At 36.6% G+C, this 68453-nt stretch overlaps 4 protein-coding genes across 6 annotated transcripts; 2 read left to right on the top strand and 2 right to left on the bottom strand.

Annotated features, from left to right (window-relative positions):
• Nucleotides 1–11476: 11476 nt before the first annotated feature.
• Nucleotides 11477–17811, bottom strand: LOC110711889 (CASP-like protein 5A2). Its single transcript, XM_021890331.1, has 3 exons — nucleotides 17597–17811; nucleotides 14118–14250; nucleotides 11477–11992 (listed from the first exon to the last, which is right to left on the bottom strand). Exons 1-3 carry the CDS (start codon nucleotides 17809–17811, stop codon nucleotides 11801–11803), a joined length of 540 nt encoding a protein of 179 aa, XP_021746023.1. The 3' UTR covers nucleotides 11477–11800.
• Nucleotides 17812–24593: 6782 nt separating this feature from the next.
• On the top strand, nucleotides 24594–31159 carry LOC110711842. Of its 3 annotated transcripts, XM_021890280.1 has the most exons (4): nucleotides 24605–24746; nucleotides 25010–25079; nucleotides 29507–29902; nucleotides 30474–31159. In XM_021890280.1, exons 3-4 carry the CDS (start codon nucleotides 29514–29516, stop codon nucleotides 31006–31008), a joined length of 924 nt encoding a protein of 307 aa, XP_021745972.1. In that variant the 5' UTR covers nucleotides 24605–24746; nucleotides 25010–25079; nucleotides 29507–29513; the 3' UTR covers nucleotides 31009–31159. The 3 variants fall into 3 exon arrangements, with proteins under 3 accessions (XP_021745971.1, XP_021745972.1, XP_021745973.1); XM_021890279.1 differs by lacking the exon at nucleotides 25010–25079 and having other exon boundaries at nucleotides 24594–24746; XM_021890281.1 differs by lacking the exons at nucleotides 24605–24746; nucleotides 25010–25079 and adding an exon at nucleotides 25100–29209.
• Nucleotides 31160–31536: 377 nt separating this feature from the next.
• LOC110711971 (UDP-glucose 6-dehydrogenase 1-like) lies at nucleotides 31537–34290 on the bottom strand. The gene is made up of 3 exons (XM_021890413.1): nucleotides 34248–34290; nucleotides 33477–33624; nucleotides 31537–33153 (listed from the first exon to the last, which is right to left on the bottom strand). Exon 3 carries the CDS (start codon nucleotides 32820–32822, stop codon nucleotides 31776–31778), a length of 1047 nt encoding a protein of 348 aa, XP_021746105.1. The 5' UTR covers nucleotides 32823–33153; nucleotides 33477–33624; nucleotides 34248–34290; the 3' UTR covers nucleotides 31537–31775.
• A 6548-nt stretch (nucleotides 34291–40838) lies between these two features.
• On the top strand, nucleotides 40839–42026 carry LOC110711904. Its single transcript, XM_021890342.1, has one exon. It carries the CDS (start codon nucleotides 40839–40841, stop codon nucleotides 42024–42026), a length of 1188 nt encoding a protein of 395 aa, XP_021746034.1.
• The last annotated feature ends 26427 nt before the right edge of the window (nucleotides 42027–68453 follow it).

The raw sequence follows: 68453 nt of genomic DNA, 5'->3' as shown, positions 1-68453 counted from the left end.
GCCTATACTCGATTCTTATAGCAACATGTATTAATTGCAACCATAAAGACATACAAACAAGATTCAATTCGCTCCAACTAATTAATCTAAGTTAGTTTAATATTTTATGCACACATAAATCTAATTATTGTGATCACTTTGATTAAGCAACAAGATTACTAGAAACCTGAATCAATTGTCCAAATTATTTTGTTAGGCATGATTTTCAATTACATGTCGTGATTAACATGCAATAGGTGATCAAAATAAATAGAATAAATCAAATAGACTAAATAAGCGTGCATAAAAATGCTGGAAGCAACTCAGGAATAATTAAATGAACGAATCAAGGCATCCTAAACGAGATACTAAATCATTATTATACGACATTAGGCATGATAATGACATGAGTAATATAAAGCCTAAACATAATACTAATAATTAAGAATCAACCTCTAAACATGATGCTAGCAAGAACAAAAGTGGTAGAATCAATTAAACTACAAGAATAATTAAGTCTACTTACGTCAATTGTGTAACCTTGTAGCTAAATCATGAATAGAATGTTAGTAACTTCAAAATAATTAATAAATCAAAATAAATTATATCAAAATAAATTAAATCAAATTAAAGTAAAGTTAAGTTTAGATTTGAAACCCTCAGAGTTAAATTAACCTTTCACGCCATGAACCACCGATAGAGCTCCGAGTATTGTATTGATGTCTAGGAACACTAGAAGGAGGAATGTGATCGATTAGATCAGAATAAATTAGATTAAGATGAAAAATAAGAGAAATTAAACGTGAGAGTCAAAAATCAGTATTCAACTCTGTTTGTAACCCTCAAAAGACTACGGTATTTAATTTATAGAGTTGAAGTCGAAAGATAGGATAGAAATTGCTTAGCATGCACCGCATAAAAAATAAGTGCACCGAGCTACGCACAAAAATGTCAGGACGCGACAATTTTGGGGTTAAGCGGTGCGTCTGGCGTGTCGCGCCAGAATTGTCGTGACGCACCAAAGCTTGCGTTGTGCGCCAGGTCAAAATTTTCAGAAAATATATGAATTTGATGCGTTACGCGTTTTCTGTGGAATTTTTTATCTATTTGGCTGGTTATTTGACGCGTTTTAGGAGTTCTAGAAGTTGGTATTAGGCTAGGATTGCTTTGCGGATTGATTAATTAATGAATTGGTCTTAGGTAAATATTACATAAAAGGTTTGGGATTAAAATTTTCCTATCTAATATTTTAAATAAAACCAAGTGTTTCTTTATTTCAATACTCTACTCGAACCAAATGGCGATGAAAGGTTTTACTCATCATCGGGTTTCGATTGAGGAGACATTTTTAGGTGTCTACAAGATGGCTCTAATTAACAAGTGCAAGAATTTGTTAGATGAGGTGAAAAGGAGAGTGATGTTTGAGTGATAATCTTTATGTCAATGAACAAAACTTTGTAATCTAGGATTATTTGTCAAAATCCTCCAACGATGAATGCTTCTGTTGTAATTCTTTATAGTATTCCCATATACTTGGATTGTATTGTTTTAAGAATTTCCCATTAAGGGCTTTTGTAAACATTTCTCCATCTAAATCGTAGTTGATAGGCATTCCTTGACATGATTTTATGGACTTTGAAGGGACCTTCCCATTTGGAAGACCACTTTCTAAATATATGATCTTTATAGTCATGTGTCTGGTGACTTCATATTCCTCACTAGATCTTCTTTTAGAAATATTTTGTGTTTTACCTTTATTTTATAGGATTTTGCTACTTGTTTCTTTTGTTCGTATATCCTTTTTAACACCTAAAGTCTTTCACCTTCAATATCCATCAACTCTATAGAAATAGACTGGAGATAGTCTTCTGGAATAATATCCATTTGCTTAGTTATTCTAGCGAATTTGACACTTAGTTCTGCTGGAATTACCAGTTCATGTTCATATACTAACTGATATGGATTAGTTCCAGTAGCATCCCTTCTTGAATTTCTGTAGGCCCAAGTAGCGTAATCTAAAAGAACATGCCAATTTCTATGATTTAGATCCACCATTTTAGCAATGATTTTATTAGTGGCTTCTGCTTATCTATTAGCTTGTGCGAAAAATGGAGTTAAATGAATCTTTTGGACTTCAAACTCCTTTAGATAAGGGTCGAATTCATGTCCTATGAACACGGTCGGTGATAGGATTGGTCGCTTGATCTACTGTGATGAATTTAGGAGTTTAATATCTAGTAAAATCTTCTCTTCCAAGAATAGGATTACTGCTTTTGCATTTAACTTTTGGAAAGCTTGGACCTCTATCCACTTAGTGAAATAATTTATTGCTATCAAGATGTACTCATGGTGAGTAGATGAAGGAGGTTTAATGACTATTTTTACATGTATCTCATATCCTGTAAAAGGCCAGGGCTTGATGATAAGATGCAGCTCAATCGTTGGTGCTCTACTTATAGGCCTATGTATGGCGCAATCCTTTGTTCCAAGATTAAATTCTTCTAGAGGATCATGGAAATCTTGTTGGATGTCTTCATTCTTTGCCCGTACCTTCTCATCCTTTTCTTCACCATAGAACTCTTGGTCTGAGTTAGGCGATGATTGAGTATAGCCATTAGATTTTGAGTAATCAGACATATTTTCATCACTTTCCACGTTTGTGTTAACCTCTATATTGTATTGAGAATAGTAGTTTCTAAAAAGAATATGAAGAGCTAAAGTAGTACCAGATCCAAATTTACTTTTGAAACTAACATCCATTAAATATATATTTGTTCATAAAAATATGTACTAAGATACGATAGTATGGCAATCCAATTCTAAGTACTCTAGATCCAAAGCTAACTTCTACAGGTGAATGAGTTGATCTTCATCTGTAGCAGCTTCTTCTATAATTGTGATTGCAAATGAAACAACCTTCAGTTTAAGAACTAATTGGGAACCAAGTTTGAATACAAACTCATCTGTCTTTGGGTTTGATTTCACAATTACCTTGGGAAAATCTTGGTTAGTACCAATCATAAAAGCCTCTACATCATCACAAACTACTATATATTCATCACCATTCCACAATATGATTTTCTTATGCAAAGATGAGGGAATTTCATAAGTCTGATGTAACTATCCTTTACCTAGGATTGCATTACAAGATGCTTCTCCTCAAACTAAAAAGAAAGTTGATACAGTCCTAGTTGTACCTACTTGGATATCAATATATGCTAACCCTTCAGTACGTTCAGACTTCCCATTGAAATCAACAATGTTAATCTTAATGCTAGTTAAATCCTTCTTACTTTTACCAATTTAATAATAAAAAAAAAATAGACAAAGGCATTTAGTTTATTGTAGCCCCGGCCTGTATCAACTAATACCTTACGTAATTTAACACCTTCAAAATAACAGTAACAACCAAAGGCTTGTTATGTGCATTATTAACATTGTAATCCCTTACAAATATTGTATAACTAATTGTTCTTGGTCACAAGTTACTATTTCCTTAGTAGGTGAACTAGATATTGCCTTATTCAATTCGGCTGATATAGTAGAGAGTTTATACTTACATCTGGCTTCAGCTCGATCCACTTTATCTGCCCATGAATTGGTTCCAGGTTTCACCACTTGAGCTTTAAATTTACAAGTAAAGTGATGGTATTACAATCTGCTTCACACTCTTCCTCTTAATACTTTGCTAGAAAATCCAGGTTTAATTTTGACACTTCCAAGTCCAAACCCTCCAAATCATAGTCTACTAACTCAAGAGTTAGTGACTGATATATTATCATAAGATCATTACTTGAGCTTTCTTTTCCATGCTGCTCTGGCACATGGTCTTCTTTTGGAATTGTCTCCATCAACTCCTTTACTATTGCATAATTCTGAATATTGTTGCTAGGAATGTCTTTAGATGACCCATTTTCCACAACTTGTCTTTTTGGGAGGTTATCCTCCAGTTGCACAACCAATGAAGGAATGGTTTTCAATACTCCCTCTTGTAATGCATCTTCATCATGTTGAACTATCATCCCTTGAATCTGGTTGCCTAACTTCTTTCTGATTGATTTCGCCTTTTTCATTGACTTCCTCTTTTCCTTGAGTTTATAATTGTCATTTTGCCAATCCTATCTTTGGATGTCCCTTATGTCCTTTTCTTTGCACTCAGTTGTTCCTCTTATTTTCTGACATTGAAGATTTTCATCATTCTCTTTCCCCTCAACACATTTTCCCTTCTTGAGTTTTCTTAGGATGGATACTGTTGGGTGATTAAAAGAGTCTTTCCCTGTCTTTCTTCCTTTATGGAACCTGTGGTTCCAAGGCACCCAATTTGGATCATTATTAGAGATAGTTTATGGCCTTACAAGGTCAATGTAAATGATGAATCACATATATATAGAGTTTATAGGCACGTTTATGTACCTTTATAGTTGCTTTTTAGGACTTTTAGTTGCTTTTTAGGTTGCATTTGCATAAGCTGTCCATTTTGTGCTCTATTACGCTTTGTTTGTGTTTTCTTAATGTTTTAGGTAATTTTTATAATTAATTGGACGCTTTCGGAGTACTTTTGGAAGAATCGGACAATGAAAGGATGAAACGTCGATGAATCGAGGTCTCTCAATTAAATCTATGTATTGGGGAAGCTTAGGTTGAGATTAATATGCATGAGAAATGAAAATATCATTCATAAGAATCGCTATGCATCTTTTGGGAGTGGATTTGAGTTAGAAATAAAATAAAAACGATGGTTTGCGAAGTGTCAAAATAGACATTTGTTCACTTTTTTTTTATCATAACTTGAAATTAGATATTGGATTGAAGTGATTCAAGTTGGGTTGGAAACTAGACTTGAAGATCTTTCCAACGATAGGTCACAAGCCTATATATGCTTCCTAGATTATGAAATATGGAATGTTCAAAACTGCCCAATCCCGCAGGGCGAGCTGCTCCCGCAAGTGACGCCCAAGCTTCGAAACTGCTTCCCCCACAGTCCGAGCTGCGTTCGCAGCCCGTTAGACGCTCATATCTTTGTGCTAGCTTATTATCATCGCCTCGTGATCAGCGTTCAACCAATTTTTATGCTTATGTATTCTTTATTATTTTCTTATTTCTTTTCTTTAATAGTTTTTAGATGATAATTTAGAAAACTTATAAATACTCCAAGGGATTATTATTGTAACACCCCAATAATTTTGTCTTTACAAACCTGTAAATACCTTTAACAATCTGCAAGAGAATTACTAATGTGCTACCGCCACATGTTCAAATGTTAAGGCTAGTTCAGAATTTAGCTGCGGAAAAACTAACTCAATTATCAATAAGTTTCAAAACCAAAAATCAAAACCAAATTTAGTCTTACAAGTTGGAACCATTAAGGCCCTTATTCAAAACCCAATAAAAGTAGTAAATAAATCAAACCAGACTTTAATTAAATCCAAACTTATGAAATGAAATAAACTGTGGAAATATCCAACACTCCACTCAAAATCCCACCACCTTGATGCAAGTTCTGATTATGTAAAAACCTGTGATTAATTTGTTCCCTAGTATTACAAGTGTAAAAATTGGATCATTACAGGGTCATTGAAGGGCGAAGGCCATGACCAAGAAAAAGACACACAAAAGCACGCAATCAGCAACGCTGAGTATATACAAGCTACGTAATATATCAAAGAGTCCCTAGCATGTTACTAAAAATCAATCAACACACACAATTTAATTATTGACTCTAACACATGCCTCAACTATTAACATTAATAAGACTTCACTAATTACTAACAATAATTCATTTCATTTCTTTCATTGATTGAATTAAGCAATAGACAAGGTTGTCTCCCCATGCTCCATTTCAGAACATCAATAAAAGAAAAACCCCATGCCTCCTTTCGAAAACATCAATAAACATCCAATGGCAGACGGGCGCGATTCCGTGGCCATAGCTAGTATAAAATCTCATCTGACTCCTTACAGTTTAAAAAAAAACATTTGAATATGAATACTGCAAGACGGTCTATATCTCACAATGCAGTGTTCCATGTTTTTATAAAAAAATTCATTCTCCATTTCAAAGAGGAAGGTTTTTTTTTTTTTTTTTTTTTTTTTTAAGAAGAAGAAGAAGAAGAAGAATAAGAAAAAGAGCAAGTATTATTTTGATAGACTCAAAGGTTTATATAGATGGACACAAGCTTTATATAGACTCAAGCTATATATAGGCAAAGGTTTTTATAGTTAAATGCTTTAAATAGTTATTTATGTGTGAAACAATGAAATGTTAAGATAATGCAATTTGACTTATTCATATATTTGATATAGGGAATACAAAATATAAACATGATTTTTAGCTTTAACGTTTGAAAAGATAATATTTTATTTGACTAATAGAATATGTTTATGGTTTCCAAAAAAGCAAAAAATATTGCTGGAAAAGACTAAACATTGCCAAAAGAAAATTTTAAGATGCTTTGAATAAGATGACAAATTGAATACATACAACTTAAATGATTAAAGTGTTGGATGATATATGACAAAAAAAAAAAAAAATAAGATTCGAAAAAATTAATCAACTTGTATATTCTTGTATCATCATATCTTAGGAGGATATCAACTAGTATTTAGTCTTTAGAAGATATCATCTAGTCTTTTAAGGATATTGTCCAGTCTTTGCATTATATTAGTAACAGTTTGGATGATAAAATCTAGTCTTGTAAGGATATCATCTTCACTTAGAAGGATATCAACTTGTATTTAGACTTTAGAGGACATCATCCGGTCGTTGGAGGATATCATTCAGTCTTTGGATTATATCACTAGTATTTTATCAACTAGTATTTTATCACTTAAGGATGATCATTTCACTTAGGATGATATTCACTAGTATTTTATCAACTAGTATTTAGTCTTTTAAGCAAATTTTAAGATGTTTTGAATAAGATGACAAATTGAATACATACAGGTTAAATGATTAAAGTGTTGGATGATATATGACAAAAAAAAAAAAAAAAAGATTCGAAAAAATTAATCAACTTCTTGTATATTCTTGTATCATCATATTTTAGGAGGATATTATTTAGTCTTTAGAGGATATCATCTAGTCTTTTAAGGATATCGTCCAGTTTTTGGGTTATATTAGTAACAGTTTGGATGATAAAATCTAGTCTTTTAAGGATATCTTCTTCACTTAGGAGGATATCAACTTGTATTTAGTCTTTAGAGGATATCATCCGGTCGTTAGAGGATATTGTCCACTCTTTGGATTATATTAGTAACAGTTTGGATGATAAAATCTAGTCTTGGAAGGATATCATCTTCACTTCGGAAGATATCAACTAGTATTTAGTCTTTAGAGGATATCATCCAGTCGTTGGAGGATATTGTCCTATCTTTGGATTATATTAGTAACAGGTTGGATGATAAAATCTAGTCTTTAGAGGATATCATGTAGTCTTTTAAGGATTTCGTCTAGTCTTTAGATAATATTAGTATAGGTTGGATGATAAAATCTAGTCTTTAAGGATATCATCTTCACTAAGAGGATATCAACTAGTAATTAGTCTTTAGAGGGTATCATCCAGTTGTTAGAGGATATCGTCCTGTCTTTGAATTATATTAGTAACAGGTTGGATGATAAAATCTAGTCTTTTAAGGATATCAAATAGTATTGATTGTTTAGAGGATATCATCCAGTCGTTGGAGGATATCAGTCTTTTTAATCGAGCTCGTGAAGCCCGGTACAACCAGGCTTCAAACCCGTGCCTTTTTTCTAATTCGTGGTTTGTGCTTTGACGAACGAGATGTGTCATCAGTCCAGCCGTGCATAATACTTCTCATTTTCTTATTAGTTCTAAAATCAGTTTACTGATCATTTACAAAGTTGAAAAAGAAATGCTTATGTTTCTATTTAATTTCAAGTAAGCAATGAGTACTGTTAGATATTCATTTAGGGATTAACCTACGTACGTGGTATGTCTTTATATTAAAATATGAAAGGTATAGCAATTAGGGTTGACTATCTTAACTAAGTGGTTATGTTAATAGCTAATGCATCATGATACATATTGTACTTTAAGTATTCTTTTTTAACTGTATAAAGTAGCAGTCATTTTTATTTTTTTATTTTTTTTTTACTATTGTAGTATACATATTGGACATAAGTCACATAAGTGACATAACAATGCAAAAAATGCACACTTCTTATATTAAGGTCACTTTCAAGCATTTCCAATATTGATTGCTGTAGTACTTTCATTAGTCAGTTTCAATTTATTTATTTTTTTATTGAAATGTTTCATTTGTTTATTTAAATGGACATTAAATATGATATAGAATAATGTGGGAACCAGTTTATGGCAAAATATGGCTACTTGTAGAACTTGAGTAATTTGGGATGATAAGAATGTAGCATTCTAATAAATAGTTTATAACAGTTTGATTTGGATTTGCAGAAGTTATGCTTATCATTAATAATATAAACTGCAACAATGCACATTATTAATTGTGTAGAGTATAAGTTTTTGTGGAATATCATCTGTTACATTTACATAAGCCATCATAGATTAGATTCTTCTCCTATCCTAGTAAAACCCATAAACCATATGTTAGTTATATCAGTATTGACTACGTTCTGCATGTCTTTGTTGCTAATTTTACTGCTTTGGATAATATCATATAAAATTGCCAATAGCAATTTTTTTTTTTTTTTTAAAGTCTAAAAAGCATTGAATTTTGGAAAAATTGGTAAAAATAATCCTAACATTTGTCCATCCGCTCAAAATAATCGCAAATTTAAATTATTTTTAAATAATCCAAACTTTGAGAGTCATTCGCTCAAAATGGTCCCAAGTGCGTGACTGATAACCTGTTAAAAAGATTTTTTTTTTTTGTTTAAGTGAGATGTGTCACCATATGATTGGTTGAAAATAAATTAAAAAATATAAAAAACCTAAAAAAAATTAAAAACAAAAAACCCTGCCCCCAACCCACGACAACCCCACCACCACCCACGTCTGGTACCCTTCGCCAACGGGCCCAACCCAAGTCTCCGGCCCCACCCTGCTGTGGCCAGACTCCCTCCCTCGCGCCGACACCGCCCTTTGTTTCCAGCGGGAGACCATTAAACCCGATGGCTGAGAAAGGGTGGTTGGGGGATTGATGTGGTGGGGGGAGGTGGTTTTTAGGGAGTTAGGGTGAAGGTTTTAGGGCTGCGCCGGGAAGGAGCAACTAACAAGGGGGTAGGGGAGACGTTGGCACAGGGGAAGGGTTTTCAGCCACAACTAGGGGTAAGCACGGATCGGATATCCGATCCGAAATTCACTTTCGGATCGGATATCCGTATCCGAAAATTAGGATATCTGATATTCGATATCCGATCCGAAAGCTTCGGATATCCGGATATCGGATATCTGAAGCTTTCGGATCGGATAGCTCGGATATCCAATATCCGACCTTTTCAAATTATTGTTTAAAAATTCATTTAATGGCCAAATTAACTTTTTGTTAAGGAAAATTGATAAATAGAGTACTTGTATATTGAAATTGAGCTAAAATGAGGATCAAATAGACTAAATTTTTTTAAAATCCAACAACTAATTTCACCGATTTCAAAACAAAGAAATTTTACACATTGTCACAAATTACAGAACATTGCCTGAGTCCTGAGACCCCTTGTCACAAAAACGAAAAACGATTAAACTAACCCTTTACAATTTAAGTTGAAAAATAAGAAGTTAATCGAAGTAGTAATACAAGGGACAAGGAGGGGGGTTATCAATCCAGCCACCACCATGGCTTACAGGCGCCTCCTCTCTCGCTGTCTGAGCTTTCAATCTCACAGCTCCTATTCTGCCGTCGTCGTCACCGCCCACTCCTCCGCCTTAGCTGCCAACACCATCACCCCCACCCCAGATCTGAACCCCCTCCACCCAGACCCGAAATCAACGGCATCAGCAACTCAGCAAGCAACAACATCAACGACATCAACAAGCAACAACATCAATGGCATTAGTAGCCCGACCTCCAAGCCACCATCGCACATCTCTATCTGGGGTGAAGAGTAAATAGGGGGCGGGTTTCGTGGGTAACTGGGGTACGGTTTTCGAATTGAAGAGGAAATAGGGGGCGTGTTTCGTGGATAGTTGGGATACGATGGTCGGGTTTCAAGTTGGTTGGTGGTCGGAGTTTCAGGGTGGCTGGTGTGGTTGGAGTTAGGGGGTTTTGTGGGTGGTCGGATTCAGGGTGGTCGAGGTTAGGTGGAGAGAATAAAGGTGGTGGGTGGTCGAGGTTAGGAGAGAGAATAAAGGTGGTGGGGTGGGGATTAGGTGGTGATGTGGTGGTGCTTATGGTCGAGGTTAGGGAAGAAAAGGATGGAGCCATGCTGCCATGGAGGATTGTTTCAAAGATGAGGAAAGGAGAGAGAAAGCCAGAGAGAAAGAGAAGAAGAGACTTAGAGAGGCGGGTGGGGGGGTATGGGGAAGTGGGGATTGAGGGTTAGGGTTTGACATATTTATAATGGGTGATTTTTTCGGATATCGGATCGGATATCCGATATCCGACTTTTTTCGAATATCCGATATCCAAAATCCAAAATTTGAATATCCGATATCCGAAAAATCCAGATCGGATATCCGATCCGAAATCAAATTCGGATCGAATATCCATAATTTTCGGATCGGATGCGGATCGGATCATCGGATTTTCGGATCTTCAGATAGTTTGCTCAGCCCTAGCCGCGACAAGGGTGGGGATGGTGAGAAGCTCCGGAATGGGTTGTGGGTGGGGGCTGATTTTGGTTTTTTTATTTTATTTTTTAAAAAAGTTTTTTAAGTTTTTAATTTATTTATTTTTATTTTTCAACCAAACAATCACGTAGTGACACATGTCACCATAACCTAAGACCATTTTGAGCGAATGACCCGATTATTTAAAAATAATCCAAAGTAAGGATTATTTTGATCAAATGAACAAAAGTTGGAATTATTTTTTACCAATTTTCACTTAAATTTTTAAGTTTTCTCTAATCTAATTATATTTTGGTAATTCTTAAATAATCAACCTCTAATACATTAATCATGGTTTAATAAATACCCTCACCACCAACTTCCCATCTTTTGAAAATTAGCTTAGCCAAAGCTAATTGTACATTTAGCTCCAATAGTTAAGCTAGTATCTAGAAACTTTTGAAAATTGCAAATAAGTTCCTCTCTAACTCATATAGATAACTTTTTATTTTATTTTTTTTGAAAGCCTTGTCTAACTTCTTACTAAGAGGGAAACAAGGGCAAAAATGATCCCTATTAGCAGTAGATAGCCTTTGTAAAGGTATCATTTGCACTTCTAGTTAAAACCTGTTTAATGCTTCTCATTACGCACAAAATATCCCACAAAAAAAAAAAAAAAAAAAAAATAAAATAAAATAATAATAATAATAATAATAATAATAATAATAATAATAATAATAATAATAATAATAATAATAATAATAATAAATAAAACAATTTAAGTCGTGAACCAGTTCAAACAAAATTGGGATTTTTCCGTATAGCACGGATTTGGTCTGTGTAAGCCTTCACAAAACACAAGTGACATTAAAGAAACTCATTTCACAACAGAAAGGCATTATCTTCCATAGCATCGACACTAGAGGCATTAAAGGCACTACAACTTCACAACCAGCACAAGACCACTGATTACCTCCAACTTGCAGGGAAACTAAACCAAAAAGCCACAAAACTGTATCCTTTTAGAATTGCAAATTCAAACACAATATACATTAGAGCTATTATACACATATGATCCAAGCATAAATGGACTGCCAGTGCATCGGACTGAATTTTTGTCATCGAGAGGCCAAAGACCAGAAATTCAGTAGAAAAGAAGGTAAAGCAGCAAACCAAGTCATGAAAGCCATGCCTGTTGAAGTTTCAAATTGAGCACAGTGGTTCTTTGAACAACTCTGCAGATCATTGCCAATGAGAACAGTGATACCCGCAGACGCACAGGCCGCAGAAAATATGAGAGTAGAAGTGATCTGCAAGACAAGTATAATGCAGATTTAATTTTGAGCAACCTGTGATCCAATAATTTTTTTTTGGGTGTGTGTGGAGACTGGAGAGGGGGGTAAATGAAAGATAGTGAACATTCAGCACAAGACTGTCGCCAGGGAATGGTAAAAGGTGGGAGGGTTATCAAATGCATGCAACCTTACCACGCAATTGCAGAGGGAGTGCACGTTAACTAAATTAATTTAAATTCCATTTTAACCTGGAGTTCATAAAGTTGCCCATTAACAACTCTTTGAAAATCCTGTTGAAAAAAGGATGAATCATGCACATGTAGGTAATGTTGGGCTCAGAATTACAATCGACTAAAACAGACAAATAAATCCTTTGTTACAATTTGTCGTAGCATAATAGTCCAATTAATGGTTTTCAAGCCAGATCCTTAGAATGAGACAGACTGAAAGGAGGAAAAAATATATCTTTGGCAAGATTCCAGAACCTCAAGAGGAGCACTGGGATAGTGGTATGTCAAGAATGAGTGAATGACCACATACCATAATCTGTAGCAGGTCTTCGACTCACATACCAAACTGCCATAACTAATTGAAGAAAAAATTACTTCAACGAAAATAAAATTGTACACCTAAAACCTGACCTTTGGCCGTCCCACAATAATAATCCACGTATTCCTTTTTGAGAAGTTGCAAATTAATTGCAACATTACTTCATTTGGCCAATGATGCTCTCTATCTCTTTCCTCATCACATGGATCTTTATTTTTATCTCTCTCCTCTCCTAAAATACCATACATCCCCTCCACATTGCAATAAAAAGAGAATGGAGAAAGTATAAAAATAGTCCAATCTGTTGTAAATCCAAATGATAATAACTCCAATTTTCAAAGAGTTAATTCCAGGAATATATTTTTATTAAGTAATCAAATCATGCAATGTTCCTATATTATTAATGTAATACATATGATCATGTGATAAAATGGACAATTCTGTCAAAACAAAGTCATGAAGAAGTGGAAAGCTTTCTGGTATGCCAATCAATTGGAAAATAGAATGTAACTTTACATTCTCAATCGTGAGATTATTATAGTAGGTTAGCGAAAGGTCGGATTATAAATAAGCAATTTTCCTACGAATCGTGCCAAAATAACCATCACTATTTCCCACTTTTTAAATTAAAACCAACGCTTATAATTCATCAAACATATAGCAATCTTATCCATCAAAAAGATAACGGCACCACTGGCCACGTCCTCCATCCACAAGCACATAGCTGGATTTTACTAGTCTATTGATACCTCTATTACCTTCTCTAGTACTCTATGCACATAGGAAACTTTAAAGGAAAGAAAATTTTTAATCAGAGAGTTGATATCCTTCATCAGGACACGAAAAGTCGAAAACCACTATACTGCTGTTTCACTTTTAACATGTTGAGCTGAGGTTGGAGCAAGGAGTATCCGTACCTAATATCAGCTTTAAAAAAAATGAAAATCTCTTGCAGTGGAAAGGCTAGAGCTTGCAGCTATCACTTCCACAACCACAATCCCACAATAACCTTCACAGATTATACAAGCCACAGCTAAGACATCCTCAATATTACTTCTAATCACCACTCCATATAATATCCAGAAGCAGCATCCACATTTAACTTGTAATGCTGTAGTGACGGATCCAACCATCTCATACAAACAGATCCCCAACACTAACACTCATATACTACACTTTCACCTTCTCAAAGACTCGACCACACTTCTCCCTCTAAATCACCCACATGGTAATCATAACCATTCCTCAATGTTCTAATAATACTTAACCTGGATTAATAGCCACCGGCCTTATGGAGTAGAAGATTGACAGGATTCAGCTATCAACTTCACAGTGCTACATTTCTAACTTAAATATCTGACTAAAAATACTAAAGAAGGAGAGCAGCATAAATAAGACAGAATTTTGAGACTATTATTGATTAGTGCATGTAAGAGACATCTTTCTATATGCAATAGTAACATTGAAGCTGAAGGATCTATTCAGGTTCATTATTTCATGAATGTTAGTCCAGTAAAAATATAGAGCATGCTACAAAAAGTAATTGTTGAGCTCTCTGATTATTACAAAGAAAAGGTGAAGTCAATCTTACCACATCACCAGCAGCAAACAAGCTAACAGCTCGACAATTACAAAAATTACGTTTGACTAAGATAGCATAGATATCAAGCATTGCTAGTGAAAGGCTCCATAAGATCTGCAAGCCAGAAGCGGCAACAAGAAAGCTGGGAGCACAAATTAAAAACTTCATGTCATTACAAAAGAATTTAAAAATATAGAAGAATAAGAAACTTATACATAAGTTATACAGTGAAGATAGGTAAAAAAAAATGAAGGCGCTGAAGTTCTTAAGCTGGTTATTGCATCTATTTCATATGTTTTTACCAGAGATACAGGCCTCCCTGGTCTAATTTACCGTCTAAGCCAGCCTTGAAAGATAAATACCTCACCCACCAATTTCTCTGAAAAAGTCCTAGAGTGGAAAATACAATTATTAGAAGTGGCTCAGAACTAAGTTCTTTAGCTTCTGAATCCTTGATACACCTGTTAGGGCTGATGAAATAGATGTTGCATTGGCAAAGTATTGGTGATATAAAAGCTTGTGGTTTAAATTATTTCAACTGTCTTCTTTAAGAATTCTTGGCACATTGTTAAACACAAGATTTATGATGCAATTTTAGTAATCTTCCAGAAGTCTAAGTTAACCCCACTTATGGGATTAAGGCTTTGATTGATTGATTCCAGAAGTCTAAGTTGCTAAAGCAGGTACACTGTGCCACTATATCACCCTTGTACCTATAGTAAGTTGCCTTTATTCTGCAAAAGATCTTAGTCCCGTTGCTTGTTCATTAATTTACATAATTATTGCTAAAAGTCTAACTGCTAGGTAACAGAAGGTCGTTGGGGAATTCACAGATAATAATCTTGCTGGCCACTAAATTAGTAAAAGGGTATAACTAGATGCATGCTCAAGGTAGATCTGAAGAAAGCTTATGAGTCTATTGAGTGGAGCTTCCTGAGATCTAATATAGATGAGTTACTAATCCCTGCTATAGGTGTGACTTGGATCATAGAGTGCATAGCTTCTATATCATAATCAGTTCCAGTGAATGGTAATCCTTCCACTTCTTTTCCAGGACAGGGTGGCCCCTACTCATCCTATTTATTTGCATGGGAATGGAATATTTGTCTCAGTGTATGGGTGAGATGGCTGACATCGCTCAAAATCCCAATTTGAATTATCATCTAAAATGCAAAAGACCATACACATTTGATGTTTGACAATGATCTCCTAATGTTTGCAAGAGGAGATTGCACTTCCCCTGATATTGCAGGATTTAATGCAGAAACCCTTCATAAGAATAGTGGTGAGTTACCTTTTTAAATATCTGGGGTTCCTATGGCATCTGCAAATTTGTCTTTCAATCAGTGCAAACCTTTGATTGAAAGGTGGTTGCAAGAATTAAGTTTTGGTCAGCAAACTGCTAACCTATGCCTAAGAAAATCTGTTTACTCAACATAATAATTTATTGGAGCCAAATGTTTTTCATGCCTAAGAAAGTTTTAAGACAAATTAAGAGATATTGCTGGGCCTTTTTTATGGACAGGTGGTGCGATAAATATAGATGAGTACTCTCTTCATCCCTTATTTTACCCCATAGAGGTGAAGTTACTTCTATAATTTTAGGTTGAAAAGAGTTAATAAGAGAGAGTGTGATGGGGTTAATGTAGTGGTTGTGAGTAAAAGGTGTGGTCCCTACAACAAAAGTAGTATGGAGCAAACTCAAAGGGACGGACTAAAAAGGAAAACAGGGAGAATATTAAGAGACAAAGGGAGTATCTTGGAATCAGATGTGCCTACCCAAGGTAGTGGGGGGCAGAATCTATTGGATCTCACAACTTAGGACAAGGCAGCAATTTCCAAGCTTTTTTGGGCCATCACTATGAAACAAGACAGGCTTTGAATAAAATGACTCCATACATACTAGTACACTACATCATAGATAGCAATGTTAGGGATATGCCAACCCCAAATGGTTTATCATGGACTTTTAGAAAAATCCTTTAGTCCAGGAAAACTACAATTATTGGAGGTGGCCAGCAAAACATGTTTCTTGAAGCCAAATTTTCTGCAAGGAAATTTCACACTGAACTAAGGCCAAATGTTGAACCAGTTGCTTGGATGATAATACTCCGTAAAAATTTGGCAAGCCCTAACAGGTTAACAGTTTTTAAAACCGGCTGGAATGAGTGAGAAGAATAGCATTAAAAATGAGTGAGAAGAATAGCTTTATATATATATATAAAATTAAAAAAAAAAAAAAAAAAAAAAAAAAAAAGCAAATCCGGTGATTCAAACTGGCATGATTTAAGGTTTTATATGTTCAATCAAAGTGCGGAATCCATCGAATATCCATTATTTTTAATTGTAATTATTCTGCTGGAATCAGTGATAATACGTTGCAAATGGTTGGTATAAATAAACCTGTTCAGAACTTTGATATGGGATAGTTGGTATAAGTAATTACTCAAGCTTGAAGAAGGTAGCAAGAAGTTGGCACGTTATACGGGATGTGGTTTTCCGAGACTTTGTACAACAGAAATTGGAACGTATTTGATGGGGATTGCGAATATCAGCAAGCTGCAATTAAGGCCATATTTTTAAAGTTGCATGTAGAAGTGGTGCTATATGAAGGGAATTCTCACACCCCTGATAGAAAGTGGGGAAGAAGTGATGCTGATGATGTAAGTGGCCTAGGTCTTTAGATTTTTTCTGTTATGGTGTTTGTAATTGAAAAGTTCTTGTACATAACTCTATTCAGGTGAAAAAAAAAAAAGGTAATGTAAATTGTGCAACATTGCATTGATTGATTCATTAATAAGCACCCAACTTTGCTAGTTTGATTCACTCCACTCACTGCATTATCCCTTTTCAACAAATATGTACAACAAAACTTCAATAAAGCACAACAGGATCGTTCTAACTTCTAACAATAACCTACATCAACAAACATTGTTCCTAATAGCAGCATTACATGAAAATTTCCAGTAACTCCAAGGTAAATCCGAAGGTACAAAAAGGAATGGCATACAGTCATTATACAAAATTACTAGCAGAACAAAACCACCAATGCAGGATAATCACAGGCTACCATCAATCCCAATAGCAGGATTAGAGATGGAAGAGCACCTTTACTTGCAAACACACGAACCGGACTCATTTTATGAGCAAGAATCGGAAGCCCAAAAAAACTAATTAATGAACAACAACAACATTAATTGATAAGCTGATTCCTCAATCCCTACTCCACCAACCCCCAAAGTAGTATTTCTATTAACGGTACATTCAAGTAAGGCACATTGCAACTTTTACCCACAATTCTAACAACACAAAACCCAGAAAAGTTCAATTACAAGCTTAAATTATACCACAAAAACTTCGAAATTTTCATTTACCCACAAAAATTCACATCTACCCCATTTCACAATCAACAAAAATAAATCAAATGTTGGGTAATTAACCATCAAATGAACAACAATAATAACCAGGAAATAAAAAATTTTAGTTACCGAAAAGCAGTGACGGAGGGGAAATCGCTGGTGGTAGACATGACAAGAAAAGCTCCAATGGCGAAGAAAGATTGAAAAAGACGCAACACAAGCCCACCTGGTGTCCCCGCCATTCCTTGAAGATCCTTCATTCTCACTCTCGGCGCCGCCACTGCTGCGTTTTCAGTCGTTAGTGGCGGCGGCGCTTCCACCGGGTGCACCGCCGGATGACTCATTTCCGGCGATGATGAAGATGATTATCAAACTGTGAATCACAATTTTGATCAAAACTACTCCTTAATCCATCGATTTCGCAGGTTATTTGTAGGGAATTTTCAGAGAATTTAGGAATAAATGAGATAGCAAGGAATTTGGGTACTTTTTTCAGTCGTCTGCAAGTTTTTTGGGTAAAGTTAGCTTCTCCTAATTAAGAAAAGGGAAGAAAAGAGGAAAGTCATGAAAGAATAATGGTTGGATTTAAATTACCTTTAATTTTTGAAAAAATTATCCGGAATAATTCAACTTTTACCTTTTCCACCCAAAATAATCTCACATCTCGATTATTTTTAATAATTCAATCTTTGATGTCAATCCACTTTAAATTGGTCTCAATTGGTCATTTAACTTGTTATAACAAGTTACATGACACATGTCGTTATTTAATTAATCTAAAAAATGAAAAAAAAAAAAATAAACTTTTTTAAAGAGAAAAATGAAAAATAATTACTTAATTGATTAAAAAAAATTAAAAACCACCCCCACCAGCCAATCACCCATTACGACCGCCACTCCCACTAGACCGACCTCATGTCGGCACTGGAGCGTCAAGCCGCCCCGGCTGCCTGTAATACCCTGGAAATTTTCTTCCTTTAAAATACTCCTTTTACTCTAAATAAAACTCTTTTTAGGAAATAACCAAAATATTACCGCCACCGTGATAACGGCTAAAGGCGAATTTTCAAAGTCTCACAGCGAAAGTCTAAAACAAAAATTAACTTTTAAAAATAAAACTTAAAACTTGAGTTCACAACTTCAAAACAAAAGTAAAATAAAACATTCACAAGTTGGAACCAATTTAAACATATGGTCCTTCTTGAAACCAATTTAAACAAACATAATAATGTTAATCCATAACAAATCAATAATTCAAATATTAAAACTAAGAAACATAACAAGTAACACTCTGCACTCTATCCCATCATGATCTTCATGCTTCAAGTACCTGTTATTTCCCCTTTATTCAACCCTCTACTCACCATATAAATGGGTTATAGTAGGGTCAATCCAAAAGAAAGCCAAACACAAACACAAGAGTACGAATCAGCAAAGCTGAGTACATATGCACCACACTAACATGAATGTCCTAGCATCAAAATAAAAAGAATAATTAAAATATGCTCGCCACATAATCACAATTCAACTTACCTTTGACTCATAACTAGCAATATTAATTATTAATAATAATTTTGGATTACGCATCGAACGGGTTTCTTTCCTTGGAAATAGCCCATTTAAATATTGAGTTTCCAATCAGGGAGCTACCCCAATTGGCACCTACTATGTCACACTTGGTGACGGAATTCCAACGCATTAATAATAAAAGAAAGTACAGCGTCCTGTACCCTTGTAGAAGTTATGGTTAAATATAAAACCCCATAACTCCCCCCCCCCCCATATGTTCATACTCAAGGTATATACGTTCCAAGAATTTTGGTGCGTATTCTCTTATACTTTACGTGATTTACCAATTTAACATGTGATGACTCAAGCCAATCAATTAAGAACAAACAAAACAACATTCAACACAAATTTCCAATTCATTTTTGAATTAATTAGTGAGCACATACTATTTATTTTAATTAGGGTTTTTTGCCTAGTTTTGTGCACAAAATTGCACGATTACTACCTTAGTACATAAAATGCACTACTAAACTTCCTTGACTCAAACTCAACTTACTTGAGTGAGTAAATACATAAACTAACTTCTTGACTCAACACCAATAATAAATAGGTGAGAAATAAATTCATGAATCATGATCAATAATTCTAATTGTAGCTCTTTAACTCATATATAAGCCTTGCTTATTAAACACATGCTTTCTTGATACTTGAAAATAAAACATACTTCCATGATTCATACATACTTAACTTGTATCATGCTCAATCAAAATCAATTCCAAGCATATAATCAACCAAACATGCTACTAATTCATCGCTTAAATCATACTTTACAAATCCTAGCATGATACTACGCATACACAAATATTCTTGTGCACATACGTACCTTGAATAATGTCTAAACTCAACCACACTCGCTAGAAATCACCTAGCTCGAAGCTTTCTACAAATAAAAATACATAACTATAATTAATCCACTATTCTCACAAATTTCCAGCAACTATAATACTCTTTAAACCTTACTAATTAACCCAATTTAATGACATAAAAGCCATAAAACCTGGGTACTTCAAATCCTTTCAAAAAGACTTAATTTTATTGATTTAAATAAAATTCCAGCATACGTATTTCATATAAAACATCACTAATAGACTAGAAAATCATATTTAAATCATTAAAACCTTTTTTCCCTCTTATGGGTAATCAAACCCTAATTCAATAATTAAAAATTAGTGTGCATAGATAAATTTCAGCATTAATTTGAGGGCTTTATACTCATTAAAACATGTTTAAACCATTAATTAAACAACAACATCAACCTAGGATCAAACCCTAACCATAAACATTAGATTCTCAAATTCTAGAGTTTGTAAATTGTGGTTTTTGATTGAATAAAAATCTAAAAATTATATAAATAATTTAACAACATCAAATACCCAAAATCAATGCCAAAACATAATCAAAATCATGCTTTAAATTAATAAAAACAATAGAATTAAATTAGGAAGAGAAAAGAGTTTTTTTTTATATAATAATACCAAAACCGAAAACCAAAGGAGAGAGAGAAGGAGAGGGTGGCCGGCGGGCTGCAGGCTGCTGCTGCTGCCGCCGGTGGTGGTGGTGGCGCCAGTGGCTGCCGGCATGAGGGGAGAAGAAGAGGGAGAAAGAGGCGTGGGGAAGGATAGGAAAAAGAAAAAGAAAAGGAGAGGGAAAATAAGGGAAAAGAGGAGGGAGAAAATAAAGAGAAAGCTTTTGGAATTTTTGTGAATTTTGACAATTATGATTTTAGAATGAAAAATCTTGAGGCTTTGAAGTATTTATACTCCCCTTTTAAAACAAAAACTCATAATTACAAAACTGTCATTACTAAATCCTACTCCCCCTTGACTTCTTCCTTTGGGGCCAACTTGTTGGGCTTTTAAACATCCTCAATTTCCCAACAAGTTGATCCAACTATTAAAACAAAGATGACCCAATTCAAAACACTTTTATTGCCTCAATTAATGACCCATATTATTTTATGCACACTTACATAATATTTACATAATTAATTTCTTTTTAAAATGAAATGAATCATTTTAATTAATAAAAATAAATAATTATATATATAAAATATTATAAAAGTACGGAGTATTACACTCCCCCCCCCCCTCTCCCTGGACCACCAACCACCTTCAAAATTGTTCCCCGTCCCGATCCCAACCTCTCTCCCCTTCCCCCTTCAATGTTTCCAGCCCCTCCCCCTCCCCTGTCCCTTTTCCGGTCTTCTCCCCTTTCCCTCGGCCCGATTTCGACCTTTCCTCCCCTTCACACGCCTCGATTTCTGCTCCCTCCCCTTCACTTGCCTTGATTTTGGTTAGGTTTAGTTGTGGTGGTTTAGAGGTGACGGAAGGGGGTAAGGGAGGGGCGGCGATAGGCGCAAGGGAACTGTGGTCCGGCGTGACGGGTCTAGCGGACATTTTGGGCCGATAGTGGGGCGAGAAGTGGCTAGGGCTGGTTGTGATTTTAAATTTTATATTATTATTTTTTTATTTTAAAAAAGTTAGTTTTAATTTTTAAATAAGTTAATTAATGTTAATAAGTAATAATCATTTCTTTAAAAAAAATTAAAAGTAAAAGTTTTTTTGACCAATCACGTTGTGACACGTGTAAATTAAACTTAATAAAAAAAATTACCTAGTCAACCGGTTACAGGTCACTTAGGATCATTTATAGCGAATTGACATTAAAGGTCGGATTATTAAAAAAAAATCGAAAGGTGGGATGATTTTGGACAAATGAGGCACGGGTCGGATTATTCTGGGCAATTGTTCGTAAAATATATTTGATAAAATAAAAAGTGATGCATCTAATTTGAAATTTTCTTATTTAGAAAGTGATGCATCTAAAACAAAATGGAGGAAGTATACAATTTTGCTTGTGTATAAATCGGGTGCCCTCCTTGTCTCCTTGAGACTCTGGCTGGTGGCTTTTTATTTCCCCCATCTTTCTCCTCTATCTTAGAGGTGATAAAAAATTCAAGCGGGACCTTAACATCAAATGTCATGTCCAAATCAAAAGTCGCGGGCTTGTCGAGCCATAGTGGGCTTATTAACTTATTTTGACCTTTTCAGATCAAATTCGAATTTTAACTAAAAAAACATTTTTTACTTGCCTAACCCGCCCTATTTTCGAGCCAAATCAGCCGAACTAGCGGCCCGGTCATAATTTATCACCTCTACTAGCTCTATCTAGATTATATATAATACGGTATACAATAACTCAACATTTTCACCTAAAAAAAAATCAACGAGTTCGAGCGTTTAACAACCAAATTGCGCAATTCTTTCGATTCAACAAATTCGATCTTATCACATATTCACATTCAACAAAATCAAGCAAATTCAACGTTGTATTCATCAGGTTTGTGCGTTTTCTTGAAAATTTACACGTTGGACTTTTTTCACTATTCATGTATTAGTTTTGATTATAATATTTTACTAACATAATAAAAACATATCATAATATATGTTGTTAAATAGATATTAATATAAAGTTTCAAAATATAATTTCTAAAATAATTTTCATTAATATTTAATTATATAAAATAAAGTCAAACTAGTGCATTAACATGTATGCAATGTTGATTGTATCATGTATTCTGGGACATAGGGAGTACTAGATAATTTTCAAATTTACTCACAAAAGTAAAAAACATAATATAGCCATGTGTGGTCTTGTTTGATTCGTTTAACGAATGCTCTATTAATATTCAATCGTTATAATTTTAAAAAGTATGTAATGAAAGTTATAAATGGTCAAATAGGTATATTGAAAAACGTGTAAAAGTCAAAATGTATCCAATAAAAAGGGACTGAGGGAGTATTATACTTTAGATATAAGGTAATTTTGTGAAAAATTAAGAAAATTTTACCGAAAACTACCATTTAAATGACCATTTTTTAGAACAACTACCATTTTTGTTTTTTTTGAAAAAACTACCACAAAAACCTTGAGTAACACAACCATGTTTAATTTCTTGGCAATAATCTCCAATTAATAAGCTAAGAAATCGGTCGTTTCGGCGACGAGGAAAAGGAGGAGGGGCGGTTTCATCGGCATGATAAGGGAAAGGCTGTAGCGGGAGTAAGGGAAGGGGGGTGCAGTGGTTTCGATGGTGTAGGTGGGTCGCCCGAGTGGTTTTAGGGGTTGGGAGGGGTCAGGCGGCCGTTATCGGTTGATAGGGGAGGCGGCTGGTCGAATTTCGATTGGGCTGGGGGTTAGGGCTAAGGTTTAACGGTGGGAGAAGGGGAGGAGGGATGGTGGCTGGCTGGGAAGGGTTTTAATTTTTTTTTCCAAAAAAACTTTGGATCAATTAGGTTGCGACACATGGCTTTACAAAATAAAAATCAGCCTTTGTTTAGGTAACTGGTAAATCGACCTAGTGGAAGAAAATCCACCCAAAAGTTCATAGTGCTCTCAAATAAACGTAAGTTGGGTTTATTAAGAGTAAATCGCTGAAAATTCAGATTAATGAATTAAAGTGAATTTTTTTTAAAAAATAAAACTTAGATTTTGGAAGCACTCAATATAATAAATCGAAAAGCGAAGACAAGTCAAATTCAGGGTTAATTGGAGGATGAAATGGAGTCGTTTGACTCTTGGAATTGCCCTTTCTAATCTCTTTAGTTTTAATAAAAATGTGTTCCTTTTATAAAAGTGGTGTTACTTATGTTTGTTGGGGGACGCAGCAAAATTTCAATTTCAGGTTTACATAAACCCTTGTTGAAGGAGGATGGTATTAGTTGTTGTTAAACCCATTGTTATTACAATATCATGACCTTGTAGGAATATATATATATATGACCTTGTAGGAGAATATATATAAGATATGGTTTTGTCCGATCGCAAAGAAATGTGATTGACATGCATGAAGTAAAGATCTCAAGAGGATTTTATCCATTTGAATTATTGGGGTCCCTTAGGATAAGACATACTGATTTTGGGCCGTCTCCTTCATTTCAGCAACATTTTTTCTGGTATTTAGAGAGCCACAAGGGAGGGAGATGAGAATCGATCTCGGGATCACCTACAACCGGGAGGGAAGCTCTAAGCTAACCACTTAAACTATTCCCTCACTCTCTCATTTCAGCAACATTCATACACTTTTAATTATATGTTAGAAAAGACCTTGCACAACATGAAACATCATCACAACTTCCCTCGTTCTATCAATAGTTCCATCGCATATTTAAATGTATGTTGGTAAGCCTTATGTGCGTTGTCCTCACTCGTTGTAATAACTTAAAGGTAAATGTCGTTAATGACCTTAGTTGGTATTGTGTAAGGGCTTTTTATGCGTATAGTAACTTATGTTACTTTACATTTCTTTTATTTGTTGTAAACTCAGTTTAATTAATGTAATTTCAGGTGTTTTTAAAATAAAATTAAAAAAAATCTAAAAAACTTACAAATAATTGATACAAGCTTTGGTGGTGTGTGAAAATAATATTTGAGAAATGGAAAAATAAAGGAAAACTAATACTTTAAAAACAGATTTACTTAAAACCTCGATAAAGCCCGCCCTGTCCCATAATTAGACGATCATACATAGACTCGCCCCATTTATTTATTAGACGGATGTAACCCATATTATAAGTGTGGCGGGTGTTGGCTTTTAAAAGGCCTCCATTCCTACCTCTCACTTATTTCATTGAAGCGCACTCAACGGACTCCATGGAAGCGTTCTCCGTTGAATCAAATTCTTGTATCCCCCATTGAATCAGCTTTTAAGGTAAGTTGTTTGTTGTTGTTATCATCATAACAATTTCACAATCTAGGGTTTATATTTGATCTAATCTAATTTAATTATCAGTGCTTTAAGTTTAGGGTTCGTAAATCTGAACCATTGGTTCTAAATTCTTAGATTATGCAACATCATAACCAAAAGAAAAGAAAATTATGAGCCTAATTTGATTATTGAATCAAATATCCCTAAAATTATGTATTTTTCGAGATAATTGAATATGAAATTAGATTTCTTTTCCCTGGGCCTAGGGCGGCCGCCCCTCCTGCCCTGCCTCAGGGACGGGCCTGCTCATCTCTGGTGGGATCTTCTTACTCTCTGGTTAGTTTTCTAATATGGGGTTCTTTTAATTTTTTTGTTTTTTTAATTAGGTTTTTTTTTGAACTTTTTTGGTGGAAAATCTATGCATATTTTGGTTGAACTAATATTAATATTTATATTTTATGCATCCGGGGTTGATGAAATGTTGTAATGATGAATAAAAATTACATTTTTTTTATAATTTTTTTGGTGGTAAATTAATGTTAATATTAGATTTAGATGAACTGATGCGCTTTTTTTTTTGTTTTTTTTTTTTTGTTTTTTTAAGCTTGCATATGGCTTGTTGTGATTTTTTTAATGACGATAAAGAAGTGAACTTTTTAAGGGTTGAATTCATAATTTTTATTATATTGGAATTGAATGTTTGATGTTAAATCATGGTTGGTAATTATGGTATAGCATTCTTGTTGCAGGAGCTATATAAAACTACTGTTAAAGCATGGTTAGTTGAGAGTATTACATGTTTGCATATGGCCACTATCATTTTGTTTTAAAAGTGAATTGAACACTAATGAACAATACACTGTAAAATATTAACTGTATTGATCACTGACACTGATTCACTGACTAAGGCTCTGATTCATTAATTGACCCTTGAGTCCAGGTTTCGTTCTAAAGGTGAATTGGACACTAATGAACAATCCATATTATTTGCCAAATTCAAGCTCTGCAATCCCTGCCTTTTGCCATGAAGTAGCGTTCATTTATTAGTTAATTATTATCAAGACCTGTTGTGCTCACCTTATTTTCACTTATTTCAGGTCTAATAAGTTTACGTAAGTTTAGTTTTCCTAAAAAAAAAAAGTTCACATAAGTTTAGTTAAATTCAGTTAAGGAAAAATAAGTTCTGAAAAGGGTTATCCAACTTCAAACTACAACTAAAATAAGTTTTAATAAGTTCATGTAAGTTTAGATAAGATTAGATAAGTTCATATAAGTTAAAATCAGGTGAACATAACACACCCTTATTAGATGATATGTAATGATTTCTCACTGATGTATAGTGTAGTTAAGTAATAAGTTTGACTAATCCCCTTATTTTTCTAGTAGGTTCTGAATTTGTTTTGTGAAGGATCATTGATGGGCTTGAATTTTAAATAGGTTGGGTTAGATGGGGTTATATATTGGATCGGGACAGGTCAGATGGGCCTCTTTAGTTCATTAATTTTTTTAGATTTTACATGGGTCTGGTCAGATCGGGTTAGATGGGCTTTCCCGACCTGCCTCATTTATGAGTACCATTGACCCAGCCCGGCCCAGACCGTTTTAAATTGGATCAAACCCTGCCCATTGAACAGACCTAATGCCAAGCAAGAAGAATAAGCACTGTAGATGAACTCCTGTCAACTGGATAAGATCAAAACTGATAGATAGGAATTTCTCCTCTCAACTCAACCTAACAGAGTATCATCCTTTCTTTCTCTTTCTTCAATTCTTCAAAAGCTTGTTGCTAACTCTTTTGAAGACAATCTTTTACAAGCATTTTACTTTCTCTTTATCATTTATCTGAATTTTCTAATGAAAAAAAATACTATAATTCACTTCGAATTCTGTTCACCAGGGTTTTGCATTTCTGTCATATCCATTGGTATTGTTGCTGTTTTGAGGATATTGGAACTCAATCTGTCACGGTTTAAGGTTTTTAGTTTGTGTAATTGCCTCATCGTTTGGTAATTGTTCGTCTTCTGTTCATAATCAAAGTGACTATAATTGGGTATTAATGGTAAAATGCAGAATTTGAATATTGCAGAAGGGATTTATTGTAATCATAATTGATTGATTAATTTGTTAGGTGTTGAAATTTTTAGTTTCATTTGGCTATAATATTTGATGGGCTCTTATATGTTGCTAAACTTGAGAAAATTTCGTGCGTTTAGTTTTATCTCAATGTAAATGTTTTTTTTTGGATTTTATTTTGATTCAATTGGCTGTATGTTTAGTATTTCTTAATTGCTTTGTTAGTTATTGGGCATTGGGGATTTCATATGTTTATAATATTTGATGGATTTATTCATATATTTTGTCAAAATCGAGAAAGTTCTGCGCTTTTTAGTTTGATCATATATATATATATTTTTTAAATTATTTGAGGTTGATACGGTTCAAGTAGTATTTATTTAAGACGTCTTCTGTATTTTGAAGATTGCATCTCTTGCAGATTTTTCTTTTCATATCTTGCCTCTGTTTTTCTTGTTATCTGTTGTCTGATAACAGCGCTGGATTGGTATTAGCATGTGCACCCTTTTTTTGTCTATTCTTTGCTGATGATTCTATTTCTCAATCTCACTTGATTATAATTTTTTGTTATCTTATCTCAGAATTACTAATTGATTATAGTATTATTTCGGCAGATTTTTTTTGTCATTAATTGTTTGATTTTCACACTTGTATGCCTACCGCAAATTTTTACCGAACAAATTTACAATCCATCTCATGTAAAGAATTCATAATGGCCCAATTTGTGGGATTTATTTGAAATTATTTGAAATTGCAAGAAGAGGAGAAAGAAAGATGCATAAATTACGTTCCTGAATTTTCCGCCATTAAATAAATTGATCATGGTTGATAAAGTGACTCTTGCTGTCTTGTTATGTTTGCTTCACTTGTATGGCTGAATTACTGTTGATGATTTTGGGTTTCTGATATTGTGAAGAAAGATGTAATTTCTATTATTTGGCTAAATTAATTTTGAATCCATTTTAGGCTTAATTTGGTGATGAAATGTGGTAGTTTTTGTGTTTTGTCGATTTGATATGAATTTGGTTATCAGACTTATCACTTACAAAGTAGCAAAAATGATTTTTTTTTGTTCTTTCATAGATTGCATGTTTATGATTATTGATTGATTGAGAAACTAGTAAAGCATGCATCAAGCTATTTGGTATGCAGGCTAAGCATATCAATAATGAATTATTGATAAACACAGAGTTGCAGTTTATATTTTTTTTAGAAACATAGGTGTTTTGAATTAGGATAAGAAAGGAGTTATATTGTTTAAAATATGTGTTCTATCGTTAAGATGTCATTAATTGTGAAGTATGATTACAGAGTACTTAAACCTCTATTGAAACATTATATATATTTTTCTGATATTATCAAGATCCCATGCATTAACGGGATATAAGCACTTTGCAGATTCGAGATGGTAAATCTTATGTTTATTAATGACATCTTACAATACATATTCTAATTCAATTACAGAGTACTTAAAATTCTACCGAAACATTATTTATATAGATTTCTAATATAACCTTAATGGTATTAAATTTTTCAGATATTGTTGTGAAGGCAAAATACATTCTTATGCTCCGTATGTAATTTCCTCAAAATATTTAATTAGTTTTCTCCCTTAAGCCCCACACTCTAGTAATAATAATTACAGTCTTAGTAGCATTTATAAGAGACCTTCTGATATACCACCTTCACACCCACATTTGAACTTTGGAACCCCTAAAATTGTTCCACAACAAATTCAGGGCTCTCAAAATTACCCTATAGGGCCCATAATGCATTTGAGGTCGTTATTGCAACCCTCGTTCTTTTCGTTCTTACATCGGCCTCTGTTGAGTCCTACGGTCTTTAGGGAGTTTGTTCCCCCTATTACGGGCTCGAATGAGCTTCCCACAGAGGAGAAAGATGGTGGTTTAAGAGGAGGTGGGGTTTAGAAAAGCAAAACACTCCAATGATTTTCCTTTGTTCATCTAGTTGGTTGTTTATTTGGTTTAGAAAAGTGTCTTCCACCAATTGGCATAACCCAATTGCAAATTTGGTTCAATTTTCAATATTCATTTCAAGTTTTCTGTTGTTATTGCTGTAAAAAAATTAATTTGCAGTTATAGTTTGAAGTGTTGAGGGATTAGATAATACTTAGATTATCCTGTTTGGTGGTTTGAGTATTAATTTAAAATTTGTTAGATGAAATTCCAGATTCTTTTTTCTTGATTTTTTTTTTAATTTTTTTTTTTTAAATTTTTTATCTAAGTGCTGGTAATTTACATAGATATTATATGTAAAATTAATCTGGTTGGTCTAACTATTGTATGATTGTAGTTGTTATTGAGCAAAAAGATGGACTAAAAAGGCAAACTCTGAATTACGGCAACGTTATTTTAGCTGTTCAGCCGTGCAATGTATGTATAGTTGGCCAAGGTTGCTTAGGATCTACATTTTGTCATCACTTCTTCAGTTGTCATGTGTTTTATTTACAAGCTTGCTGCATTGAAAAAGCAAAACTAGTTTTGAAATTATTCCAACATCTGATGGCTGTGCAATTGCCTCTATGTTAGGTTGTGTTGTAGAAGGTAGAAAGCGTGGTTAGAAATAGAATTCAATTGAATATTATATCTACTGCACGTCTTTTCATGGAGCTATTTTATGGTTGGTTTTGATATAATCTCTTTGTCCCTCTGTTTGTCTTATATTGTCAGTATAAAGATGCGATTGAAGGCTGCAAGACTTTCTAGAGCAGCATCTAGGGCGGAAACTGGCCCTACTATGGTGCGAAGCTGGGATGACTTGAACTACGATATATTAATGGGTATAATTACTAGAGTGCCTTGGCGTTGTAGGCTTTATGTTGCATGTTTGGTAAGCAAGTCGTGGTTGGCAGCAGTATTAGACTCATTGTCACCTGGTGGTGTGATCAACCTCAAAGTCATAGATCCCCACAAGTTGAAAAATGACTTTGATTTCCCCAGGTTTCAGAGAAGATACCTTTGTTTCCTGAAGCATATGTTGGATATTAAGCCAGTTGACTCTTGTTCTGCATTGTGCATTGGTGAAACTGTGCTAAAGCCACACAAGTATGTCTATATTGCTAAAAGGTAAATGAATTTTTTTGTCAATTTTGTCTGCATTGTGCCTTGGTAAAACTTTGCTAGTCACACAACACACAAGTATGTCTATATAGCTGAAAGGTAGGTGAATTTGTTGTCAACTTCGTCTTTTTATAGTTGATCCCATTGAAAATGGAATGTTTTTTTGGTTCCTTCCCAGTCTTTATTATCACTTGTTAGCAATGTGAATTCCTATGGTTGATCTTTATAGAGATTTAACTTATTGGATCTTGAGAATGCCATTGAAATTGTCAAAGGATGTTTCCTGAAAGATTAAGGATAACAGGGGGTTGTGGGTACATTTATTTCAATGTTTTAGGCGTATATAGTGGTTTTTGGGAGTTGATTGTTAAATAGCAGGGGCATTTTGGGAGGAAAAATCCGGATATTGGACTCTTGAAGATGGCTTTACTCACTGAATGATATTATTAAGATGGCACAATACCGGAGTACTACAGATAAATTTGGATTCATCACATGTTTCAAGATATCAGTATGCAATTTGCTAATGTTAATCTTAGGGTATGCCCTCTTTATGAAATTTATATGCACTTTTCAGGACACCCTCCCTGCAGCGGTTGGTTATCTCTGAGGCATTGGGTTACAGATATTCATGTTTTTTGCAAGCTATGTGTTATTGGAGGAAGTTGAAGAAAGTAAAGTGTCCTGTAGATCTGTTTGTATTCTGCTCAGTCTGCTTTAAAAAGGTTGAAAGTCTTCAGTTATTTGGCGTTGTGGATGATGCTGCAGCAAAAGCAATCCGTGATAGATGTCCTAGACTCAGACGATTGTATCTCATCTCATGTGCTTTATCAATCACTGCATTGTCAACAATATTAGATGGGCACAAACGATTGGAGGTGTTGGATACCCGACATAGTTTCTGTGTCCGTGACTGCAAAAAGACTGCTAGTATTGGGATATCTCAATCTGTGGAGTGGAATGAAGAAGAGATTCGCTGTAAGGCTGCTGGTATAAAGTTGCACTTGAGGTGCACTAAACAGCGTTGTCCTAAATGTTCTGCAACTTGGAAACACTGCTATCCAAAAATGAAGGGTCGACTTGCAAATTATCGTTATTGGCGGTATATTTAATCTACTTGTAATGTTGTCTATAACATTTTAATTTATAAAGAAAATTGCGATAAAATTTCCCTCACCCAAAATTTTTACCAGCCAAAATATTTATATCATAAAAGTTCAGTTAAACGATAATGTGGTTTGCAATTTTCTGTTTTTGACGAAATGGATTGCAATTTATAATACTATTTATTCAAAGGATTTAATATTATTGAATACTTAAATAAACATCATATAACTGAGTTGACGTGTTAGGTGTGTCGGTTTTGATTTGAAATTTTCAACTTAAACCTAACCTATTTAACTTCTTGTCAACCTAATTAATTAAATAGGCCGAGAGTTTTTGACCCAAAGTTGCTAGTTTCGGGTTGGGCATTGTGTTGTGTCAGTTTTTTCCAACCCTAAGCAAAACAATCTATCAAAGGAGGAAATGATGAGGAATTTTGATGAAATAAACATGTAATCATATCAAAGTATACAATCCAGAAGGTTCACCAATAAGTACAATACTAGGGCAAAGTATGAATTAAGAGATCTTCAAAATCAAGGCAAAATCATACTACTAAAGTTTTAATACTCAAACTAAAATTAACTCAATTTCATTACAAAACCATTAAAACTAATCTAAAAAGGTGTCTGTCAAGGAAAAAAAAGAAGCTAAAAAGGTGTTTCTCTCCTCTTCTTTCGTGTCAGCTTTCATCAAATGGAGTTTTGATCCCCTGCTTCCCATCATCATCTACCATCTCAATCATCAAAGCTCATCACTATCACGTACGAGCATATTAAATCGCGTCGAGCTTAGGCTTTCCTAATCGGTAGATCTGAATATGATCAAAACCATCCACATCGACAATCAAATCACAGCAATCAAAGATAAAGGATGGCCTTCTCATTGTGTTTACTAGCTCAGCACGTTGTTCCTCCAACATAGTAGCAAACATTGGCCATTCAACTAAGAAGACCATTGCTTCAACATCCCAAGCACCTCCAGTGTTATCAACAACCAATATTCGATTTCTCTCTCTAGGAGCAAAGCATTTGAGAATCGTATTTTCAGAAACTAATGGATCAAAAATTTTCAGACGAATACCGTTAATCTTTAACAACGATCGACAAATGTAAATTGCCGGTGATTCTCTGATGTCATCTGAATCCACTTTGTTTGAAAATCCATATATAGCTATACTCTTGGAACCTGCAATCATGTGTGAAACATTTTGCACCAGCTCATCCATCTTTCTTCTTCTCATTTCCCTAATCATGGTAAAAAACTTCTTTTCAAATGTCATTCCTACATACTCACACAAATATGCCAAATAATCTATATCTTTTGTCAAACCCATCCCTCCATAACCCGATCTTGAATTAATAAAAACCTGATTCAATCTTGAGTTTGCAGTTATGTTGCTTCTAACATCATCAAAATTCGAGCCAACCTTTTCACATAAGGTAGATCCAATATTCATAAGTGTCAACTGAGCTGCAAGAACTGCATTAGATAATAACTTCCCTATTTGCACAGAAGATTGTGAACCAATGATTTCGATATTATCAATATTGACCACTCCCGCATACAAATCTCTAAAGAGATCTAAACTATTCAGACCTTCATAGAAATCACCTAATACCACCTTCTGAGGATGTAGCAAATCTTGAACAGCAGTACCAATAGAAAAGAACTCCAGGTTTGTAATGACGCTAAGACGGCTAGCATCGTAAAATCCATTAATGTGGTTGGCAATGTTTGATTTATGGTCAACTGGTACAGTAGATTTGATTGCTACACCTTTCCAACCAGGCATCTTCAAAATTCTTGATGTCCAAGTCATTCTTGAGTACTTTGGGCTTCATCTTAAGAGGTATATCAACTGCTATGAAAACCATTTGACATAGATCAAGTTCATGATCAATGTTGGAGCTAAAATGCAGATTCCCTCTGTCAATACCTTCGTTAAGATATAAATCCATATCAGGCTCAGAAAAAGGCATAACTCTTTCATTTGCAGCATTGATACCATTCATATCATTAATCCTCTCAACATCCTTATCCAAAACAACGAAATGTTTATCGTGCCAATAGTGAGCAAGCACCATCATAGTTAATACTCCAACCCTCCCTCCACCTATACAACATATCCTTCCTATATCTTCCAACTGGGGCTGTAAATCAAACAAAATATTTCCTATCAATATCATCAAACCAAGCCAAAACAGTTTGTACACTTGTTGATAATCCAAACAACATTGACTTATAGGTATAAGTAATCAAACAAAATATTTCATATCAATATCATCAAACCAAACAAAACATTTTGTACGCTTGTTATTAATAATCCAAACAACAATGACTTATAGGTAGGTATAAGTGAAGTTTGCACATATTATATATTGTGTTTGTAAACAATAAGGTCAAACACAAGTGTTAGATATGTTGTAACAAGAAATAAATTTGATAAAAAATAATAATATTGTTTAGAACTTACAAATGGTGCAACATCTTCATCATTAGGACCACCACTAGGATTACCTACATCGTTGGAGTGATCTTGATTGTGATCAGAAGAATCACCATTAGGATTACCTACATCGTCGGAGAAATCTTGATCGTGATCAGAAGAGTCGTCCATGTCACTGTTGTCCAAATAATTTAAGGTAAGTATGTTACTTCTTCTGAAGTTATAATCACATACAAAATATTTAAATTATATGATCAAAATCATTAATATTTAGCTATACAAGTTCCAAACAATCATAAATTAAACAGATTGATCTTAGCAATGTTCAATTAATAAGCTATATAATAAGTTCCAACAATTAATAGACCTTTAATATATGTGCCTTCAAAAGGGTTTTCTCCATAAATATCCATAATCATAAATTTACTTCTTGAAGGCTTAACCCTCTTGATACTTGAAATCTTTACAAAATCTACATGTTTCGCAAAACCCAAATGATAATCCTTGTTCCTAATATGGAAAACTTGAGCTTGAATTATCCCCGTCGCCATCGCTCAACCTAATCAAATTACGCTCATAATTTCATATTGAATTATCTCGAAAAATACATAATTTTAGGGATATTTGATTCAATAATCAAATTACGCTCATAATTTTATTTTCTTTTGGATATGATGTTTCATAATCTAAGAATTTACGAACCCTAAACTTAAAGCACTGATAATTAAATTAGATTAGATCAAACATAAACCCTAGATTGTGAAATTGAAGTGATGATAACAACAACAAACAACTTACCTTAGAAGATGCTTCAATGGGGGATACAAGAATTAGATTCAACGGAGAACGCTTCAATGGAGAACGTTGAGTGCGCTTCAATGAAATAACTCGAGGTAGGAAATAGGAATGGAGGCCTTTAAAAGCCATGACCCGCCATTGTTATAATATGGGTCTCACAAATAAACGGGGCGGATCTTTATATGATCGTCTAATTACGAGACAAGTGGGCTTTATAAAAGTTTTAAACATGTTTTAAATATCAATAATAATAATAATAATAATAATAATAATAATAATAATATATAACTATAACTATATATTAAAAGACACACCAGCAATGACACGTGTCATTTTTTGGTGTGTCCTTATTTTTCTTTTTTGAAAAAAATAAATTATTATATATGTTAATAATAGCAAGAGCTGGCGCCTGGCACCTTGGCTGTGCTAGCAGCCCAGCCCGCATACGCAAGAGCGCCGCAAGCAAGCCACGCAATGCGGGCTGCTGCTGCTGCTTCGTTGCGTGTGCTAGCGAGGCCCAGCTCTTGCTTGTGGCTGGTGCTGCTATGCTAGCAAGCACACATCGCCACAGCACACGCATGCATAGCACGCTGCTGGCGATGCTCGTGCTAGCGAGGCCCGGCTCTTGCTTGTGGCTGGTGCTGCTATGCTAGCAAGCACGCATCGCCACATCACACACACGCACAACACGCTGCTTTGAATGTAGTAGTGCACACGTTTTGTTTAATCTAATGCAAGAAGCAACAAAAAATATGCAAGAAAATCCAAAATTGATCAACAATGACATTTCACATGCAAACACGACAAATGAAATAAAACCTTATTAAAACTAAGTAAAAAGATATCAAAACAATGAAAAACTAACTAGAAACTCCTAAAAATGACATAAATGACACTTATCAGGGTGCGACACGAAGGGTTCAGTCAAGGTTAAGCTGTAATATTGATTATACATTAATATTACTGATCGGAAGCGGCCTCCACCTAGGCATTCCGATCACTTGACCTCACTGAAGAATTAGCTTTCTAATAATTCCGAACCCTCTATCGGAATAATACACTTGTTGGAAGGACACCATTCCTTTTAGCTTTAACTCTGTAATAATCGCTGACATAGGTGACTAGCCACTTTGTTAGTTGCTGGCCATAGTTAGGGCAAGGAGAAATAACCCTGACTTCTCTAGCCCAACCCTAACACATAAGTGCGGCGTTGATTAAGTCCTTTTTCTCTACTTTGGGGAGGATGTGATTCCTCACCAAATCATGATCTCTGCCCACATCAAAGGTGTTTCGTACAATATGACCTTTTGGATCTCTCGAGATAGTGGGTTTGTAACCCCATCCCTTGACAAACCTTTGATTGAGCTTGTTTTTATTTGTGTGGACGTAGTTGCGTTTCCACTTTGAAAGTGTGTCCTTAGCCAAATGATGGTTAGGACATTCACTTAGGTACTTCAAAGTTCCCCATTCCTCCAGAATAGCCTGAGGATTATCAACTAGGATTCCTGGCATGTGAATGACCAGTTCTCTGATCTGTCCATCATTTGTATCTCCAATCCTTTAAGGTCTTCCAAATCTTCTTAATTGATCTCTTGAAGTTGATTGGGATTGCCCCCCTTCTGCCATTGTAGAAATGCTTTTGAAGTTGAGAAGATTTTTGGGTTTTCAGAGAGAGAAAGTGTGAATTTTACTTTGTAGAGAGTGAAAGAAAAGAACTTCTTTAAATAAGGTTGGTGAGGAAGTAGGAGTAATATAACTATAAATAGTTATAGATATATTTGGTCATAAGCGGTTATTATATGGGAAGTCGGATGATTTTTCTTAGTGATTTGAAATCACGTCTTACCCCATGTTTAAACACCGTTTGATACATGCCCTTTCACTTCCTTATTATTTGGGAAGGGATGTATATATTCGCTCCTTGAATCTTCCTCTATAATTTTTGATTTATTTCCCAAATTAAGTAATAATCACCCGGCATTAATTATTTTTATCAAAAACCAGAAGTGTCTTTACAATTTAATACCATAATTATTACTGTCGTTTAACTTGGTTAATCGAGATAAAAATTCAATAATTACCCATATATTAATTTTGGTTGAACCAATAATATATTTGAGTAGGTAATTTTTGAATTAAAAGTAGGAGTAATAAGTCTAATAAACCAAAATATTTATCATTAATGCAGATTTTTACAGGACTTACCTAATAATATTGTTTTAGGAACAATATTTTGAGATTAGATAAGACTTTACACATAGTTAAGACATGATCTTAAAACATGTTTACGACACTTAGTTTATAGGATTAAACTAAGAACATGTTAAAGCGTCATGTTTGAGTACTTAACAAAAATAAAAAGAGGGCTAACTTAAAAACCCTAGATCTTAGTCTTCTCTTTCTCTAGGACTAGTAGGTTCATAGTTTTCCGGATCTGCCTTTTCAGGATCATCCCCTTCATCCATGCATATTTGCCTTCCAAGATTTTTTGAGGGTAAATTCTTGGCCTTCTTTACTCGCCTTCTTCTAGCGACAACATCATTATCTCCCCCTCTGGCGATGATGTTTTTGTCCCCTCCTTGTTGAATCTACATCTTTATCTTCTTTTGGATCATGGTTTAAAGAATCTTATCCTCCTCCATGCATGACTCGCTGTAGCCGTTAATACTCTGCTTCTTCCTCTGGAGTGCGCAACTTCCTTCTTTCCTCACGTTACTTCTCATTATCTTGGCGCTCCATCTCCTCACAATGTTGCATCTCTTTCCTCTGTATCTGAAGAGGCATCTTTAAAAGTCTTTAATTAACTTTCCTCCAGTTTAGCCTTCTTGGCTCCCTCATATGAGGCTCAGCAACGTTTGTGTCGTTCATGTTTGCCAAAGGGGTTTTTTGAGGAAGGGAAGGTTTTGATCAGAAAACTTTAAAGCATTCTAGGGAAAGAGAGTTTCTTAGGGAGAGATAAATCTTTGCGTGTTTTTGGAGAGAAATAACTCTGACTTAAGCCTATATATTTATAGACTTGACATAAATGTCGTATGTGCTTCTACAAATTTTGACCGGTGAAGTCATTAATTATGATTCGAGCATTTTGGCATTTTAACTCTTGCCTTTATATATCAATTGTGTTACTTGATAAATCCATCGAAGGGTACAATTGTAATTTTATCTTAGTATCGCTTGAAATTGAGACTTGTGAATTGGAAAACCCTAAACGCGTCGTTTAGCTTTGGGAATCGATTCAATTTGTTTCAATTGATGCGAATTATTTAATTTCCTTCTTGAATTATTTTGTGTCTGAACAAAACTTCAAACGAGATTTTTAACTACCCTTTTCAATGGTTGGGAACAAACTATAAAATCATACGAGGACCTTTTTGTCTGAAAAATCACTTCACTATTTAATCTATGATTTTCTTTTCTTTCTCTCTTCGAATCTTTCCAAATTATAATTGTAAGAGTCATGGTAGATTCCCTACAAAAAAGAAGTTTTAAAGATGATCAGAAGTAAAGATTGTCCAATTGAGCCTTTTGAATGATGTGAATTAATTGTAAAAATATCCTCAGTACTTCATATCCGACTTCGTTTGGCATATATCCTCTTCCAAATCAAAATCTAACACCTAAAAGATACAACCTCAATTGGGTAAGCATTTTCTTTTGATCTCTCAAGCACTGAATTAGAAGAGAAATTCATAAAGGAAGTCCATGCAAAGTTAACCAAGTGTATTCTAGGCAAAGGTTTTTCTTTGGCCTTTTGCTTTTAATGACCTAAACTCAAATGGAAATTGGATATTAAGTCAGAATCCAATTAAGGGTTGGTTTCAGAACTTAGCAACTAGGGGTTGGTTTAAACGGCTTGACAAGTTTCATTCTTAATGAGCTAATAAGAGAACTTTGAGTTTCCTTAAGTAGGCGACCTATGGAAAAATTCCCTTCAATAGATCTTTTACATGCGCTCTTATATCATTATGGGATCTTGTATTGAAATGCTTCATACTTTGCCAAGAATGCATGATTGTATCTCTAGCTAATTTTAATTTTTTAACTGGCCTTTCCCCTTATAGTGATGAAGGTCAGGCAATTAGAGTTTTCCATGTCATTGTTGGCGCAGAGTCATTGTACAAGAGGAGCCATGAGCTTTTAACGAAAATTCTGGCCATATCCAAGAGTAGCAAGGTTGGATTTAATGATATGCCTTCATCTCTTACTTTACATCACCATCTTATTCAATTGGAGTTTCATCCGAGGAAGAGGTACTTTCCTTCTTTTTGATCTTACTCGTTTGATGATGTGTAAGTCTGGTGGCATTTCTGCTGTGTTATTGCAAGTTGTTGTGAAAATTGCGCATAATAGTTCATTTATAGCTTTAGGCCCTATATTGTTAGGGCAGCTCTATAGATGTTTGTATAGGTGTAGAGAAGCTTTACTATCATCTTTCAACTTAGAAAATATTGGAGGTCCCTTGTGGTTAATCACTTGCTGGGGGAGTATACACCACATTATGTATGGAGAAATCCATAGATGAGGTAATGAAGAAAATAGCTGATGAGAAAGCTCACTTCGCTTCTAAATCAGATTGTAGGAAGAAAACCTTGAATGAACATAGCAACTCATATGCTGAGATATGTTTTAAGTATTATGATCATCAGAAGGTCTCTGGCCCTGATTTGGTTATGCGTTGCCTTCTAGAGTTAGATCCTTTGCCAGGAAACTGGCATGTTATGAGTCGTAAGGACAATCCTAATAACTGTAGTTTATGGATTTTTGGCGCTACTCCAAACTGGCTTAAAAGGGTAGGGATGTTGAATTTCCTTACAAGATATTCTCCTTTCTGGTGTTCGGTTCTTGCTGTAAGGGATTTACCTGCTACTGAACCAGAAAATTTTGGTTTTGAGGCTTACAATCCTCAATAGTCGTCAGACTGTTTGGTTTATGTCAGTCATAGTTGTTCCTCTCATTACAACTTACAATGTGTAATACCCCATATTTTTATACGTATTTTAATTTAAATAAGTATTTCTTAAAGTATTTAAATAATTCGAAATGAATTTTTTATGGTGTTTCATTAATTTAAAAAGAGTTATTTTAATTAAAGTTTATTTTTAATTATTTAACAATCTTGAAAATATTTTATTTTATGATTTGGAAACTTTGGGGCATATTATTTTATAAAAGGAAATTTTAAAGTCAATGGTATTTAAGGAAAGTCAAAATACTAGTTTGAATAGGAAAAAGATCATTAAGGGTAGTAAATGAAATTTTAAGTAGGAGGTTTATTAAGAGAGGGTATAAATACCCATCTTATGAGCAAAAATCAAACTTTGCCCAAAGGTAAACTCTCTCTCTCCTCTTATTTTCCTTCCCCTTATTTTTTCTCCTTCCCCTTTATTTTAATTTTATTTTGTGTTATCACCACCCACACACACACCACCACACACCGCCGGCCACCACCACACACCACCGGCCGGTCACCGCAGCCACCAGCGAGCATGCCAGCAGCCGCGGCGACACCGACAGGCGCGGTAGCAGCCCGACCGTGTGTCGTGGCTGTTGGTGGCCGAACAAAAAAAAATTATTCTTTTTTTTATTTTTAATTAAATCTAGCCTTGATCTAATTATTGTTTTTTTTGGTTTTGTGATGATTTTTATGATGTTTGATAATAAGTATGATGTACTCCCTCCGTTAATTTTTATTTGCAACTTTGGGGCAAATTGCGGTTCACGAGGCAAAAGTTACGGGGCAAATATTAGTGGGAGTAAATGAAAGTGATTAAAGTGTTTGGAGAGAGAAAGTTTGGCCCACCACTAGCAAAAGAAGTGGGAAAAAACTGTACATATTTTGGAGGGATTTGATTTCCCACGTGAATCTTCACCAAAATTTTGATTTGGCTGAAATTTTGGGAATTTGGGTTCCCTCCACAATTTTTAAAAAAAAACAGAACACTTTGAAATTTGTAGGTATTAAAATGTACCCTTCATTTAACATTTAAGAGGCATTTACATACAAGCTTCATCATTCCAAAAGCATTAAATGGTTTTTGTCTTAAACTTTCCACCAAAAACCAGAACATAGCTCATCCAAAAGTTAGTCTACATTACTAATTACACGTTGTTAGCCCATTATATACCAAAAAATTCCCTAATCTTAAATTAATCCTGCACATTTAACACCCAAACACCTTCATAGGCAGCTGCATCTCCTTCCTTCATCTTCTTCCCCAAAAAACAGCAGCCACCCTTACATCAATCAGTTGAAGCTAAGCAAACAAAACAGGTCAGACAGCCATGGCAGATTCATTTGACGCTATGTACTTCAATGTTGATCAAATTCTGACAGAAGAAGAAGTGGCAGAATTGTACTACGATTATGCAGAAACTATGCAAGATCTAGGCATGGATGGCTACGATTATGAAGATGATATCATGCAAGGCACACAAGGAGAAGACCAAGGCCAGCAAAACACAGAAGACACACAAGCTGAGGTTGGTTTCCAGGAAATGGAACAACCCATTCACCATGGGACTCAACAGAGACAAGGAAAGCAGCTCACCATGAAATAAAGAAGAGAAATTGTGGACTCAATGTTGGTCAACATGCAGCAAGGGAACTTACCAAGAGGTCACCTAAAGCATTTATCAGTTAATTTCAATGTGCATAAATCAACCATCACAAGAATTTTTGCAGACATAAAGAAACAGATGGCACAGGGCAGTTTGATTGATGTCAGGACCAAAAAATTTGGCAGAGTATGCAAAAAGCCAAAGGAATTTTCTGATGAATTCCTACAATCAGTCCCTATGCATTTAAGGCAGACAGAGAGGAGTTATGCAGTAGCATTAAAAATCTCCCATGTGACTCTTCACAATTTGAAGAAAAAGGGAAGGTTAAGAACACACACAGGTAGCAACAAGCCTGCATTGACATCAGACCACAAGGTAGCAAGACTTAAATGGATTTTGTCACACATAAATCCAGTAACAAGTAATGAGGACCCCACATTTGTTGATATGAACCATGTCATACACATGGATGAGAAATGGTTCTATCTGAACCCTGACAAGAGGAGGTTTTACCTCCTACCTAGTGAGGAAGATCCATATAGGCCAATACAGTCCAAAAGATTCAATCTCAAAGCAATGTTTATGGGCTTAATTGGGAAGCCATTGTATGACACAAATGGGGGACTACTCCATGATGGGAAATATGGAATGTTCCCATTCACTGTCAAACAACTAGCAAGAAAATCCAGTAAAAACAGAGTGGTTGGAACATGGGAAACAAAGGCAATACAAAATGTAAACAGAGAGACAATCAGAGACATGTTGGTGACAAATGTCATACCAACAATTATTTCAAAGTGGTTTGACTTTCTACCAAAAAATATTGTACTCCAATGGGACAATGCAAGGCCTCACCAAGTTCCAACTGATGTAGAGTTTATGGCAGCAACAACAACTCATGGATTTAACATTCAATTTGTTTTCCAACCGGCACAGTCCCCATATTTGAATGTGCTTGAATCTTTGCAATATCAGTCTTTTCCAAACAACCTAGATGAGCTAGTTACAAAAGTGCAGGAATCTTATGAGGCATTCAATCCTCAAGTCAACAAGTACATTTGGTTGAGTTTGCAAAAGTGCATGATTGAGATCCTGAAGGTAGAAGGTGGGAACAAGTACAAAATACCCCACATGAACAAGAAAAACTGGAAAACCTTGGAGAGTTGCCAGATCATGTACCAGTGCAGAAGGAAATTGGTTTGGAGGCAGTGGAGTACCTAAACACTATGTTTAGGCCAGTAAATCAAGGGACTGAACAAGGAACATAAGATTTTCAGGTTGATGCAGACTGAGGGACTCATCACAGCAAAGGAGAAACACATGGACTGCCACACATAACCACTTACACTTGTTATGGTAATTTCATTTTTAATGTTCTGTTTTTTTATTCTGGTATTAGGTGGTTAGGTGTATTTTGTTGAATAGAGTGATCAAACATGTTAGGCAGTCTCATGGAAAGTACTTTTGTAACCACATGTTCAATGGAATAGAAATGGTTAATAGTCTGATGTTATGTGGGCACTCAATCCATCAGAAGTTTTTTTTTTTCCATATTTCAATAAAACACCAACCCACAAGGTTACCTCAACAACAACATCATAAAGCACATCATTGGAGAAAAACACTTGTGGGTTGGGAAGGTCAATAGAGTCCCTTCCTCATTTGGATTTGGACAGAGTACACAACACAGACACATAGGGGACAGAATACAAGTCATGCTACCACATAAGGGACTGTCATGTGTTCTATACTAAATTGATCATTGAGAACACTTGAAGGTATGACCAAGGAACCTTTAAAAAATGTACAGACACATTAGCCTCATCATTCATCAATCAAACACCCATATGCACCAAATGCCATATTCCAATAATCCAACAGTTCTTAAAATATACTCCAACACATGTATACATGTAACATAGTCCAAAACAGCAGACATAGCCAAGCATCCAACTCACCAGGTAATAACAAATAGGCTATCTAGCCAACAAAGTCCGGAACAACAAACATGACAAAAGAGCAGGCAATAAAAAATAAGCAACCACCCAACATGAATCTAGATCAACGCATACAAAACCAACTAAGACAACATGCACCCAGATCTAGTGACAAAATCCCACAACACCAACCAAATACCAAAGCTAATCAACAGTATATCGAAAAAAGGGACTCCTTTTTAAAAAAAATTAACACAGGTAGGGTTAGGAATCGTTACGCAAGGGTCACTTGGAGGGTTGAACCCTAGGGTTCATTCGCCTCGCAGAGTGCTTCTTTAGAGGAGGGCCAACCACTTCACCGTCGTCACCTTTTTCAACCTCATCATCAGAACACAGCACAATGACCTCCTTGTCAGGCAACCCCCGCATACGGCTCATAGCCACCAACGCCGCCTTCCTTTTAGCCCTAATCTTGGTGGGTGGCCTTGGAGTGTTAGATATTGGCTTAGTTTTGGGCACAACACTCCCCTCACCACTGTCGCACACTAGATCTACAGAAACACCAGTAAAATCTAGCGCTTTTTTCCCCCGTGAATCTCCTTGACCCTCACCGGTCTTGAGACGCTCGTCCTCATCTAGGCTTTCAAGAACTTGGCCCAAGGCCTTGTATGTGGTCGAAGAACAGAAGTTCTGGGCCTCATCACACTCGTAAAATTCACGAGGAAAAGGAGATCCTTCAGCGATACCTGTAATCAGGGCTTTAATCAAATTTTCCTCGTCGCGGTCGTCGGTGGCAATATAAGCGTCGCCAAGTGGATCTAGGTTTACCATGGTGGTGGGGGACTCGTTTTTTGGAAGTTGTGAGGACGAACTCTCAGATTTGATAAGGAACAATGGGGAAAATTACAGAGGCGAAGGAGAGAGAAAGACGAAGAACCAGATATAGGGTTCTTAAGAACACTCCAGATCACACAAATAATCCCAAACGCCATCAATTAAATGTGGGTGGTTGGGAATGTGATTGATGGGAGTGGATTGGGGGAAATAAATGGAGGGAGTAATTAGATTAGGTTAATTTAGATGTTTTATGTATAATGTGGGATTAAGGTTAATAAGGGATAAAATTAAAAAAATCAGAAATTTAAAGTAAGGGTAAAATAGTAATTTTCAGGGTTTTTGTTTACCAAAAATGGAAATAAAATAGAAAGTTGCACATAATTGTTAGCGGACTAAAATGGCAAAAGTTGCAAATAAAAATTAACGGAGGGAGTATATAAATTTTTAGATTTGGTTTTGAATTAAAAAACCCTAAATTGAAAACCCTAGGTTTCTAAATTAATGTGTGTTGATGGAGATTGATTGTAAGTGATTGAAACTATTAAATCAGATGTTTTTAAACATAGTTACAGCAATTTACATAGTTTAATAAAGTTGGAATTTTTATATAATGGATATAATTATGTTTCTTGAAAGGATTTTTTATTACCCATTAACTGAGAATAAAAGTAAGGGTTTTAAATTAAATTCAGCTATTTTCTAGAGGGTTTATGAGTGATTTAAAGAGTGTATATATTGTTGGAAATTTGTGTGGAATAGGTATTAATGCCAGTGAGTGATTTTATTTAGTTGTGACGATTTTGAGATTGTACAAGGTACGTTCGCGTACTTGGTAATTATTTGAATATGTAGAAGCATGCTAGGCTTTGTTTAATTAATTCCAAGTTAGTATCATGCTAGGAATTGGTTGGAATTGTCAAATTGAGATGAGATTTGGTGATTTGAATTGGATTGATTGAATTAAAATGATTTTGGTGAAATGTTTGTGAAGCATGATTGGTTGAAATAAATTATTTATTGGAATCAATTATATTGGCATGTTGATTTTGAACCGCATTTTTATTATTAGCATGATTGGAGGCATGTTTAATTAAACTAAGTGTTTAATTTGGTTGGAATATTGAAAAGGAAATTTAATTATGGTTCATATAATTTTTATTAATGCTATAAGCATAAGAAGGAGCTATTTAAGGGTCTATGTACACGAGGATTAAATTGTATTTTGGTGCCTAAGTGCACTTAAGGTGTTTCTAACACCGAGGGTTAGGATTTGTGGTGCTTTATGCGTTTAAGGTGTCTTTGACACCGAGGTAGTTTAAAAAGGATTCAACATTAAATTTATGTGGTCACTAATTATTCAAGAATTAAATTGGTATGTTTGATTGCTTTAATGAATTATAATGTTTGATTGTGTTATGGTTTGAGAGTCATCATCAAGTCTAATAATATGTAAATAACATAAAGTGAAAGAGAATACGCACCAAAACTCTTGGAATGTATATACCTTGAGTATGAACATATGGGGGGAGTTATGCGACTTTATATTTGACCATAACTTCTGCTGGGAGTACAGGACGATGTATGTTCCTTTTTTTTTATGCGCAGGAATTCCTCCACTTACGAGTGGTTTCTTTTATACTGGCACGGTTAGCTCTCGTGTTAGTACCCCTTTATTGGGGCAGGTTAGGGGGAAACTCGTTCGATGCGTAATCAAATTAAATGGACATTGGTAGTTGTCTAATTATGTGTTGAATGTCTTGTATGTTTGTTTACAGGTGCAACAAGGTAAGTTGTGTGATGATAGGATGAAAGCATGTTAGTATGTTTTTATTACGCTTATGTACTCAGCATTGATGATTATGTGTTTGTACGTTTGTTTGTCCTTGTCTTTATGTTGGCCCTACGACGACCCATTTCTAATGGCGAGTAGTGGGGACAAGTAGAGAGAAGCTTTTCAGGTGATGAAGCATTTTCATGATGGGCATGAGTGAAGAGTGAATCATGTTTAGTTTCCATAGGAATATGATGTGTTTTATTTGCTTTGAATATTATGTATTTTATTGTGCTCATGAGACTAACGTAAAGATTTTCAGTATTGTTTGGTTTTTAAGGGCCTACAATGTTTCCAAGATGTAGGTTTGACTTTGTTTGACTTTACTTTCGTTTGGTTTGACTTTTAAGTTGATTCGTTGAATGGTTTTAAATATAGTCTTCCGCTGTGTGTCTTTGATAATTACTTTAGCCGTTTTCACGGTGGCGGTAATGTCTTAGATTTTCCTATTTCGTATTTTAAAAAGGGGCAAAACAAGTATTTTAAAGGAAAGGAATTTCTAGGGTGTTACACAATGTACCTTAGGAATCAAGGTTGATTTTTTTTGAAGAGGATGTTTGGACTAGTGAAATTCTTTAATATCCCTTGGTAGAGTTGGAGCTAAGGAAGGCGTGTAACTTTGTTATTGATAGTTACCTCCATTGGTGGTCCTCTTCAGTTTTCAATCGTTGAAGATGCTAAAGCTCATTTTGCTGTAAGTGTGGCTGGTTACAAAGGTATAATTCTTTCCCTTTCTCATACATTTATCCTTTAGGGAGGAAAAAGATTGTTATGAAATCAGTCAAACTAATACATAAAGGGGAAAATGTTCAAGTTGATGAATCCACTATTGCAGCTTCAGACTTCAACTACCAGCCTTCTGCTATAGCTGACTTATCCTGCAGTCATATTCATCCTCATACTGAAGGGGTTGGCCTAAGAAAAGTTATTAGTGTCATTACTTCTAGTTTTGTGAAAAAATCAAGAGGCAATAGACATAAGAAATTTATAATGTCAAGTCCAAGTACTAGAGTACAATCTACATTAAAGATGAAGCAAGAGTTGGGCGACGATAGTAGCCCAATATCATGTAATATGTCTTACTCTTGCCTTTCCAAACTTCTCATATTTTTTGTTGCTAACTTTTTCTTTGTTAAGTTGGCGCCAAACATTAGAAAGAAAAGAAAATCCCTAGATAAAACCATTGTTGCTAGCCCAATCAATGTTGTGAGTGATAAAGAAGACGATGCCATAATAGTCCTAACAGATCTCTCAGAAAATACTACTGCCTCAAGCTTACTTCATCTAGAGAAATCTCCTCCCCATGAATCTCTACTCCTTCCCAAACACAACGTTGGAATGATAAAAGTAAGAGAAAAGAAGATCCAGCCCTTAAAGGTAGAAGTACTAAGCAGAACTCTCATAGAAAAGAGAAATTAAAAGTGATCCTGGCGATAAATCTCAAGAAGTTGTGTCATCACAGCATGCTGATGCTGTTAAAGATATGGGTTTTTCCTAGGAGTTAGAGCATATTAAGGATCTTGTTGAAAATGAGACAAAAAATTCTACAAAAGTTGATGAGGAGTCCAGTGAAGGTCCTTCTAAGGTGATAAACCTTGGAGTTTCTAACTCTATTAGTTCTAATAAGGGCCAACATTCATCTGTCATGCCTCCTTCTTTTGAAGTAACTACAACCTCGCACCATGAAGGTAGGGGTTGAAAATGCCCCCCCCAAAGTGAAGAAGAAACACCTCCAATTCGTCAAGAACCATTTCACTAAGAACCAGTTCGTATAGAAGAACATGCTTCAAGTTCCGCAAGTGGAAGAACCTCCGACGGCTCACACCCTCGCTACCGAACCGAACTGGTCCCTACCCCGAAGCTTAGTCGGGGCTAGACTAAAAACAACTTAAAGTTATTAGAACAAAGGTTTTCTCTCTTGGGAGATCCCTTAAAGGTCACCAACTCAAGTGCCTTTTTCCAATGCCAAATGATTAGTATTTCCATCATCTTTCAATGAGGGATAGTTGGTAAAAAGGCAAAATAGAATTTAATTAATTCTAAAATTAAATTAAAAAGCCAAATGAATCACTTAACGGCAAGTGGCATGAGGAGAGAAAGGGGTTAGGTGAGGACCACATGGGAGGACCACACCTCCCTTGATCCCCAAGCCAAACTCCCACAATAAACCGGGCCAATAGGCGCATGCTAGCTGGCGGCTTGCCTTGGTAGCCAAGGCAGCCTCGCTAGCGCCTAACGTCTAAGCTGGGCCTGCCAGCCAGCCCACGCGTAGCAGCCCTCGCACCAGCAGGCCACGCATTGCTTGCGGGCCGCTGGGCGCTGCTATCGCTAGCCAAGCCCAGCTAGCAGCTTCTGCTACCTCGCGCAAGGCCCAACAAGGATTTGCGTGCTGCTGGCCTTGCTTGCGATGGTGCGTGGCTCTTGCGGGGCTAGTGCTGCTAGCATGCTAGCCAGCGATGTTGGCATGCGATGCTAGCTAGCCAGCGATGTTGGCATGCGATGCTAGCTGCTAGCTAGCTCGGCATGTCGCAACTCCCTAATCTAGCACGCGCATGCTGGCAGCCTTTGCTAGCCATTTTTCCCTATCCCTCGGATGGCTCGGCCATTCTGAGGCTAGGGCTATACATTGTGACTTGTCATTTGGCTGATTTTTCCGTCTCGTCGTTTCCTAAATTTGACTCAACTTACGACGCTCGGTTTGACGCTCTAAGCTCGGAATCCGACGTCTTTGTTCGTAAAAACTCTATTGACTCATTTAATCCTTCGGATTAATTCGTCGCTTCGATTTGGTTACACGATTGGGTGTGACCCGAAGGGTTCAGTCTAGATTAAGCTGTAATATTAATTATTCATTAATATTACTGATCGGAAGCGGCCTCCAGCTAGGCATTCCAATCACTTGACCTCAGTGAATAATAAGCTTTCTAATTAATTTTGAACCCTCTATTGGAATAATACTCTTGTTCGAAGGACAACATTCCTTTCACAAGGTTGCATTGAACTTCAGATTGTCCAGGTGGTTCCTCGGAGATTGGAAAAACCGATTCCCTTATGTAGGCGCCAATTGAAGTGGGCCTACTTAAGCATGTTGTGAATATGCTTGGCACTCATAGGAAGCGGGATTTGACATTATACGATAGGAGACAATAAAAGTAGGGAGCGGCCAACAAGCTTTTAAGGAACTTGTAAACCGTTCACGGATCATTATAAGGCAACCACGATAAAGGGACAACGATAGGCAACAATGATTGACCCGTGAAGGTTACACCCCATACATAATCCATGAGATTACTAATTCCATATGGTTCGGAACCATGAAAAGAGGATCGGGGATGATGGTACGAAGTGATTCATGAAGTCACATTCCCCCGTATTAGCCTCTACTCGATTCTTATTGCGAAAAGTATTTTCTGCGATCTCAAAGGCATACAAACAAAGATTCAATTTGCTCCAAACTAAATTAAGCTAAATTGGCTGTACATTAATGCAACACATAATTCTAATTATTAGTGACCACTTTGATTAAACAACAAGATTTAAAAGAAACCTAAATCGGTCGTCAAAATTATCTTATTAGGCATGATTTTCAATTACATATTCTCTTTAAACATCCAATATGGTGATCAATAAATATATAAAATAAGCAATAATATTGGAAGAAATTTAACCATAATATCGTTAGTCAAATCATCAAAAATATAATAATAAACCCTAACATGATACTAGCAATATAAATAAAAGTAAGTAATTGAATTAATTACTCACGTTCCGTGCTTCTTTAAATTGCTACATCATGAATAAAACGTTAGTAACTTCAAAGAATAATGAACCAAATTGAAATTAAATTAAATTAAAGTAGAGTGGTTTGGTCCAAACCCTCAATCGGTTCTACCTTTCACGCCTTGGTTTAAGTATGAAATTTTGGGTATAGTACGGACACCTTGGAGCGCTTAGGGAAGGAATGGTGTAATTAGGAGAATAGGTTTAAGGCTTAGAATGTGAGAGAGAGAAATGAGAATGTGTTTTGGTCCTCTAAAACTCGTAAATGAGTCTCGTATTTATAAAGAAAAATTATGTAGTGAGGTATGGAACCCTAGAGACGAGGCGCAGCTGAAAAAAAAAGGTACCGTATCACGGCACAAGTACCGTGGCACCGTACAAATTTTATCATTTTAAAAAGAGAAAACCCGTGAAAAAGATAAAACTGGGGAAATTAGGTGTTGTGCCACATCATTGGGTACCGTGACACAACACTTAGTACCGTGGCACGACACTTAGTACCGTGGCGCGGTACTTTCCAGTATTTACGCCTTTTCAAAATTTCGATAACTTTTGATCCATAACTCGGAATAAGACATATTTAATATCATTGGAAATATCTTTAAGTATACTCTCCAACCCAATTGAAATCAGGTCAAAATATTTTTATTTATTTTAAGATATGGTCGTTTTAGGGCAAGGGTTTCGGTGTTGGGCCGAGTTTTAGTGTTTTGCTCATATCTTCTTCGATTTAAATCATAATTGGGCTTATGATATATCATTGGAAAGCTTATTTCAAGGCATATCCAAAAAAATCAGCTTTGAATCAAATTTATGGAGACACAAAATCCGTTTTGCTTGGTTTTGGATTGTGGTCACGAAAAGAAAAAATGGATTATGGTTTGTGGAATGAGCTAGGAATTGGGTTGATTTATGAAATGTATTGGACTAAAATGAATTTTAAGCACTCTTATGATTAAATACTCAACCCGACCAATAATGGCGGTGAAAGGTTGTTCGTCATCGGGTTTGGTTTTGGGGAGACATTTTTAGGTGTCTACACCTTGCTTCTTGAGAAAGACTACACACTGGATAAATAGCCTGAAGAGAATTCATCCTCTTCAATGGAATAAGGTTAGTGTTTTTTTTTTTCACTTTTAGGCGAGTCTTCTTCTGCTGAAAAAACCGAACTTAGTGGGGCCTTACCTCCAAAAAGGGTAAGGCTATAAGCAATGATTTCTAGCTTTTGAAATTTATTGTATTCCCTAAGAAGGTCTGTGTTCGATTTTTTAGCATTGTCTATCCTTCGTCCTAAAGCTAGATCCCTTGATGAAGCACTCACCCTTTGTGAAAGGATTAGACAAGAAGCATCGCCAGCTATCAAGATTAAGTTATCTTTGCAGGTAATGACTCTTGTTCAAGCCTTAGGTGTGAGTTAGCAGAATAAGAGAAAAAGTTGATTGCAAGAAGAGCTCAAGTAAGGCAAGCGAAGTATATTAATTACAAGAAAGAGAAAGAGGATATAAGAAAGAAAATGAATAAATGTCTGCCTTTGATCCAAGATACTTTGTCTCAATTTGACAAGCAAGACAATCAAATGTGTAAGTGTCAATCAAAGCACGCTACATAAGCATGTGGTGAATATGCTAGGCAATCATAGGAAGTTGGATTTGACATATAACGATAGCTAGGGACAAAAAAGTAGGGAGCCGCCAACAAGTTTTTAAGGAACTTGTAAACCGTTCATGGATTCTACGAAAAGGACAAAGGCAACCACAAATATTAATCCATGAAGGTTACACCCCATTCATAATCCATGAGATTACTAACTCCATTGTGGTCTTGAACCATGACTAGATATTCGGGGATGATGGTATGAAATCGAGTTAGGATATCAATTTCGCCTGAATTGGCCTATACTCGATTCTTATAGCAACATGTATTAATTGCAACCATAAAGACATACAAACAAGATTCAATTCGCTCCAACTAATTAATCTAAGTTAGTTTAATATTTTATGCACACATAAATCTAATTATTGTGATCACTTCGATTAAGCAACAAGATTATTAGAAACCTGAATCAATTGTACAAATTATTTTGTTAGGCATGATTTTCAATTACATGTCATGATTAACATGCAATAGGTGATCAAAATAAATAGAATAAATCAAATAGACTAAATAAGCGTGCATAAAAATGCTGGAAGCAACTCAGGAATAATTAAATGAACGAATCAAGGCATCCTAAACGAGATACTAAATCATTATTATACGACATTAGGTATGATAATGACATGAGTAATATAAAGCCTAAACATAATACTAATAATTAAGAATCAACCTCTAAACATGATGCTAGCAAGAACAAAAGTGGTAGAATCAATTAAACTACAAGAATAATTAAGTCTACTTACGTCAATTGTGTAACCTTGTAGCTAAATCATGAATAGAATGTTAGTAACTTCAAAATAATTAATAAATCAAAATAAATTATATCAAAATAAATTAAATCAAATTAAAGTAAAGTTAAGTTTAGATTTGAAACCCTCAGAGTTAAATCAACCTTTCACGCCATGAACCACCGATAGAGCTCCGAGTATTGTATTGATGTCTAGGAACACTAGAAGGAGGAATGTGATCGATTAGATCAGAATAAATTAGATTAAGATGAAAAATAAGAGAAATTAAACGTGAGAGTCAAAAATCAGTATTCAACTCTGTTTGTAACCCTCAAAAGACTACGGTATTTAATTTATAGAGTTGAAGTCGAAAGATAGGATAGAAATTGCTTAGCATGCACCGCATAAAAAATAAGTGCACCGAGCTACGCACAAAAATGTCAGGACGCGACAATTTTGGGGTTAAGCGGTGCGTCTGGCGTGTCGCGCCAGAATTGTCGTGACGCACCAAAGCTTGCGTTGTGCGCCAGGTCAAAATTTTCAGAAAATATATGAATTTGATGCGTTACGCGTTTTCTGTGGAATTTTATCTATTTGGCTTGTTATTTGACGCGTTTTAGGAGTTCTAGAAGTTGGTATTAGGCTAGGATTGCTTTGCGGATTGATTAATTAATGAATTGGTCTTAGGTAAATATTAAATAAAAGGTTTGGGATTAAAATTTTCCTATCTAATATTTTAAATAAAACCAAGTGTTTCTTTATTTCAATACTCTACTCGAACCAAATGGCGATGAAAGGTTTTACTCATCATCGGGTTTCGATTGAGGAGACATTTTTAGGTGTCTACAAGATGGCTCTAATTAACAAGTGCAAGACTTTGTTAGATGAGGTGAAAAGGAGAGTGATGTTTGAGTGATAATCTTTATGTCAATGAACAAAACTTTGTAATCTAGGATTATTTTTCAAAAGCCTCCAACGATGAATGCTTCTGTTGTAATTCTTTATAGTATTCCCATATACTTGGATTGTATTGTTTTAAGAATTTCCCATTAAGGGCTTTTGTAAACATTTCTCAATCTAAATCGTAGTTGATAGGCATTCCTTGACATGATTTTATGGACTTTGAAGGGACCTTCCCATTTGGAAGAACACTTTCTAAATATATGATCTTTATAGTCATGTGTCTGGTGACTTCATATTCCTCACTAGATCTTCTTTTAGAAATATTTTGTGTTTTACCTTTATTTTATAGGATTTGCTACTTGTTTCTTTTGTTCGTATATCCTTTTTAACACCTAAAGTCTTTCACCTTCAATATCCATCAATTCTATAGAAATAGACTGGAGATAGTCTTCTGGAATAATATCCATTTGCTTAGTTATTCTAGTGAATTTGACACTTAATTCTGCTGGAATTACCGGTTCATGTTCATATACTAACTGATATGGATTAGTTCCAGTAGCATCCCTTCTTGAATTTCTGTAGGCCCAAGTAGCGTAATCTAAAAGAACATGCCAATTTCTATGATTTAGATCCACCATTTTAGCAATGATTTTATTAGTGGCTTCTGCTTATCCATTAGCTTGTGCGAAAAATGGAGTTGAATGAATCTTTTGGACTTCAAACTCCTTTAGATAAGGGTCGAATTCATGTCCTATGAACACGGTCGGTGATAGGATTGGTCGCTTGATCTACTGTGATGAATTTAGGAGTTTAATATCTAGTAAAATCTTCTCTTCCAAGAATAGGATTATTGCTTTTGCATTTAACTTTTGGAAAGCTTGGACCTCTATCCACTTAGTGAAATAATTTATTGCTATCAAGATGTACTCATGGTGAGTAGATGAAGGAGGTTTAATGACTATTTTTACATGTATCGCATATCCTGTAAAAGGCCAGGGCTTGATGATAAGATGCAGCTCAATCGCTGGTGCTCTACTTTAGGCCTATGTATGGCGCAATCCTTTGTTCCAAGATTAACTTCTTCTAGAGGATCATGGACATCTTGTTGGATGTCTTCATTCTTTGCCCGTACCTTCTCATCCTTTTCTTCACCATAGAACTGTTGGTCTGAGTTAGGCAATGATTGAGTATAGCCATTAGATTTTGAGTAATCAGACATATTTTCATCACTTTCCACGTTTGTGTTAACCTCTATATTGTATTAAGCATAGTAGTTTCTAAAAAGAATATGACGAGATAAAGTAGTACCAGATCCAAATTTACTTTTGAAACTAACATCCATTAAATATATATTTGTTCATAAAAACATGTACTAAGTGAAAGGAATGGTGTCCTTCCAACAAGTGTATTATTCCGATAGAGGGTTCAGAATTATTACAGAGGTAATTCTTCAGTAAGGTCAAGTGATCGGAATGCCTAGGTGGAGGCCGCTTCCGATCAGTAATATCAGGGTACAACTGATATTACAGCTTAATCTTAACTAAACCCTTCGGGTCGAACCCAATCGAATCTCCGATCCGAGACGTCGAATTAATCCGAAAGGATTTAATGAGTCGACAGAGTTTTACGAATACAGACGTCGAAAATCGAGCCTAGGGCGTCGAGACCGAGCGTCGAAAAATCACAATCGACAAGTATGAGCGTAGCCATAGCTAGGCTAGCCTAGCTCATCATAGTCACTAGGCGCGCCATGGCAGCCCTAGCATGATGCTAGGCACCATGGCTGGCTATCGCTAGCACCAGGCGCGCCAGCACAACCCTAGCATGTTGCCTAGGCGCTGTCGCAGCCCTAGCGTGATGGTAGGCGCCATTGCAAGACAGCAAGCCCATCGCAGGCTTACGCGCATCACTAGGCGCACCATGCGTGGCCTAGGATGGCTGGGCGCCATCGCATCCCAGGCACCATCACTAGGCGCACCATGCGTGCCCTAGGATGGCCTGGTGCCATAACAGCCCTAGCATAGTGCTGGGCGCATGGCAGGGGCCACACGCACCAAGCACAGCTAGTGCTAGGCACTGGCGCATGCGTGGTGCGTGGTGCCTGGGCGAGGCACATGCACGCATGATGCATAGTGCCGAGGAGATGCGTGTTGCTGTGCGAGAGTGTGTGTGCGAGGGGGGCTGGCAGGCTAGCAAGCAATGTCAATCCAAGCATGCGTGGCTTGCTAGCAGCACGCATGCTAGGCACTATGTGCGAGAGAGATGCGTGGTGCGCATGGTGTGGGAGTGCGGTGCGTGGCAAGAGGCCAGCATGCGTGGCTCGCTAGCAGCACGCATGATGGGCCATGCGAGTAGCAAGGATGCGAGGGATGATGGCAACAGCGCCAGCACGCACCAGCCAGCACCAGCGACAGAACGCACCAGCGAGCATCAGCGATGCTGCTGGGCTTGTGCTAGCATGCTGGGCTAGCTGGCACAGCCAGCTGGCACGCTAGCTGGCAGCTGGGCAGCATGCTAGGGTGAGGCGGTTTGTGAGGAGAGTGGGGACCAAGGCTTTGGGAAAGCCTTGGGGAGCAAGGCATTGGTCCCCCCACCTCTCCATGGTCCTCACCTAACTCTCTCTCCCTCCTTGACACTTGTCGAATTGTGATTGCTTTTGTTTAATAATTTATTTTAGAAATAAATTAATTAGCAAATAAAAACATTCTCCCACATTGGTTGGGGAATGAGAATCAAGGGATCATTTCCCTATAAATACCAAGCTTGGTATTGGGATTTGACACAACCTTGAGTGGAAAAGTAAAGGTAACTCCATTGTTGAGTAAGCCTTGAAATTCGTAAAACTCCAAGTTTGTTTTGTCCGGGCCTCGACTAACCTTCGAGGCTTAGGACGCTCGGGTCGGGTCGAGGGTACGATCCGTCGGAGATCTCGTCTTTTCGGGATTTTGAATTAAGAGCTCTTTAGGAGCGAAGCACGCGTCAAAGGTATAATCCTTGTCCTTAATCTTGTTTGATTAAGTTAATTATGCTTGTTTAATTGCTTTAATTAAGGGGCGAGTCTTGGTGGGTTTCCTTCCGCGTAGTGTCGGGTCACTACGAAACCCTACAGCGGTATCGGAGCCACGCTCCTTTTAATTCTTGCAATTATTGTTTAATTAAGGTGTTTTAAAGAATTTATTTTTCTAGTTCATGTTTCATCTAATTAGATTAGATGCTCGTTTTAATTAATTTTAAAACTCGATTTTATTATCGATTTGGCTGTCGAACCCAGATTTTGGCTCAAACAATAGTGATTTTTGGGTGGAATCGACATTCTGGAACTGTTTCAACCCTTTAGGGTTGTCCAGAAGCCAAATTCGAACCAGAAACCCAATTTTTCTGGGGTTTGTCGTTTTTCAACGAAAGTTTTAATTCTTTTAAGCCTTGATTAATGCAAGCATTACAAGGTTAGATTAAATGCATATTTGCATCACTAATCTACTGGTTTTAAAATATCCTTGAGCATAATAATGGAGTGTTTATTAGTGCTTAAGTTGATATACCAAGTTATCACATAAACTTGTTTTTCACAATTTTGCAAATAAATTGCAATACGGTGTGAAAACTTGTTGTGATTTTGTATTTTGAGTTCCCAAGTAATGTTAAAGTTCTAATCTTTAAGTGTTTAAATGATTGGAACCCTAACCCTAAATTCCATGTTGAAAAAAGTTTGGATTTTTTCATGTTTTGGTTGATTAAAATCCATTATGTTCAATTACTTGTGAGTAAAATTTGATTAATCTTCATATTGGAAGATGTAATCTTGGCATTTTACACAAGTATGCAAGTTGGAAAATTTTATCATTGGATGATTAATTTGTTTTTCCAACTCCCTTTTGTCAAATCCGTGATTAAATTGCATATTGGCAAGATTAATTTTGGACATAGCTCATTTTATTTTAAGCATAATGTTTGACCTAATTTTGTTCAAAGTTAAAATTTTGGATAAATTTAGGCTTGTGCACCAATTAAAATAAAATTTGTTTAAGTTAGACTTAATAGTTGTTTTATTTTATATTCCCTAAAATGAATTCTAAAATACGATTTGGAATTAATTCACGTCACACGAAAATCGGGATTAAATTCCCGAGTCATAGCACGCAAATCAAGGCAACACACCCAAGTGGCACCAAGGCTAGCCGGGCTGCCTAGCAGCCCACATGTGGCTGCCTGTGGTGGGCACAAGGGCGAGGTCTTGATGCTGCTATGCGCTGTGTGCGTGTGGCTGTGATGCATGGCAGGGGTGCGTGGGGTGGCTGGGCTGGCTTGCGAAGCAAGCTGCTGGGCAGCATGGCAGCAAGCAACAGCCAGCGCACCACGAGCATCATGATGCGCCTGCCCAGCAGGCCAGATGCTCGCAAGCACCAGCGTGCTAGCAAGCATGCGAAGCATGCTGCCTGGCAGCTGGGGCTTGAGGCGCTGCTTGCTAGGCACAGCAGGCCTCAGCCACGCACCAAGGCGCCATGCCTTGGGCTGCCTAGCAGCCATGGTGCGCACCCATCAAGGGTTTTGTTGGGTGATTTTGCTTAACATTGAGCTATGAATTTTGCGATTGTTCGTATTAATAATTTTAATTAATTATTTTAACGAGGCTAAAAACCTCGATTTTCGATTTTGCAAAATTTTGACAAATTATGGGTTATGCCGACTTAATTAATCGGATTAATTAAGTACGGATGCGGAATTTAGTGGGAGCTTAATTAAATGCGTTAGCATTTTGCGTTTAGAAATAATGAATTAAACCACTTTGACTAGTTTTAATTAGGCGCGTTAATTGGATTAATGACCTAAGTTAGTTACTAGTTTTACGTGTTTAATTATGTATTTCGTAAAATTGCATGGGCCGTTCACAAATAGTGAACGGGTGAATGAAAAATTGCTTTCAAAACAGGTTGTTTGAAAATGGCAACTAGTGGGGCCCGACTAGGATAGAAAATACGGACTGCGTTCCGTTATGTATTTTTGTAAATCTAAATACGGTCTGCGAACCGTTAAGTATTTTTGTACTATTTAGATTAATCTTAGTCGTTCTAGCTAGCTTCTTTTATTTCATTTTGGCCAAGAAGTCTCAAGACGGCGTTTCGACGAAGACGAGCCAAGATGAAGACCCATGGAAATTGAAGATTTCAAGGGGTCATGCTAGTTGCCAAATGCATCTAATTTTATGCCTTATATATGGTTATTATATATATGTTTGCTAGATGCATGACTAGGATTTCTATAATGTTACGATGATTAGTTAAGTTCACTTAAATCAACCAACATAGAAACCCTAGGTCCCTTAATAATATTGAGCTAAAATTTGCCATTCCAAGAGCAACACTTACCGAACTAATGCGCGTACGTGATGGATTACGCCAAAGCGAGGCATCACTACTTCCCTAGGAACGTAAGGTATACTAGGTATACAAGTTGTCTTGGTTAAGCTCAACGATATCAGTAAGGAGTCCTTAGATGTCGTGGCAAAAGAGATAAAATGTCAGGTATGCATTAGATGCGACATTTTATCAAACCGAGAGTAGCTTGAAGCTATTAGCAATGGGATTGCTTACCTTAAGATATTTAATGGTTAAGACATGCCAAAGCATGCTTAATCATTTCTTGATCTTTGGGATCTCGGAATCATTTTATTCTCGCCCATAAGGGACAATCTTAAAATGCGTGGATAAAATGTTCAATAAGTGTGAATAAATGCATGAACGCTTTAAATTTCAACTTATTGATGTATGAATGGTTTTTCATTTCAAATTCTTTCAATTGTAGAATCATGTCTACAAGTAACACAAACAACAACCAAATGTGCCCGGAACTCCCCGAAAAGTTGGCCTTTCCCTTAAACTTGGTCAACTTTAAGGAATGGGAAGAGGAACTTAGGAGAACTCTCCAGAGTTGTTCCTTGGAGTATACTCTTGATACTCCCATTCCAAGCTTCTTTGCCAAAGGGATCATGACCGATGAGGCTCATGAAGAATGGTCTTCCAATTGCAAAAGGGTCTCACGACTCATGGCAAATTCCATCCCAGAAGATTGGAAGGAAACTCTTTCCTCCTACCTTCCGGACATGTTCCTCAAAGCACTTGAGGACGTTGTCAATATAAGAGTCACCAAGAGTGACAATGGCAACTTTGATGGACTCGTGTTTGACTTGACTAGGTCACTTTCAAACATGAGGATTAAGCCTCCAAAAGTTGGATGTCTTGCTAAGGAAAGGTAACGACTTTGGACCAAGGTCTACAATGCAAAATTGAGACCCGGGATGCCCCTCCAACCTCATGTGCTTGGTATGACTAGGCTCTTCAAGCACATGCAGCTTCTCGGAATTCCATTGGAAGATGAGATGGCGGGGCATATCTTGCTTGCTTCACTCCACTCGAGCTATGATGCACTTAGAGTGCATATCGCTGCGGGAAAGGAGACACACTCCCTCAAAGAGGTGGTGCAACTACTTAGCCAAGCCACTGCCTATGGAATGACCAAAAGGCCCTTGAGAGCTAAGAAGAAGGAGTTCAAGAAGGTCAAGGCAAAGATGAGATGCTTCCATTGTGGCATGCAAGGCCATTACAAGAGGGAATGCATGATCGTCAAGGAAGAGGGGATCACTCCGACCACCTCAGGTATCTTCCTTAACACTTGTGGATTAAGCTTATCATAAGGTATTGGATACCAAGTATGACTCACTAAATGTTGCCTTTTCAGGGACCTAGTGAGAAGCTTATCAAGTGTTGGTGCATGGACAAAAGACGACGAAGATGGTTTTTCGGTCGTGCTTGCATGCACTATTTTGTCTATGATATGTAATTAAACTATTTCTAGTTTTATCATGCTTTGAACATATTATCCATGGTGTTGGACACCTAGGAACTCCAAGTGTAAGACTTTTAACAATAGTTGTTTCAAGTTTACAAAATTATGTTCAATCAAAATTGCATGTTTTACATATGACAAAAGTTGATACCACTAAGCTAAGACCATCAAGTCGAATCAAACCTACTTGTGGCATTGTCGTCTTGGCCACATTAACATCAAACGCATCAAGAAACTTCTTCAAGAAGGTGTTCTTGACTCATTCGACTTAGAGTCGTTTGAAAATTGCGAAGGATGCTTATTAGGCAAGATGATCAAACATCCATTCTCCAAGTTGGGAGAAAGGGCAAGTGACTTATTAGGTCTAATACACAGGGATGTATGTGGACCTATGAGCACACCCGCAAGACAAGGTTACCGATATTTCATCACCTTCACCGACGATTATAGTAGATATGGCTATATCTACTTAATGTCGAATAAATCTGAATCCTTTGAAAAGTTCAAAGAATTTCAGAAAGAAGTTGAAAATCAACTTGGCAAGAAAATTAAAGCACTTCGATCGGATCGAGGTGGCGAATATTTGAGCCATGAATTCGACGATCACTTGAAAGAATGTGGCATTCTTTCAGAGTTGACACCTCCTGGAACTCCTCAATGGAACGGAGTGTCCGAACGGAGGAATCGGACCTTGTTAGACATGGTTCGTTCAATGATGGGTCTTAGTGAACTCCCTATCTCGTTTTGGGGACATGCGCTACAAACAGCAGCACTAACACTGAATAGAGCTCCGTCAAAAGCTGTTGAAAAGACTCCATATGAATTATGGACTAAGAAATCTCCCAGGTTGTCTTTTCTCAAGATTTGGGGATGCAAAGCATATGTCAAGCGATTAATTTCGGACAAACTTCACCCCAAATCGGATAAGTGTTTCTTTGTGGGATATCCAAAAGAAACCAAAGGGTATTACTTCTACAATAAATCCGAGAACAAAGTGTTTGTTGCTCGTGATGGTGTCTTTTTGGAGAAGGATCACCTTTCCAAAATGACAAGTGGGAGGAAAATCGAACTCGACGAAGTTCGAGAGGACGAGCAACAATGTCAACCTGACAAAACTGACAATCTAGATACTTTGGAAGCATCTGAGAAGATTGGTCAGAGTCAAACAGACAATGTAAACGCTCAACCGATTACCCTACGTAGGTCGCAACGGCAAAGATCTCAACCAGACATATACCTCGGTATTGTCTTAACTGATGATCAGGACATCCTAGTTATGGATGGTGATGAGCCGGCGACATACAAGCAAGCTATGACGAGCCCCGACTCTGCAAAATGGCAAGAGGCCATGAAATCCGAGATGGACTCCATGTCTGAAAATCAAGTCTGGGACTTGGTAAATTTGCCCGAGGGTTACACACCCATTGGTTGCAAATGGATCTTCAAATTGAAGACAGACAAAGATGGAAATGTATCGGTATACAAAGCTAGACTGGTGGCAAAAGGTTATAGACAAGTCCACGGGATTGACTATGATGAAACTTTTTCACCAGTTGCAATGCTAAAGTCCATCCGGATTATCCTAGCGATTGCTGCATATTACGATTACGAAATATGGCAAATGGATTTCAAAACCGCCTTCCTTAATGGGATTTTGGAAGAAACTGTGTATATGACATAGCCAGAGGGTTTTGTCGATCCAGGCAACGCTGGAAAGGTTTGCAAGGTGAAGAAGTCCATTTATGGACTAAAGCAAGCCAGCAAGAGTTGGAATCTGCGATTTGATGAAGCCATCAGCAAGTTTGGTTTTATCAAGAATCCAAATGAGTCTTGTGTATACAAGAAGGTCAGTGTGAGTGATATTGCATTCCTAGTCCTGTATGTATTTGACATACTGCTCATTGGAAACAGCACAAAATTATTGGAGTCCATAAAGAGCTGGCTGGGAAAGTGCTTTTCAATGAAGGACTTAGGAGAGGCACAGTACATATTGGGCATCAAGATCTACAGGGATAGATATAAAAGGATGATTGGATTAAGCCAGAGTACTTACATTGATAAGATACTGGCTCGATTCAACATGGAAAATGCCAAAAGAGGGCATTTACCCATGTCCCATGGCATAACTCTCAGCAAGAAACAGTGTCCACAGACACCTGTTGAGCGAGAAAGAATGAATCAGATCCCATATGCTTCGCTAATCGGATCGATCATGTATGCCATGATATGTACAAGGCCGGATGTATCGTATGTCCTGAGTGCAACGAGTCGATATCAATCGAACCCAGGAGAGGCGCATTGGACTGCGGCCAAAAACATCCTTAAGTACCTGAAAAGGAACAAGGATAAATTCCTGGTGTATGGAGGCCACAAAGAACTGGTTGTTGAAGGTTACACCGACGCTAGCTTCCAGACTGACAGAGACGACTTCAAGTCACAGTCAGGATATATATTTTGTCTGAACGGAGGAGCGTTCAGCTAGAAGAGTGCCAAGCAGAGCACTACTGCAGACTCTACAACTGAAGCCGAGTACTTGGCCGCTTCGGAAGCAGCCAAGGAAGCTGTTTGGATTCACAAGTTCATCAGTGAACTTGGTGTTGTACCCTCAATCAAGGGACCGATAGACCTCTATTGTGATAATAGTGGAGCTATCGCTCAGGCCAGAGAGCCGAGAGAACACCATAAGGTCAAACACGTGCAACGGCGATTTCACATGATAAGGGAATGGAAATCCGAAAGTGAAATCAGAATTTGTAAGATCGGCACAGATGATAATGTGGCCGATCCTTTGAATAAACCTCTGCCTCAAGTGAAACACAACAAACACGTTAAGGCAATGGGAATCAAGCATGTTGGAGACTGGCTTTGATATTCCCTGTACAAGTGTTTTAATTAAACAGGGTTGATTTAATGTAAGACACTGTACTAAAACCATTCATTAATGGAGTAATTAATTTTTGTGCAAAAATTATCATTCACTCCATTACTATTTAATTGTGGTTTAGAATTAAATAATGAGTCCATTCGATTTATAGAAATATTCAAAACAGGGTATCAAGACCATGTCTTGGATAAAGAAACACCTGTTAAGTGAACATTGAATATTAAATCGAAAAGAATCCCTAATCGAGGTCATCTAACAGATGGACGATTGATGACTGCAACAGATTAGTGTGTAGTATGATTTACAGCCCCGTTTCTTGTGCTGCGAGGACGTGACAGTCATAAATCATTTGCACAGGTACAGTTTAGAACTGTACTGGATAAGACCTATGAGAGTACTTTAAGAAAGTTAAAATTTTGTCATAAGTACATTTCTCATTATGGCTATCGGAACTTATTTCCTCAGACCATGAGTAATGTGAAGTTTTCTTGTTTGAGTACTAGGCTCTTTGATGTTTCCTAACGTCTGCCGTAACTGGGGATCATAACGGGAACACTCGGGAGTCTATGACCTCTTAGTAAGAAGAACTTACAATACAAGACTGGGATTGTCCTCCTAATAACAATAGGGAAAATGTTTTGTTGTTTAAAAGGCCGCTCGAAGAGGGAGAATGTAAAATGCATGGCCATGCTCAGATGGATTTTAGAAATCATCTGCTTATTTGACAGTCAAACTCGGAGATCGAGAAACACTTCTGAACGTAATAAGGATGACAAATAATCTTACCTTATAGTTCACGAAGAAACATTAAGTGACAAAGGAAATGAGTTATACACAATATGCACACTTGTCCGGAAGGACAAGTGGGAGATTGAAAGGAATGGTGTCCTTCCAACAAGTGTATTATTCCGATAGAGGGTTCAGAATTATTACAGAGCTAATTCTTCAGTAAGGTCAAGTGATCGGAATGCCTAGGTGGAGGCCGCTTCCGATCAGTAATATCAGGGTACAATTGATATAACAACTTAATCTTAACTGAACCCTTCGGGTCGAACCCAATCGAATCTCCGATCCGAGACGTCGAATTAATCCGAAAGGATTTAATGAGTCGACAGAGTTTTACGAATACAGACGTCGGAAATCGAGCCTAGGGCGTCGAGACCGAGCGTCGCAAAATCACAATCGACAAGTATGAGCGTAGCCATAGCTAGGCTAGGCTAGCTCATCATAGTCACTAGGCGCGCCATGGCAGCCCTAGCATGATGCTAGGCATCATGGCTGGCTATCGCTAGCACCAGGCGCGCCAGCACAGCCCTAGCATGTTGCCTAGGCGCTGTCGCAGCCCTAGCGTGATGGTAGGCGCCATCGCAAGCCAGCTAGGCACCACCGCAAGCCAGCAAGCCCATCGCAGGCCTACGCGCATCACTAGGCGCACCATGCGTGGCCTAGGATGGCTGGGCGCCATCGCATCCCAGGCATCATCACTAGGCACACCATGCGTGCCCTAGGATGGCCTGGTGCCATAACAGCCTTAGCATAGTGCTGGGCGCATGGCAGGGGCCACACGCACCAAGCACAGCTAGTGCTAGGCACTAGCGCATGCGTGGTGCTTGGTGCCTTGGCGAGGCACATGCACGCATGATGCATAGTGCCGAGGAGATGCGTGTTGCTGTGCGAGAGTGTGTGTGCGAGGGGGGCTGGCAGGCTAGCAAGCAATGTCAAGCCAAGCATGCGTGGCTTGCTAGCAGCACGCATGCTAGGCACTATGTGCGAGAGAGATGCGTGGTGCGCATGGTGTGGGAGTGCGGTGCGTGGCAAGAGGCCAGCATGCGTGGCTCGCTAGCAGCACGCATGATGGGCCATGCGAGTAGCAAGGATGCGAGGGATGCTGGCAGCAGCGCCAGGACGCACCAGCGCCAGCGCCAGCACGCACCAGCGCCAGCACGCACCAGCGATGCTGCTGGGCTTGTGCTAGCATGCTGGGCTAGCTGGCACAGCCAGCTGGCACGGTAGCTGGCAGCTGGGCAGCATGCTAGGGTGAGGCGGTTTGTGAGGAGAGTGGGGACCAAGGCTTTGGGAAAGCCTTGGGGAGCAAGGCATTGGTCCCCCCACCTCTCTATGGTCCTCACCTAACTCTCTCTCCCTCCTTGACACTTGTCGAATTGTGGTTGCTTTTGTTTAATAATTTATTTTAGAAATAAATTAATTAGCAAATAAAAACATTCTCCCACATTGGTTGGGGAATGAGAATCAAGGGATCATTTCCCTACAAATACCAAGCTTGGTATTGGGATTTGACACAACCTTGAGTGGAAAAGTAAAGGTAACTCCATTGTTGAGTAAGCCTTGAAATTCGTAAAACTCCAAGTTTGTTTTGTCCGAGCCTCGACTAACCTTCAAGGCTTAGGACGCTCGGGTCGGGTCGAGGGTACGATCCGTCGGAGATCTCGTCTTTTCGGGATTTTGAAGTAAGAGCTCTTTAGGAGCGAAGCACGCGTCAAAGGTATAATCCTTGTCCTTAATCTTGTGTGATTAAGTTAATTATGCTTGTTTAATTGCTTTAATTAAGGGACAGGTCTTGGTGGGTTTCCTTCCGCGTAGTGTCGAGTCACTACGAAACCCTACACTAAAATACGATAGTATGGCAATCCAATTCTAAGTACTCTAGATCCAAAGCTAACTTCTACAGGTGAGTTGAGTTGATCTTCATCTGTAGCAGCTTCTTCTATAATTGTGATTGCAAATGAAACAACCTTCAGTTTAAGAACTAATTGGGAACCAAGTTTGAATACAAACTCATCTGTCTTTGGGTTTGATTTCACAATTACCTTGGGAAAATCTTGGTTAGTACCAATCATAAAAGCCTCTACATCATCACAAACTATTATATATTCATCACCATTCCACAATATGATTTTCTTATGCAAAGATGAGGGAATTTCATAAGTCTGATGTAACTATCCTTTACCTAGGATTGCATTACAAGATGCTTCTCCTCAAACTAAAAAGAAAGTTGATACAGTCCTAGTTGTACCTACTTGGATATCAATATATGCTAACCCTTCAGTACGTTCAGACTTCCCATTGAAATCAACAATGTTAATCTTAATGCTAGTTAAATCCTTCTTACTTTTACCAATTTAATAAAAAAAAATAGACAAAGGCATTTAGTTTATTGTAGCCCCGGCCTGTATCAACTAACACCTTACGTAATTTAACACCTTCAAAATAACAGTAACAACCAAAGGCTTGTTATGTGCATTATTAACATTGTAATCCCTTACAAATATTGTATAACTAATTGTTCTTGGTCACAAGTTACTATTTCCTTAGTAGATGAACTAGATATTGCCTTATTCAATTCGGCTGATATAGTAGAGAGTTTATACTTACATCTGGCTTCAGCTCGATCCACTTTATCTGCCCATGAATTGGTTCCAGGTTTCACCACTTGAGCTTTAAATTTACAAGTAAAGTGATGGTATTACAATCTGCTTCACACTCTTCCTCTTAATACTTTGCTAGAAAATCCAGGTTTAATTTTGACACTTCCAAGTCCAAACCCTCCAAATCATAGTCTACTAACTCAAGAGTTAGTGACTGATATATTATCATAAGATCATTACTTGAGCTTTCTTTTCCATGCTGCTCTGGCACATGGTCTTCTTTTGGAATTGTCTCCATCAACTCCTTTACTATTGCATAATTCTGAATATTGTTGCTAGGAATGTCTTTAGATGACCCATTTTCCACAACTTGTCTTTTTGGGAGGTTATCCTCCAGTTGCACAACCAATGAAGGAATGGTTTTCAATACTCCCTCTTGTAATGCATCTTCATCATGTTGAACTATCGTCCCTTGAATCTGGTTGCCTAACTTCTTTCTGATTGATTTCGCCTTTTTCATTGACTTCCTCTTTTCCTTGAGTTTATAATTGTCATTTTGCCAATCCTATCTTTGGATGTCCCTTATGTCCTTTTCTTTGCACTCAGTTGTTCCTCTTATTTTCTGACATTGAAGATTTTCATCATTCTCTTTCCCCTCAACACATTTTCCCTTCTTGAGTTTCTTAGGATGGATACTGTTGGGTGATTAAAAGAGTCTTTCCCTGTCTTTCTTCCTTTATGGAACCTGTGGTTCCAAGGCACCCAATTTGGATCATTATTAGAGATAGTTTATGGCCTTACAAGGTCAATGTAAATGATGAATCACATATATATAGAGTTTATAGGCACGTTTATGTACCTTTATAGTTGCTTTTTAGGACTTTTAGTTGCTTTTTAGGTTGCATTTGCATAAGCTGTCCATTTTGTGCTCTATTACGCTTTGTTTGTGTTTTCTTAATATTTTAGGTAATTTTTATAATTAATTGGACGCTTTCGGAGTACTTTTGGAAGAATCGGACAATGAAAGGATGAAACGTCGATGAATCGAGGTCTCTCAATTAAATATATGTATTGGGGAAGCTTAGGTTGAGATTAATATGCATGAGAAATGAAAATATCATTCATAAGAATCGCTATGCATCTTTTGGGAGTGGATTTGAGTTAGAAATAAAAGAAAAACGATGGTTTGTGAAGTGTCAAAATAGACATTTGTTCACTTTTTTTTTATCATAACTTGAAATTAGATATTGGATTGAAGTGATTCAAGTTGGGTTGGAAACTAGACTTGAAGATCTTTCCAACGATAGGTCACAAGCCTATATATGCTTCCTAGATTATGAAATATGGAATGTTCAAAACTGCCCAATCCCGCAGGGCGAGCTGCTCCCGCAAGTGACGCCCAAGCTTCGAAACTGCTTCCCCCACAGTCCGAGCTGCGTTCGCAGCCCGTTAGACGCTCATATCTTTGTGCTAGCTTATTATCATCGCCTCGTGATCAGCGTTCAACCAATTTTTATGCTTATGTATTCTTTATTATTTTCTTATTTCTTTTCTTTAATAGTTTTTAGATGATAATTTAGAAAACTTATAAATACTCCAAGGGATTATTATTGTAACACCCCAATAATTTTGTCTTTAAAAACCTGTAAATACCTTTAACAATCTGCAAGAGAATTACTAATGTGCTACCGCCACGTGTTCAAACGTTAAGGCTAGTTCAGAATTTAGCAGCGGAAAAACTAACTCAATTATCAATAAGTTTCAAAACCAAAAATCAAAACCAAATTTAGTCTTACAAGTTGGAACCATTAAGGCCCTTATTCAAAACCCAATAAAAGTAGTAAATAAATCAAACCAGACTTTAATTAAATCCAAACTTATGAAATGAAATAAACTGTGGAAATATCCAACACTCCACTCAAAATCCCACCACCTTGATGTAAGTTCTGATTATGTAAAAACCTGTGATTAATTTGTTCCCTAGTATTACAAGTGTAAAAATTGGATCATTACAGGGTCATTGAAGGGCGAAGGCCATGACCAAGAAAAAGACATACAAAAGCACGCAATCAGCAACGCTGAGTATATACAAGCTACGTAATATATCAAAGAGTCCCTATCATGTTACTAAAAATCAATCAGCACACACAATTTAATTATTGACTCTAACACATGCCTCAACTATTAACATTAATAAGACTTCACTAATTACTAACAATAATTCATTTCATTTCTTTCATTGATTGGATTAAGCAATAGACAAGGTTGTCTCCCCATGCTCCATTTCAAATCAATAAAAGAAAACCCCATGCCTCCTTTCGGAAACATCAATAAACATCCAATGGCAGACGGGCGCGATTCCGAGGCCATAGCTAGTATAAGATCTCATCTAACTCCTTATAGTTTAAAAAAAAAACATTTGTAAACAAGAGACTCGTAGATCAGACGACCTCTAGAAAGTACACGGCTAATACCCCGTGAACCCCAACCCTGATTGTCAATACTCTAGATGTGCACGAGTCCAGAGTTTTATTGCTCATCCATCTTGCACTTTACGTGATTTACAAGTTTAAACTTGGTGACGACTCAAATGCAAAACAATACAACCAATCATACATCAATCATTCAAACAATTCAAGTTTCCAATTCAATTCTTAATTTATTAGTGACAAACAATATTTTTTATTAAATCCTTTAACTACCCCGGTGTATAAACACCTTAAGTCCATATGGCACCTCAAATTATTAACCTCGTCTCATAAGACTTTAATTCTCCCTTTACTCATTCCAATTCATAAGCATGAACGAGTAATAAGATAATTCATTCCACATAATTATGTACCTTAGCCTCTTAGCTCATCTTGCA

Source organism: Chenopodium quinoa, unplaced genomic scaffold (assembly GCF_001683475.1).
Source record: "Chenopodium quinoa cultivar QQ74 unplaced genomic scaffold, ASM168347v1, whole genome shotgun sequence".
Lineage (NCBI taxonomy): Eukaryota > Viridiplantae > Streptophyta > Magnoliopsida > Caryophyllales > Amaranthaceae > Chenopodium > Chenopodium quinoa.
The sequence above is the reverse complement of the archived record's forward strand: the minus strand, read 5'-3'. Positions and strand labels throughout refer to the sequence as shown.

What these genes read in the sequence shown, in the direction of transcription:
- LOC110711889 (XM_021890331.1), bottom strand. Translation starts at nt 17,811, where the DNA reads ATGAGTCATCCGGCGGTGCACCCGGTGGAAGCGCCGCCGCCACTAACG. An exon ending in CCCTCCGTCACTGCTTTTCG is followed by an intron (nt 14,251 to 17,596) that starts GTAACTAAAATT and finishes TTGTGCTCCCAG; the next exon opens with CTTTCTTGTTGCCGCTTCTG. An exon ending in TGTTTGCTGCTGGTGATGTG is followed by an intron (nt 11,993 to 14,117) that starts GTAAGATTGACT and finishes CTTGTCTTGCAG; the next exon opens with ATCACTTCTACTCTCATATT.
- LOC110711842 (XM_021890279.1), top strand. Translation starts at nt 29,514, where the DNA reads ATGCGATTGAAGGCTGCAAGACTTTCTAGAGCAGCATCTAGGGCGGAA. An exon ending in TATGTCTATATTGCTAAAAG is followed by an intron (nt 29,903 to 30,473) that starts GTAAATGAATTT and finishes TGCACTTTTCAG; the next exon opens with GACACCCTCCCTGCAGCGGT.
- LOC110711971 (XM_021890413.1), bottom strand. Translation starts at nt 32,822, where the DNA reads ATGACTTGGACATCAAGAATTTTGAAGATGCCTGGTTGGAAAGGTGTA.
- LOC110711904 (XM_021890342.1), top strand. Translation starts at nt 40,839, where the DNA reads ATGCAGCAAGGGAACTTACCAAGAGGTCACCTAAAGCATTTATCAGTT.